The sequence below is a fragment of the Pituophis catenifer genome, unplaced genomic scaffold, assembly GCF_029215685.1.
Source record: "Pituophis catenifer annectens isolate HBS135680 unplaced genomic scaffold, rPitCat1.0.hap2 SCAF_2, whole genome shotgun sequence".
NCBI lineage: Eukaryota > Metazoa > Chordata > Lepidosauria > Squamata > Colubridae > Pituophis > Pituophis catenifer.
In genome coordinates this window covers 257,358,778-257,430,866 of record NW_027256882.1, presented here as the reverse complement: position 1 = coordinate 257,430,866, position 72,089 = coordinate 257,358,778, and the positions used below count along the sequence as shown (strand labels likewise).

Genomic DNA, 72,089 nt, shown 5'->3' with positions numbered 1-72,089 from the left:
AGTATAGGAATACCTATCCTTGGATAGAATTTGAAAGAATTAATAGACATATAACCACTTTTTTACTTTAAAGCACATAAACTTTAAAGGATCTCCTCTTTCTTTCGGGTATATCACAATAATATTTATAAAACATTATATTCATGTAATTTAGGATGCAGGAAAGAACCATTAAGCATATTACACAGCTGAAACATTTTTGAATTCAAGGTTAAATAAGCATTGTTTGAAAGCAGACACAGATAATACATTCAGGTACTGTACTTGTTTGCTAATACAGGTAGTCCTTGACCTACAACAGTTCATTTAGTGACTCTTCAAAGTTACAACGGCACTGAAAAAACTGACTTGTGACCGGTTTTCACCCTTACAACTGTGCAGCATCCCCATGGTCACATGATCAAATTTCAGATGCTTTGGCAACTGGTTCATATTTATGACGATTGCAGTATCCTGGGTCATGAGATCACCTTTCCAATCTTCTGACAAGCAAAGTCAATGGGGAGTCCAGATTCACTTAACAACCCTGTTACTAACTTAACAAATGCAGTGATTCACTTAACAAATAGGGCAAACTCACTTAACAAATGTTTCACTTAGCAACAGAAAGTTTGTGCTCAATTGTCGTCGTAACTTGAGAACTACCTGCATACATGGCGTTTTGCAGCTGTTAGAATCTTTCTTTTGAATTCTCAATGTATTTAAGGAGCACATATAGACTAAACAATGCAAAGCACATAATCTTACTCGAGCAAACGAAGCCAGTACTCACATCTCTTGATTGTAAATAGCGGTGAATGCATTTTAATTTTCTTGTTATCTTTCTTAACAATGTTTTAATTGCAGTGTATTGTTTTGAAATTCTCTCAACTGGTGCCGATGTCCTTTCAATAATTCTCAGACTCTTTCTTGCCACGGACAAGCAAAATAAAATTCCATATCACTTTAGACACACATTGGGGGATTGTAAGCACAGCTACTCTTCAACTTACTGACCACAATTGAGCCCAAAATTTCTGTTGTTAAAGTGAGACATTTGTTAAGTTGGTTTTGCCCCATTTTATGACCTTTCTTGCCACAATTGTTAAGTGAATCATTGCAGCTGATAATTTAGTAAAATGGTTGTTAAGTGAATCTGGCTTCCCCATTGATTTTGCTTGTTAGAAGGTTGCAAAAGGTGATCACATCACCTTGCGACACAGTAATGGTTATACGTAATGCCAAGCATCTGAATTTTGATCACATGATCATAGGTACACTATGTAAATGCGAAAAATGGTTACAAGTCAATTTTTGCAGTGCAAAATGCACTGGTAAATATCTGGTCATGGATATTTTTTCATTTTACAAAAAGTAAATGACAAATGGAGTTAATTTTATTTCTTTGTTTAATTTAAGTTTCATCCTAAAGATAGCAATGTTTCTTGTTTTTCAAACCTAAGGGGACACCTTGTAGACTTTCCTCATATTTATTTACTAAATAAATTTTAGAGTTCAAATTTCAACTTCAAACATCACAGCACCCTAGCTAATATAACTACATGAAACAATCCACATTATTGATGATAAACCCTATGTAATTTCAGTTACGTACCAAAGTTGTGAAATTAGTAGAGAATAGCAGTCACACTTTGTAATTATAAAAATCATTTCTGTTACAAGTATATTTGCTCTTTTCATTATCACTTTGCATTTAATATTTGAGAGACAATTTGGCAGTGTTAAAGGTCTTCTGGATTCTAACTGAGTTAGAATCAAGAAGACTATGAGTTCTAGTTCTGTCTTAGTCAAGAAGCCAGCCCACTCTCAGCCCTAAGAAGAAGGCAGTGGTGAACCACATCTGCAGATGTCCCAAAGGTGTTTTTTTTCAAGAGGCAACTGGACTTTTTTGTTTTTCTTTGAAGAAAAGAAAGAAAGGAAGGAAGGAAGGAAGGAAGGAAGGAAGGAAGGAAGGAAGGAAGGAAGGAAGGAAGAAAGCTAGCTAGCTTTTAGGCTTTCCCCAACCTCCCAAATTAAAATAAATTTATCTGCACATCTTGAAATAATACTATTAGATACTATTAAACAGTATTTAATAATACTATTAAAATACGACTTTATGATCAAGACATCAAATCAAGAAGATAAATATGCATAAACACTTAAACTTGTATACATAAACACTCACCCTTTAAATCACTGCAACTAATTACAGGATATGTAGAGAAAATAGATTTTGCAAAAGATGAGCAATGAAAAAGTTAACTGAAAAGGTTTTTTTCTCTTTTTTTTATTCTAAATTCTTCATGTTAATAAAAGAAATTCAAAACATGGCAAATCACTTGCTAAAAATCATTGCAAGTCAAATACCTGAACTATGGAGAATTGATTTTCTTGCTTCATGCAGACTATGGCCTATAGAGCTGCTAACCCTGTTCTATACAGGGGATTGTCAATGTGTCCTCTTGTGAGAAGAAAGAGCATTTGGAAGTCACAGGACTAGGATACACATATGAACATATAGGAGTTTTGTGTCAGCAATTGACAAAACTTTTGTTTTTTCCTGTTTTTAATTTGCACCATTTAATTTTTCAGTTGCTAACTTTAGCCCTTGGTGGATAATAATTTGTCAGGATCTGGATTTAGTCATAAAAATAAAAACAGCTAGGTGTAATTAATCATTATTAGGTTAAAAAAATTAAATAAAACATTTTATTAAGAAACATCTTGTTTTATTAAAACAAGAAAGTTTATAAAAGTCAATAAAACCCCACAATGTAAACTATAAACACTTACAAAAATAATGGGCTGGAAATTTATTGACCAAAACAACACAACATGATTATAATGGTGCAAAAATCATGTAACAGTGATAGATGTTACAGAACAATGGAACTATAATTTACTCTGCAATATAACAGCCCTCTAGACAACTAACACAGTTTACAATTTGATGTAAAGGGCAAATAAGACCATCACATGCACTACTTGCATTTTTATATATTGTACATTTATGTTTAAATTCAATGTGAAAGTATAACTTATTACTCATCACGGCCTTCGCTTATAATGGGAGGCTAAACAATTTCAAAGGAAAAGCAAACATGTAAAACTAATTGTGGCAAAGGGACTCTGCCATGCTACGGAATGTTTTGGTTTATAAGCAATTGCTACACAAGGACATTTGGGAGTAACCAAAATTCAGTTGACTCTACCAACTGCTACATTAGTATGAACCTAATGTTAACGCCACAACTATTTTTTTTTCCTTGGGATTTCCCTGCCTCTCACATATGAATATGTGTGCAGACTTTGAACAGATGGAATGAGAAACATAAATAGGAAAATATTTATAGCCAGCAATGCCCTTGCTATGTAATGCATTGATTTATTCAAAAACTATAAATTGTAAGCAAGTTCTCAGAGGGATTTTCAAAGAAGAGGAAGAGAAACATAAATTATGAGGTAGCTTTAATATTTTTTAAAAGGTTAAATTGGTAATCAGGTTAAACTGAAATAAGACTACATTACCTCAAGAGTAATCCTCAAAATTAAAATAAGTAATAACATTTGTGTGAAATCGCTAAAATTTTGTGGCAGCAACTGCTTAATGTTCAAAGTGTTCGATGTTGCCTCCTAAAACATTAAAGAATCTCATTGTTTAATTTGACATGCTGGGGAATTCAGTGTCAACGACTTCTTCAGCTTCAACCTCCATAATACACAGGCAAATAATCAGTACAAACTCAAGGTAAACCACTCCAAACTCGATTGCAGAAAAAACTATTTCAGCAACAGAGTGGTCAATGCCTGGAATGCTCTACCTGAGTCCATTGTTACATCCTCTAACCCTCACAGCTTCAACCTTAAACTGTCTACCATGGACCTCACCCCATTCCTAAGAGTTCTGTAAAGGGGGCATGCATAAGCGCACCAGCGGGTCTACTGTTCCTGTCCTACTGTCCCCATTTATTTGTATTCATTTCTTTCGTTCATATCCAGGTTTATATTTATACCTGCTATTTTGTATATGTTTGACAAACTAATAAATACAAATACAAATAGTTACTAATCATTTGATATTTTGCGATTAACCAAAAGGAAAGGAAAACTTTCAAAAAAAATTAAGGAACAGAAAGCAACATTATTCCAATTCTCTTAAACTTTGTATTTATGAGCTTTGTATTTAATTTAAAAGTCTGTGATGCATCAGTGGACAGAGCTCAGTTCTTTTCTAGAAATTAAAGTACAGGAATGCCAATTTCTAAACTGTAATTGCATAAAACTTTTCTTAGACAGGAAAGGAAAATGTTCAGATTATCCATCAAGGAATTTTAATGCCAAATAAACAGGGCTTTGTTGAAAGTGATGAGGCTTTGTCATGCTGGATACCACTGCCCTCTTCAGGAAATTATAAACTTTGAGAATTTTCTATTTTGTCTGAAGATTCATCTGTTATTATATCACCATGTGTAGGCATTCTTCACAGCTTTACAACGAGTGAAGAATCTTCTGTAAATATGTGGGGATATTAGCAGCTGTGAAATGAAATTTGATCAGATTTAACTAACAGAAAGACATTTTATCCATTGAATTAAACTGATGTGGTCTAAAAACCAAATAAACATACATTAAATACATTGACTCAAGGCCAAATGAAGCTGTAAGACATGCTTTGGTCTCTGAATATGAGATTCTATGATTTCAGCTCTTACTGAGGACATTTTTTTTTAAAAAAAAGCTGCTAGAGTCAGGATATATCTCTAAATTAATACAGAGATTTATGAGTTTAGGTTCAATGGATGGCTCACCATATTAACACATTCACAGACAAATTGATAGCAGAATTCCCCTAGTAACTTTATCAAGAATATCTTCAAATTTATCAGAAACATCTCTTCTTTGTTGCTCAATAGGCTACATCTCAGTGGCATTCTTCAATGGGGGAAGATTTTTTAAAATAACATTTCCCTCATCTTTTTGACCCATTTAAAAGGTCAAAGTTAACTCTAGAGCCATTAATTTAATACTAAGGACATGATTATGAATTTTTTTAATATTGTGGCCTTAGTTTATTTAATTTACTTACTAGGTTACTTAATTTACTTACTTACTTGGTACCTCTGCCACCACCGCTGCCACTGATGCCTGCTGCGGGAAAAGCCGTGCAGGAAAACCTTCTGGGAGCTCAAAAGTAAAAAAAAAAAAAAAGCCTCTGATGAATGCGCAACTCAGCTGGGATCATCAAAGGCTTTTTTTTTTTTTTAAAGAAAGCTTCTGCCAATTAAGCAAGTCAGCTGGGATCGTTAGAAGCTTTTTTTTTTTAAAAAAAAAAGAAAGCCTCTACGGATCAGGCAAGTCAGCTGGGATCGTCAGAGGCTTTAAAACCATTTTTTACAAGCTCTTCAGCTGAAGAGGTTGTAGAAAAAATGGTTTTAAAAGTTAAAAAAAAAAGTTGGCCATGCCCACTCAGTCATATTACCACCACCACCACCACCAAGCCATGCCCACAGAACCAGTAGTAACAAATTTTAGATTTCCCCACTGGTCAGGTTCAATGCTAGATGAGAACCTCATACACTAGTTTTCTATGTTTTAATCTGGAAAAGTTCTAGAAATGCTGGAGATGGCATTATCCACAGATTTTTTTACATGGCTTTAAAATATTGTCAAGATCTGAGTAATTTCACTGTATTGTCTGCTTTTGGAGTTGTTAAATTCTACCCTGTTTTATGGGAAACTCTAACAAAACCCATTTCCCCTTGAGTTTCTGCAAACGTTCTGGGCAGGCAGCTGAAACTTTTGCCATTTTCTGGGGTATATATACTGTAGATGCAGTATCCTGTTCACATAACTTCTCCCTTCATAGATAGAACTCATCTCCTTCTTTCTTTCACTCTTGAGAAAAATGCCTAATTATAAAACTATCAACATACTATGATTTCCCAATTCACAAGAGCTTTTGAATGCAACAGAGCAATGTTACAAGGCAGCTGGGAAACCTTTCATTGCTTTTAAAACAAAAAAAACAAACAAAGCAAACAACTGGCTTGTTCTTGCAATAGCTTTTTATCATAGCAGCCTCTTAGAATTTTAGGCAAATCACCAGATAATTGCACATAGAATAAGGTGACCAGATTTTAACATTGGTAAAGAGGGACATTGTGGGCGTGGCTTATTTTGTGGGCGTGGCTTGGAGGCCATGTGACTGGGTGGGCGTGGCTAGCTGGTCATGTGACCGGGTGGCCATGGCTATGTGTATAGGGTAAGGTGAACAGATTTTAACATTGGTAAGAGGGACACCATTGTGGGCGTGGCTTATTGTGTGGGCATGGCTTGGATGCCATGTGACTGGGTGGGCGTGGCTAGCTGGTCATGTGACTGGGTGGCCATGGCTATGTGTATAGGGACTACTCAGAGGGCTGGAAAGTCATTTCTGACAGGTCCTCACACTTTTGACTGGTCCTCACACTTATGACCATCCTCACATTTATGCCCGTGCAGCATTCTTAACAACCATGTCACTCATTTCACAACTGCTTCTCTTCACCATGGTGACAAGATAGGGCAAAAACGTAAAATGTGAGGACAGTCGTAAGTTCGAGGACTGGTCAAAAGTGTGAGGACCAGTCAAAAATAACTTTTTCAGCCCTCTGAGTAGTCCATATGCACAAAAGGACTAACCGGAGGGCTGAAAAAAGTCATTTCTGACAGGTCCTCGCACTTTTGACTGGTCCTCACACTTATGACCATCCTCACATTTATGCCCGTGCAGCATTCTTAACAACCATGTCACTCATTTCACAACTGCTTCTCTTCACCATGGTGACAAGATAGGGCAAAAACGTAAAATGTGAGGACAGTCGTAAGTTCGAGGACTGGTCAAAAATGCGAGGACCAGTCAAAAATAACTTTTTCAGCCCTCTGAGTAGTCCATATGCACAAAAGGACTAACCGGAGGGCTGAAAAAAGTCATTTCTGACAGGTCCTTGCACTTTTGACTGGTCCTCACACTTATGACCATCCTCACATTTATGCCCATGCAGCATTCTTAACAACCATGTCACTCATTTCACAACTGCTTCTCTTCACCATGATGACAAGATAGGGCAAAAACGTAAAATGTGAGGACAGTCGTAAGTTCGAGGACTGGTCAAAAGTGTGAGGACCAGTCAAAAATAACTTTTTCAGCCCTCTGAGTAGTCCATATGCATTAAAGGATACAGTAATAGAGAGGGATGAAGGAAGGGAAGGGAAATTAGAGTAGGAGTGACGGTAAGAGAGGGAGGAAGAGAGGAGGAGAAGGAGAAAGGAAGAGGAAATAGGGAGGAGAAGAAGAGGGTGGGGGGAAGAGAAAGTAAGAAGGAAAGAAAAGAGAGGTGGTAGGTTTGAGGAGAAAGATTGCTGTACAATAAAAAAGATGAAAGGGAAGAAAGCCAACCCCAAACAAATATAAAGATATTAAGATAAAGAATGAATTGTTAAACTTTAAAGAATAAAAGAGAACAAATATGAATAAATAGCAATAATTAGAAACACACATACAAACATACAATGTATTTTCTTTGAACAGAGTATTTGGCTGGTTCACAAATTTAAACAGTGTTTAGTCATTTCAATTAAATTTACAATTTCTATATTTCCTTTTTGCCATATTTATTCCTCATCTATTTTTTTAAAAAAACAATATTACCCTTCATCCTCATCTCTAATCTTAATCAAATTCAATTTTTCCCTTCTATTCTATATTATACCCCTTCCCATTGTCATCTATTTTTATATCCATCCTCACATTGGTTAATTATGTAATTATGTAATACAGTTGTTCAATACAAATTCAACATTTTAATATAAATCAGTTGTATAACTATCTTTTTTGTATATTAATCAATATGAACATGAATATTCCAATTATTTCCATGCAATTCAATTTCTTACAAATCAATTAATTATACTTACCAATAATAATAAACCAAATAATTTCCCCCATATATTCCTCCAAACCACAACTTAACCATTTCTGCTTTCAACACAGTATACAATTAATAGTATCTCAATTATTACAATTCCCTAGTTAAAAAGAGCTTTTTTTTCTTTTGTGTTTTAAAATCTTGAACTCTCCTCTTTTGCCCTAAATAATTTCCCATTGTTTGCACCTACCTTTTTTGGTGAGGAAAAGGAAAATAAATCTGCTGCCTAATTTTCCAACGTTGCAAGCAAACAGCAAAGCCAACAGCCTGTTTTACTTTCAGTTTCATTTTGAGCTTGGTTTGCACAATGAGAAAAAAAAAACTGCTGAGCAATTTAGCAAGAGCAGAGCCCTGCGCAAATTAGCTGAGAGGGGGAAGCCGAGCTAATCAACGTAGGGCGGCCATTTGAAGCCCCGCGGCAAGAGTTTAAACAGGTTTTTTCCCTCTAGCCATCAGCTGGGACTCAGGAGGCAGCCGGGACTCAGGAGGCAGAATGAAAAATCGGGACTTTTGTAAAACGCCACGGGACGCGGGACAAATTGCTCAAAAGCGGGACTGTCCCGCCAAAAGCGGGACGTCTGGTCACCTTAACATAGAATAGTGTGTGCATATTAATTCATTATGGTTTCTGGGGGTGAAGGAATGTTTGCTACTGATTTTCTATTCTGATATTGGTCGCTTAGAGAGGACTGATTGGCTCATGGATGTTCCTAGTGAATTCAAGGTCAGAAGAAATAAAGACAAAGTTTGCTTTCCAGCTGCTTTGTGGGGGATTGGTGGGTGGAAGTTCAGATTGTGTGGATGTGGCCTATCTTTAGTGTTTTGTAAAAGTGTTTTTTTGGGAAGAATTATGCAACACTCTGTATTTACCATGAAAGCAGCTTTACAAAATGAAATAATGCTTATGTTATGCTGGTTTTGAGACTTTTTCTCAACTCTACTGGAATAGTCATTTCTGAGTCTTTACCAAGATTAACCATAGATTTTAGAGTGGATTGGTGATTTACTTACAAAATGTGTTTGTGCTGGATATTTACTAACTAGTAGCAACTGAAAGTATACTCATATCTCTGAAATAACATGGAGCTTTTTTGCTTAATTATGACATGGAATAACAAGAGAGTCAGCTTCCTATGAAAAACATACCTGAAAATACCCAGCATGCCCACCCAGTCACATGACCAACCAGCCACACCCAGTCACATGACCAACCAGCCACGCCACCCAGTCACATGACCACCAAGCCATGCCCACCCAGTCACATAACCACCAAGGCACGCCCACCATCACATGACTACCAAGCCACACCCACAAAATAAGCCTTGCCCACCGGTAGTAAAAAATTTTAGAACCCACCCCTGGGGCATGGCCAGTCAGAATTTTTACTACTGGTTCTCCAAACTACTCAAAATTTCCACTACCAGTTTTCCAGAACTGGTCAGATTCTCCTGAAACCCACCTCTGAAACAATTGTATATTTTACATGAAAGAACAAAGACCAAAAGCTAAATACATCTGTTGCACTAAAAACAAGAGAAAAATAAATAAGAACAGGTACAGGACACTGAAGCAAAAAGACAAGGCAATACCACAAAGAAATGCAGGCATGTTAGGGCCTGTTTATGCACAATTAGCCCTGCCATTTTTGGCCAAAACTTCAGCTTTGTTTCAGGAAAAAGAGCAGTACTAGAGTCTTCTAGGACTCCTAGCAACATGAACAATGCATGAGAGGACTGCAGACAAATCAAATCTAATTGTTCATGGGTTTGTTTTCAACTCTGTTGAAAAATTAAAGTTATGTAGTTCTCCATTGAGTTAAACAGAATTGCTTTCAGGGAACTGCAGTTACACAATTGGTACTAATTACCAAAGTCACCATTCAACTTTCAAGAATATCAGTAATTGGCTATTCCAGAGTTTTGGCAGGAAAAGCTACTTCTAAATATTCTCATATTCTCATTCAAATAATTTCACTGAAATTCCTTCTGCACAAGTTATAACAAGCATAATAATGCATGCTTTGCAAACAATGAGCTATCTGTTTTTCATATGGGTTTTTTTGTATGATTCACAACATATTTCAATCAATTATCCTGAGGACTTTCAGAAGATCACGATCACTCTTTCAGATCAGACTGGTTAATTTCTTTATCCTGTTCCTTCTGGAGCAAAGGCTTAATTTTTAAATAAAAATAGAGATTCTTTGACTGCTTAGTGACTACATGGCTCATGCAGTTTTCTTGAAAACAATATGGATTGCTTTCTAGATGGCAGCCATCGCACCATAGAGTGTGTGAATTTGGACAAGGATGGCTGAAGTTTAACTTTACTCATAGGTTCATTTGTTTCAAAAATTCATCCCACATATCTGTCCAGATCGGGTCACTGTGCAGTCTTCTAAAAAGAAAATTAAAACTAAAGATGGATTGGCTGTATTTTTTTATTTAAACTTTTAAACTGTTTTTGTCTCCAGACACCAGCTGTCCTTCCTTTTAGTGTAAGCATCCAAGTCCTTTGTGGGATTTAGCTCAACTTTAAAACTGATTTGCGGTTCATTTCATTGCTTATCAACATTGCTTAGGTCTTTACTCCACTTTGGAGCCCAATCCAAGTATTCAGGATTCAATTTCTTTTACTGAACCACCCTACCAATTAGTTTTTCTGGAGATATTTATTTGCCATATACACTCAGAGAAAAAGCCTGACTACAAAGTCATGTTTCACCGTAACGTAACGCTCTCTACATGGGGCTCCCCTTGAGGAGCACTCGGAGGCTCCAACTGGCGCAGAGTGCAGCCGCGCGGGTGGTGATGGGAGCGACGTGGCGCTCCCATGTAACGCCCCTCCTGCGCGAGCTGCACTGGCTCCCAGTGGTCTTCCGAGTGCGCTTCAAGGTTTTGGTTATCACCTTTAGAGCGCTCCATGGCTTAGGACCTGGTTATCTACGGGACCGCCTGCTACCACCAATAGCCTCCCACCGACCAGTACGCTCCCATAGAGAGGGGCTCCTCCGGGTGCCGTCGGCCAAACAATGTCGACTGGCGGCCCCCAGGGGGAGAGCCTTCTCTGTGGGGGCACCTACTATCTGGAACGAGCTCCCCCCCGAGATACGGAGGATTCCGGATCTGCGTACCTTCCGTCGCACGCTTAAGACGTTCCTATTTCATCAAGCCGGCCTGACCTAAACTTCTCCGCTTTTAAATGGGAATTTTAAATTTGGTTTTAAATTATTGGGGTTTTAAATATGGTTCAGCCAAATTTATTTAATTTGTTTTATCTCTATTTTAAATTTTGTATTTCCATGTTTTATTTTTATGGCTGTTCACCGCCCTGAGTCCTTCGGGAGTAGGGCGGTATACAAATTCAATAAATACAAATACAAATACAAATACCGTAATGTAGCATAACTGGAGCTTCGTCATCTTTCTTCATTTGAAAGGGTTGCCTCTTAAATATGCATTTCTATTCTTTTAGGGGAAATGGGGTAGATTAGTGCTGAACAGACAACAAGAAGAGGGAAGGGAAATGGATTCTACAATCAGCATCCATTTTAATGGATCTATTTTTCTAGATGAAGAACATTGATGGAATACACTGAGCTCATGAAAAGTTATTTCTGCCCGACACTGGCAATATTTGAGAATAAATTTAGGATTGCTAACTAAACACTGAATGGATAATTGAGGAGTAAGTTCCTCTGTTGGTCCAGCAATTATTTGATGTCGTTGATCTAACATGAAATCTCCCATCCACTTGTTGGGCTCTTACTTTCCCATATAATGGTTTGCTAAAAATACATGATTGAAAATAGAGCTAATGTTTTAACATGAACAGCCTTCTTCCATAAGTCCCTACGGATACATTAGAAAAGTCTTCTCCCTTTTTCTTGACAGTTTTTCCAAATACATAAAAGGAATCTGTAGTCCTTATGACCTCTAAAATAAGACAAGAGACAAGAGCAGATTGAAACATTATGCTAGGAAAATGTCTAGGGAAAAACCTCCAATACATGACCTGCCAAAAACTTACACCAAAAATCCTAGGAGACAAATTTGTGCAGTATCTAGTGAGAGAACAGTTTCCTTTTGACATAGTGTCACAGTAAACAGTTTTATTTGACAATAAAACAATCTAAAAACTTGAGAGTCAAATTCTCTGTATGAGTCAGTAAGCTACTGTCCAATAGATCAAGAATATTTCATGCAACATTTAATTTTTTAAAAAAAATGACAATTTGTTCTTCCCACTCCAACCTGGCCACATCTAGGGGTCACAACTATCTGTAAAAGTTCAACATCTTTTTGTCTACACCAATGTAAGGTTTTAAAATACACAACTCTCCTCTGACTTCACAGTTAAATTTATTTTAGTAGCATACTAGATGCTAAGGATTTGTGAGACAAGCCCAGGGCTATCACCACCCAATTCCTAAACATATTCTTCTCTCTTTTAACTTTTCGTTCCCTTGATTGAATCTAATGAAAAAGAGAGAGAAAGACAGAAAACAATAAAGAACACTTTTAAACAATATCCCTCCTTATCTCCTCTTCATCACTTTATCATTCTGATGAGCCATGTTAAAAATGAACTGAAAAAACTAAGATCCTGCAAATTTATGTGATACTTGGAGCTTGGTTTTATGAGAACCTGTGCTTATTTTCTAAGCCTGCTTCTGGAGAATTCTTATGCCATTTCAGGGGTGAAATGCTCCCGGTTTGGACTGGATCGGGCAATCTGGTAGCGATTGTAGCAGGTGGTTCGGAGAACCAGTAGCGATGGCGGTGCGAGGCTCCGCCCACCCACCCGAGTGTCATTACTTCCTGGTTAATGTGTTTTTTACCCTCTGCACATGCGCAGAGCGCGTGCACTTCCAAACTGGTAAGTAAGGTAAGTAGATTTCACCCTGTGCCATTCTCAATTCCTTTTAAAGAAATAATATCAACGGGTTTTCTTGGAGCTAACAGAATTGAACATTTTATAAAAAACAGCTAAATCTAGTCTTGATATTTTTCTTCTGTGGTCTTATAATAAATAAACAGCTCCAGTCACAGCAGCTGGGAATTTGAGTATTTACAGTTCCAATATATTTGGAGGGAGAATGGAGAATATATTTTGAGGGAGAATAGGAAACTGCTGCTTTAAGAAGCTTAATGAATTATAACAAAAGAGCTGTATCTAAAAGATGGTGCTTCTTGCAGAAGTCTGCGTCTTTCATCAGAATAACAAAAACAGCATTGTATCCAGGGCCGGATTTTCCTATAGGCTAACTAGGCTTCAGCCTAGGGCCTCAAGATCAAGAGGGGCCTACATTCAAATTGTTAGCAAAATTAAAATTACACTTTCACTATAGGTGAAAGGGCCTCATAAGTGGAATAGCCTAGGGCCTCTTTTCATCTAAATCCGGCCCTGATTGTATCATGACACAGCAATCTCCTCACAAGTCACATTCAAAAGGAGTGGGCCTTCCATACAATAGCATAATGTTGCTTTCATAATTCTGTTCCCCCACCCCATCCCTACCAGCATTGATAATACATGCTCACTGGCTCCCTTATAGATCCTACTCCTTCTGGGATGATAAAAGTCCATAGCGCAGATGAGGAGTAGTTACCTTCTTTATAAAGACTGCAACATTTTGATTTCATAGCCCTTGATGCAAGGAAATCTGGACATAAAATATGGCATTCCTATTTCATTTATTTTATTGTGTATCATTCGCGCACCAAGATCTTTATACCAGTGTCACAAAGTCATGCAATTTATATCATTTGTGTAATGATATTATCAATAATTATGGACTCTCCTATTAAACAGATGGTTGGGAATAATAGACCCCATCTAATCTCAACTGATCTATTAACTAAGGTTTCACTGTAGTCCCATATTTAATTCAAGGAGACTGCAACAATAGCTGGGGAAAACTATATAGCAATTTTACTATATTTTATAAACTGTCAATTAATATAAATATGACTGATTATATGGACAAATAGTTTAAAGTTTTTCTTATTTTAAACACAGTAATATGCTTGATTTCTTTTTGGAAAGAAATCCAACTTCCACATCTATCCTTTCTCTATTACAATCCTATATTAAATGATTGAATGTTATTATTCAGCTTTTCCTAAGTGAAATAATCACCAACTTAAGAAGGGTAAAACCAAACTTTGAAACAAAAATGACATGGGGAAGAAAGAATATCTTACTACCAAATATTCTTAACCATTGAGAAGCAGATAACAAAAAGTCTTCAGTGAATTAAGAAAGTCCAGTATCTTTTACCAGTTGACCAGGAATCTTCCCACTGATATTTCTAGCAGAATTGATGAACACTGAAACAATTGCTTTAACAAATGTCTATGCAGATTCTCAGTCATCCAGGTCATGGTTGTCCCAAAGGTGCTTTTTCAAGAGACAACTAGACTTTCTGGTTTTTCTTTGAAGACGTATCGCTTCTCATCCAAGAAGCTTCTTCAGCTCCGAATGGATGGTGGGGAATGAAAGGATTTATACTCCTTGCAAACAGTTAGTCATTTGCATTCTTTTAGTGAGTCATTAACAAAGTCCACATTTTGGACAGAGAAGACCGCTGGTTTGAAAGAGGGATCAAAGAGGCCATCTATGTCAAAATTGAACAGATTTCTCTCAACAGAGGGAGAGGGATGCAACTTCATATATCTCCAATCTACAGCAAAGTCCTTTCAACCATTCCAATGAGGACACAGATAAACCTCCAGGTGACTTAACAACTCACTAAAAGAATGCAAATGACCAGCTGTCTGCAAGGAGTATAAATCTTTCCATTCCCCACCATCCAGTCAGAGCTGAAGAAGCTTCTTGGATGAGAAGCAAAACGTCTTCAAAGAAGAACCAGAAAGTCCAGTTGCCTCTTGAAAAAGCACCTTTAGGACAATTGCTTCAACAAGATTTTTAACCTTACCTTGCTAATTATCAAATGGCATAAGACAGGCGTTCCATATTGGGGGGGGGTTCAAAACAGTCAAGATGGCAGCTATAAGCATACAACTGAAGCTCTGCCTACCTTTTGTTTTTTTAATATAAAATTTTGTGATGATTAAAAAAAATATAGAGAAAACATGCAAAATAACATGTTTTAGGGGAAAAAAGTAATAGCCAACAAATTAATTAGCTATGTAATTGAATCATAGAATAGAATAGAATAGAATAGAATAGAATAGAATAGAATAAAATAGAATAGAATAGAATAGAATAGAATAGAATAGAATAGAATAGAATAGAATAGAATAGAATAGAACAGGAATTTTTTATTGGCCAAGTGTGATTGGACACACAAGGAATTTGTCTTGGTGCATATGCTCTCAGTGTACATAAAAGAAAAGATACGTTCATCATCAAAAGTAAAGTAAAATAAACAGAAAATAACATAAAAAATACTAATATAAATGAAACTCTTCCCTTCTTTACATGTACACACATAACAAGGGGAGAACTTTTATTATATTTTGCTTTTTGCCTCTCCCTTTAGAGGTCCCTGTGCAGAGGACTTCAAGAAAAAAGAGCAGCAAGGGCACTCTTATTCAGCCTTTCCCACCATATTTATTTTGCTAATAGCCTTTCAGGTGTGTGTGTGGGGGGGAAGAAATAAGCTAATGGAAGGGTTCACCATACCCTCCCTCCTGCCATTTTTGCACTCTTGAGAACAACCTGTGTTTCATGTGGCACTGCTCTTATTCACACAAGGAACATTTCATTATTTCCCTTTTCTGCTCTCCAATCTTCAAGAGCAGACTAAAGGGAAAGGAAAATAAGAAAAACAATCGAGCTTGGAGAAGCCTGTCAGATTTCAGCTTTTTAATTCTTTTCCTGGAAATCCCCAGCAATGTTCCCTGACAGGTCCAAAAAGATCTCCTACTAAGTCTATCAGCAAGAAGAAGAGAAAGAAAAGAAAATAACAGAGTATGTAATTTAACAACTCTAAATGAAATTGCCTGCAACCCATGTAAAATGTTTTGCTGAAAATGTTTCAGAGCTTGCTTGCACATGTACATGCACGCAAGTACATACACACACACAAATGTTTTATTCTGTGGCTGTTCACCGCCCTGAGTCCTTCGGGAGTAGGGCGGTATATAAATCCAATAAATGGAAATGGAAATGGAAATGTCAAATATGTTTTTTAAAAATATGATATGGAAATGGCTACTACAAAAAATTGTAGCAAACATTTATGGAAAAATAATATAGTTTTTGAAATTAATCCACATAACCAAATGTGTAATATTAGTCAAGTAATAATTCTATTTCTTCCAACAGTATTCATAATATAGAATGGGTTTATTTTGAATTACACTGAATTGTTATTAATAAATCTGTTAATAAATCATACCATTGCGCATCGGATTGTGCCATGCCATCTAATTTAGTTCTTGGTACTGATAGCAACGACAGAAGAATGTTCATAATTTTGTGTCTTGTATCTCTCATGTATATCAACAATCAGAAAAGGAAGATATGCTAAATGGAACTTTAGGCTAGTAGAAATAAGCTAACTCCAAGATGTCTATGGAGATTCTCAGTCATCCAGATCATGGTTGTCCCAAAGGTGCTTTTTCAAGAGGCAACTAGACTTTCTTGTTTTTTTCTTTGAAGACGTTTTGCTTCTCATCCAAGAAGCTTCTTCAGCTCTGGCAGGATAGTGAGGAATGGAAGGATTTATATTCTTTGCAGACAACTGGTCATTTGCATTCTTTTAGCTATTCATTGAGGCCACTTCAAGGTTTGTCTGTGTCCTCAGGGTCACCTGACTAATGCAAATGGGTGTGGAGCCTTCTTGGAACTGCTGAAAGTTGTGGAATTGTGCTTTCTGCAGGATGTTTTCTGCCCTGTGTCCAGTGGTGGTTGCTCCCAGTTCTGTCTGGTTCTTGAGAACCGGTAGTAAAAGCAGAAGGAGGCTCCACCCACCCGTACGATCTGCGCATGCGCAGAAGCAAGCAAGCGCTCTCATTGCAAACCAGTAGTAAAGGAAAGTAGAACCCACCCCTGCCTGTGTCCCTTTACTAGTGAATACAGGCACAGGCTGTTTGTGTTGTTTGCATTTCAAACTGAAGCGCAAATAGTCCTTTCACAAACAGATTAACTAAATTATCACCCATATTCATTCTCTCCACAATAGATCCACTGCTTCTTTTTCTGCAGTGTAACACTAGAATTATTTCTTTCACTTCTACAGCTTCCTTTCTTTCCAATTAGTATCAAGGCCGAGATCCTAAGTGAAAGAATATCAGAATTTTACATTTAGCCTGGCAGAGTGAAAACTCATGTGCTGTCTTCTAGATGAAGAATGTAGAGGGCCTTCACAAGATTAAACAACATTAATCTGCTATATTCATTCTTCTCATACTGTTGAAAAACATTATGGATGTGCATTGAAATATTATTCCAGTTATTTGAAAATGAAAAACACTGATATAATTTTGGTTCTATATTCCACTGAATCAATTCAAACAAATTCTCACTCCTACTCTTCCCAACATCTTCTTTTGATGTTATCCTAGTGAGAACCTTGCTGGAGCCAATTCTGTTAACATAATGTCAGCAAATAATTGTAAGGTTCTATATCTCTTATTAAATCTCAATAAATTCCATAAACGCACCATAATGGACTCAATCATTATTTTGCACATTGCTCTCATTATTCATGTCTTAGTCTCTCTTTGCATAGTCCAAGAATCTAAAAAGAAGAAAAGTATTACAATCTGTCTAAATCTGAAAACTTATTTCTTCTAGCAGCATGAAAAAACATTGTTTGTGCAATGACCTGAGTGCAAGGCAGATAGGATGTCAGCTTGCATGCTCTGCTTGTAGTCCACTTGCTTTCCAAACAACTCATTTCAAGCTTTAGAGATTTTCAAAATAGATTTCTTTATTACAACATATGAAGACAGACTCTGATTTTTAGGAGTCATATGTTGTCATGCCTGGATTACAAATCAAAGCAAGAAGAAAAATGGAAAGGCCCAATATAGATCTTCAGAAAAGAAATGAAAACTAAAACATGCAGACATAGAAGGATTGTGCTTCAATTGGGAAGAAAGAATGAAACTGGGAGGAATGTAGACAACTCAGGAAAAAACGTACAGTATTTACTTAAGCTGCATGATTCTAATTTGTCCTGATTTGAAAACAGCTACAAATGTCCACTTCTGATTTGTCATTTTTCAGCTGTACCATGCTGCAAATAATGATGTGACAGTCTCTTAAAAGGGGTGGGCTTTAATGTTCAAGAGCCTGTAGTACAGTGGACTAAAGCACTGTTATTAACAGATTAACATCTGCTGCTTGCAATTATTGCAAGTTAAAATCTCACCAGGCTCAAGGTTGACTCAGCCTTCCATCCTTTCAAAGGTAGGTGAAATGAGGACCCAGATTGTGGTAGCAATAAACTGACTTTGTATAAATATACAAAAGTATGAAGGCTATTGCTTAATGTATTGTAAGCCGCCCTGAGTCTCTGGAGAAGGGCGGCATATAAATTAAAACAAAAAAAATAAAATAAAAATGTTTGATGCTTACAGTTCTCACAAAATTGTGCATTGGTGGAAAAGGAAGAGGTGGGTAGGAAAGGCAATGTATGGATTTGATTATCAATAATTATTATTGATTATTAAGTCTTCGGCTCAATAACTTTCATAATCAGATCACTGTCATTAGCTCCAACTGTAGTCTTCGGGATTCTGTCAGGATCATTAAATGCAGTCTCTCAGGGATTGAATATGTCATACAAAGACATTGTGAGCACAAAAAATTACTGGGAGTTTCGGAATGCTGCAGAAATAACCTCTATGAACCCCTTGCTATAGTCAGCAAAGAAAGCACCAAATATATAATATAAGATACATATGGTGGGAGGACCTTTGGCCGAGATAAGAAGTGTTGAAACGTCAGTGTTTTTTTTACTTCTAGAAACTGATAAAAACTATACTTATACTGCCCATTAAAAATTGTTAGTGAGTAGAAATGCTAATTAAATCTTCTACCAAGTTGTGGATTGGGGGAGGTAAAATATCTCACAGGCATACAAAACAAATCTCTCCCACCCACTGCACCTTAGTTGTTGTACCATCTCAGCTAGAGATAGAAAAATCCATACCAGATGTTGATAATGATCCAATTATTTATATTCTGAGAGCTCAGTTCCAAGAAAAGAGGCAATTCCTTCACTTGATAGACCGATTAAATGCATGCATGGGAGAATTCACATTTTCGGGGCAGGGGACATACTGGAGGAAGATTTATTTTTCCCTTTTCCCACTCATTTGGTAAGAAACAGATTTTCTTCTAGTCAGTGCTTGGATTTTTAAATCATTTTCATATTCTTATCTTATATATTTGTATGTTTTGACATTTTAAATTTCTTATTCATCACTCAGATTTGCAGTGGCAAGACGGAGATGCCATCTAAATTATTTACAGAATAGAATACAGAATACAGAATAACAGAGTTGGAAGGGACCTTGGAGGTCTTCTAGTCCAACCCTTAGGCAGGAAACCCTACACCACTTCAGATAAATGGTTATCCAACATCTTCTTAAAAACTTCCAGTGTTGGAGCATTCACAACTTCTAGAGGCAAGTTGTTCCACTGATTAATTGTCAGGAAATTTCTTCTTAGTTCTAGGTTGCTTTTCTCTTTGATAAGTTTCTACCCATTGCTTCTTGTCCTACCTTCAGGTGCTTTGGAGCTTGACTCCCTCTTCTTTCTGGCAGCCCCTGAGATATTGGAACACTGCTATTATGTCACCCCTGGTCCTTCTTTTCACTAAACTAGACATACCCAGTTCCTGCAACCGTTCTTCAAATATTTTAGCCTCCAGTCCCCTAATCATCTTTGTTGCTCTTTTCTGCATTCTTTCTAGAGTCTCAACATCTTTTTTACATCGTGGCGACCAAAACTGGATGCAGTATTCCAAGTGTGGCCTTACCAAGGCATTATAAAGTGGTATTAACACTTTATGTGATCTTGATTCTATCGCTCTGTTTATGCAGCCTAGAACTGTGTTGGCTTTTTTGGCAGCTGCTGGCTCATATTTAAATGGTTGTCCACTAGGACTCCAAGATCCCTTTCACAGGTATTTTTAAATATTATTATTTAAATATTATTTAAAAAAATGTTTTATAAAATGTTTTATGTATAAGGATAAGTTTCTTTCTTTCTCTTTTTAGGACCTTGATTTGGGATTGTCTTTCCAATATGAAATTACAATATTTTAATTTTTGTTTAAAGTCATCGTTGTTCTTTGCATCATAAAACAAGGTTTGAGTTATATATCCAAAAAAAGAAAGATTTTTTTTAATAAACTGAATGCAATTAAATCTGAAGTATAGCCCTCTCTCTGGATCTTTATAACTGCTATAATTATTATAATTGTCAGTTTTTTGAAGCAGTCAAAGAAACAGAAGCAGCAGGAATGTGTTTTTATTGTTGTAGTATAGTATAACAGTATTTTGAAAGCAATTTTTCTCTGCTCCATCTTGTACCACACAAAAGCAAAGTGGGAATTATTTTGCATTTCTTTCTCACACTTTCCATTTTATCAAGGCTGAATTGTCATTTCTCCTCCCTTAATGTATTTTGTTTTTCTCTCTTTCCAAGACCACATCTACATTCTTTCTCAATAATACAGATTAATACTGATAGCAGCAATTGTTAAAAATACCTACAAGCCTATGGGAGAAGAAATAAATGTTGTAAAAATGAATATAAATTCTACAACCAGTATATACAGTATATATTTAAGAAGGATTATCTATGTTAATTCCGCTTAGATATTTTAAATATACTGACAATTTAATGATCATTTTTTAAAAAAGAAATTGTCAGGCTCCAAGGTTCCTTCTATCAAAGTTGTGACTCCCATGTGAACATGGGAGTTTTAATTTTCCTGACTTTCAGTTGTATCATTGGGCATGGTTATTAACCTTCTTTTATTGCAGTGAAAATGAATATGTTCCACTGTGGGCTCAATTAGAGAGCTATTATTTGGAACCTTTGAAATTCTGGCAAATACTTTTTTTCAATGATAGTGAGATTGTATTTCCAGCATTGAAAGTGAAAGTGGACTTCTGTGGATGCTATTGGGAAAGAAATTAAACTATGATTCTTTTTTCTATAAAAAATTGATACCTAGGAATAATTCTTAAATAGCAGGTACCTCAACTTTGAAAGGGGAGGAGGGACTTTGAGCTAAAAATGAGAGTATTCTATACCAGTTTATTATTTATAATACTTTCAAAACTTCTGATGTTTACAATATGATTCTAATGTGCCTGGACCACCCGTTTGGCATAGTGGTTAAGGTACTGGTTAAAAAACCAGGAAACTCTGAGATCTAGTCCCACCTTAGGCATGAAAGCTGACTGGCTGACTTTAAGCCAGTCACTCTCAACCCAATCCATCTTTTGGGGAAAATAGAAGAAAGACGGAGTACTTGGATGAAGCTGTCTATCTAGACCCGTACCAGTCGGGCTTCAGGCTGGGGTACAGCACGGAAACGGCATTGGTCACATTGGTTGATGATCTCTGGAGGGCCCAAGACAGGGGCTGTTCCTCTGTCCTGGTCCTATTAGACCTCTCAACAGCTTTTGATACCATCGACCATGGTATCATGCTGCACCGGTTGGAGGGGCTGGGAGTGGGGGGCACAGTGTTACAGTGGTTCTCCTCCTTCCTCTCTGACCGCACGCAGTTTGTGTTGGCAGGGGGATAGAGGTCGACCTTGAGGCGCCTTGTTTGTGGGGTGCTGCAAGGATCGGTCCTCTCGCCCCTCCTGTTCAACATTTATGTGAAGCCGCTGGGTGAGATCATCTGTGGTTTTGGGGTGAAATTCCATCAGTACGCTGATGATACTCAGCTGTACATTTCCACCCCGGACAACCCCAATGATGCCCTTGATGTGATGTCCCGGTGCCTGGAGGCAATGCGGATCTGGATGGGGAGAAACAAGCTCAGACTCAACCCCTCCAAGACCGAGTGGCTGTAGTTTCTGGCATCACGGTATAGCCAGCTGGCTCCATTGCTAACTATTGGGGGCGAGATCTTGGCCCCCTCAGAGAGGGCTTGCAACTTGGGTGTTCTCCTGGATGCAAGGCTGTCTTTAGAAGAGCATATGATGGCTGTGGCCAGGAGAGCTTTTTATCAGATTCGCCTGATTCACCAGTTGCATCCCTTTCTGGACTGGGATGCCTTGTACACGGTCACTCATGCCCTTGTCATGTCCTGTCTGGACTACTGTAATGCTCTCTACATGGGGCTCCCCTTGAAGAGCACTCGGAGGCTCCAACTGGTCCAGAATGCGGCCGCATGGGTGATTATGGGAACGACACGGTGCACCTATGTAACACCTCTCCTGTGCAAGCTGCACTGGCTCCCGGTGGTCTTCCGGGTGCGATTCAAGGTGTTGGTCACCACCTTTAAAGCGCTCCATGGCTTAGGACCTGGGTATGTATGAGATAGCCTTCTGTCAACGATAGCCTCCCACCGGCCAATACGCTCCCACAGACAGGGACTCCTCAGGGTGCTGTCGGTCAAACAATGTCGACTGTGACACCCAGGGGGAGAGCCTTCTCTGTGGGGGCACCTGCCCTCTGGAATGAATTGCCCCCGGAGATGCGCACGATCCCCGACCTACGTACCTTTCGCCGTGCCCTTAAGACTCTATTATTTCAACAGGCTGGGCTGGCTTAGAAAATGAATTTTAATCGGGTATTTGTAGTTTTTAATATAAGGGCCAAATTTCTAATATATTTTAAACTGTTTTTAAATTTTGTACGTATATGTGGTTTTAATATGGCTGTACACCACCCTGAGTCCTTCGGGAGAAGGGCGGTATAAAAATTAATTAATTAATTAATTAAATAAATAAATAAATAAATAAATAAATAAATAAATAATGAATATTCACCACCTTGAGTTATTTATACTTATAAAAATAAAAATGGCATAAAAATCAAATCAAATCAATCAATCAATCAATCCCATTGAAAGGCTAAAATGGTGTCCATACTTGCTGGCTACCAAGTTCCCGAATTCTGATCACATGACTTTGGAGATGTTGAAATGGTCATAAGTACGAGGGCCGGTTGTCACTTTTTTCAGTGCTAGTGTAGATTCGAACAGTTACTAAATGAATGTTTCGAAGTTGAAGATGACCTGTAATACAGAACTTGGTCATGCCCTCTGGTTCTTTCATCATGGCTGAATATTTTTAATGCGGTAAACCATATCTAAGAAGAGATTTAAGATTTAAATATATCAATGTGCTAAACTATACTTCAAAAATCATGTAATTATGAGTATTACAAATACAAGTTATAAGATTGGACTTATTGAGGTTAAATAGAGGTGTGTGTGTATATGTGTGTGTTCTTAGGAAAACACTTGTGTACCAGATAGCAAAGGTTGACTTGATGAAATGTGTGCACTCATAGTCTTTCTACAGTTTCTTCATAGATGCAAAAGAAAGGTTGAATAATATGATTCACATAAGTGAAGGTTAAGTTATTATTTAAAAACTAAGTTATATTCCTCTGTTTACTGTCCTTTATTGTTTTAGTTTAATTTCTTTTCTTGTCTCCTATTTGCACATATACATTTGTTTGCTTTTCTTATATTGTAGTTTTATTATTGTGATGGATTCAGTCTGGTTTTAGAAGTCACCAGATTTGCCCAAGTCTGAAGAGAGAGGACCTAATTAAACAACTATATGCATTGCCACAAATACACCTTGTGACATTATGCCACCATAAAATTTCATGTTTGTTCAGGCAAGGATGGCAACTGAATTTTTTTGCAGGAAAGTAGGAAGCTATCCAGGGATCACAGAATTTTCTCAGAAATAATGAATAATGTAAGAATAATGTAGCATCATTTCCAAGGAACTGATTCATCTTTCTTCCTTTGCAGCTCTAGACTACCATACCTCTTCATGTCAAGGAGAGATTTCAAGATCTCTGGACTGCAAAATGTGAGGTTTTTTTTCCCCTGACCCTTACCTAGCCTTGTTGCTGTGACATATCTGAATGTTGATACTTAATAATTATCTTTAATAATTCATTTGTTGGGATCATACGCTCTTTTTTTTTCTTCCTGACCATCTAGTAGTTCAAAAGCATGCAAATGTGAGTAGGTAAATAGGCATTACTTCAGTGGGAAGGTAACAGCATCCATCTGCCTCGGGGTCTAATCATGCTGGCCACATGACCATTGAAAAATCTTCAGACAATGCTGGCTTCCTCAACTAAGAAATATAGATGAGCCACTTCCCCCAGAGTCACATATGACTGGACAGGGGAAACCTTTACCTTTGTTCTTTTTATTAATATTTCATAAAAATATATGCAAGAGATCCTCTTCTGACCTAGAGTCAGCTTAAGTGCATTATCTCCTCTTAGGAGAGGAAGATAATGCACTTATCTTCTAACAAAATTAACTTCTCTCTCAGCAGAACTCCATAGCCCATCATTCCTTCAGCACTTTATCAACAGACATGTAGCATCTCAATTTACCAGCAGAGGAAAGAAGCACAGAATAGCATCCAGTCAATGTTGGTAATCCTTCAAGTAGCCTCCTCCAAGCTATTTATGGCTTTAAAGCTCAAATTAAACCTCACTTAAATCCCAGAGGCATTCTTAGAAAACATATGTGGCCTTGTTTGGTTTCAGGTATTTCTGATTTTGTGATTGGCTAATCACCCTATGGCAAGCATTTGAGAGGGCCCATAACATGCTGTCAAAACTTCAGATGTGAGCACTGACCCCAAAAAGGTTATACCATGCATTGGGTGACAATTGTTTTCCAGTAATTTAGTCCAATGAATTTTGTTCTGAAGAGTTCAAGTTTCCAAACTGTTGTTAAAGTAGCCCCACGTAGAAGCCATCACAAAATATTTGTCAATTGGGACACATATATGTTTTCTGGTACTATAAAAGCAGCCCACATACTCAAACAAAATAGTCAAATTGGCATTTAATGTCCATCATGCACACTCAGTAAAGTTTAGGCTTCCAGAAATAGAGCAAACAATGCACAGCAGTTTATTTTTATGAATGTCAGGGATGCTGAGGCACTTGAATTTTACATCTACTTCAAATTATATTTCAGTTGGATGTTTCATCCTAATAGACCTGTTAAATCTTTTCTTGTATCTTCATTCTGTGTTTATAAAATAATATATTGGTTTTGGGATTTTCCAAGGAAGGCCATAACAGTAAATCTTGAAAATTAGCAGGGGAAATGTCAACAAGGCACTCTTTTAATATTAATCTGCATTGTTACTGGAATATTGAGCTGTGGTGGCACAGTGGTTAGAATGCAGTGCTGCAGCTACTCCTGCTGACTGCCAGCTGCCAGCAGTTTGGTAGTTCGAATCTCATTGGCTCAAGGTTGACTCAGCCTTCCATCCTTCCGAGGTTGGTAAAATGAGGACCCAGATTATTGGGGGCAATATGCTGACTCTGTAAACTGCTGAGAGAGGGCTGCAAAGCACTGTGAGGGGGTATATAAGTCTAAGTGCTATTGCTATTTATTAATGAATAAAATATTTAAGAGAAATCTACAACTTATTCCTTTTAATTTTTATCTTGGACACTTCAGATCAGACAGATATTTTATTCTGTCCTTGCTACTTTTTACTTTTTGGTAAATATCAGCTTAACTAACTTAATTAATTAACTGAACCTTCTTTTGCCTAAAATTGTAATATTTTAATTTTTTCAAACCTTTCTAAAAAAAGTTTTCTGTATATTTCTAAATGAATAAGTGTCTCAAATCTCTTTCTCCATATAAAATCTACTTAAGGAAATATTTTGAATGGAAAAGTAGGTTATCTATAACTCTGCCATTTCTAATATGAATTGGCAGAGTTATTGAAAATACATAAATCTGAATTATTTTTCTTCATATAGTGAAGAATCAAAGTATGGCTTTCATTCTCATCCATCTTGTGGACACAATTGACTCCAAATTTACTAATGATATATTAATCATATAGTCCATGTGACATAGCTTGATGAAAGCGCAAGTCCCCACTCATTCATAAAACTTGCTTGGTGATTTGGAGTTGGTCACTTTACAGGATTAGACAGAATAAAATAAGAGGTGACACCTTGAACAACTTAGAAGTCAGATCTAAATATAACAAATAAACACCATGCATAAAAATAAATGTAGGGCTCAGATGTGTTAAGAATTATATTAAAATATCATATTCCCCTGAAAATTCCACCTGTAATTTCAAATACTTGGATTATTAGTTTGCAATAGAATCTGGTAGTTAATGATCTTTGCTCAGAGTTTTTCACAAATTAATAATTGAGTTGTTGGCTATACTAGACGAGGATGACAGAATACACAATGATATGATCTGCCAGACCTGTCACATACAGCAGGAAGAGATAAGATCTGCCACGCTATGAAAGCTATTGATTGACATCCTAAAGGTTTGTAAATCATGGGTAATTTTGGAATGCTTAATGAAACCTGACCTATTACAAATGTTATCAGTTTTTTAAAGTTTCAAACAAAGAAACTTGATAGCATCATATAGTTCTTGGTAACTTCAAACAAACAACATCTGGCTGCATATCTCTAGACTAGAAGTACCCAGATTAAATTGAGATTGGCTGTTTGGGTAAGTACAGACAAGCTAAGAGCAATAGAAGGAACAGTCCATAGTATAACTTCTACAACCCTTTCATATGTCATAGCAATAGTAAAAAGCTAATGCTATATGTTGCTTATGACATTATTACTCATAATTCTTTATCGCTATTTCTCAAGGCATGATATAAATTCTACCAATGTAGCTTAGCAAGAATAAAAAATAGAATAAATAATATTTTTTTAAAAAAAATATAAATTCCCAAAGGATAGCTGAGAATAATGGACTTGTTAATGGAGCAAATATCAAACTGGAGCACACTTCAGGAATGACTCTACCTGATCTTGCTCTCTATATCTTCTTAATCCATCATAAGATGGACTATAACATCATCAAATATTTAACATGTGGGGTGCCACTATCATTACATTCCCATGACTACACACACACACACACACACACACAGACAGAGGGAGGGAGGGAAGGAGGGAGGGAGAGGAGAGAAAGAAAGATCAAGCGAGACTGCTGCATCTATCAATGAATATTAATAAATCAAGAAATGTCCCACCTTCTTTGATACAACAAATCTGTTATATCTTATTCAGAGAAAAATATGATGCTTAAAATGAGCATTTTATTCAGAATAAATAAGCTCCATTTAAAATATTTCAGAGAACAATTTGAATCCATACAAAATTCACAATAACAGAACAGAATAAGAGTTGGAAGGGATCTTGCAGCTCTTCTAGTCCAACTCCCTGTTCAAGCAGGAAACCCCCCCCTCTTTTAAACAGGGAAAGAAGACAGGCAAGAGAACGAACATGTTTAGCAGGAAACTTTGGAGTCAGCCAAGCTCCCAGTGGGGAGGAGGATTTGTTCCCGGTTTCTACCTCCTGTTCTCCGCAAGCACAGCTCTTTAGTCAGATCTCTCCCCCCTACAAGCGCGGCTCTTTTAAATGGGTAGAAGACAGGCAAGAGAATTAACACATGTAGCAGGAAGCTCTGGAGTTTCCCGATCATCAGCCAAGGGAATTCAGGCTCTAGAGCCACCCCAAACCCCGCAGCCCATGAGCGAGGCGGAAGAAGGCAAAAGCCCCTCTCTTTTCAGTTCCCCATCGGGCTGGCTCCGCCAAAGGCTGCCTCCCGGTCTCGGAGCCAGGTCCCTCCTAAAGTTTTAAGGGCCACCATATGATTTCCATGAACTTGAGCTGAGCAGAATTGTGGGGCCGAGCTGGGCAAATGTGGCGGCTCCTGTTTTTCCCAGCTGCCGAGCGCTCATTTAGAGAAGAGGAGCTGGGGAAGCAGGCAAGGTGCAGCGTCGGTGGCGGCAAGCAGGTGTCAGGAAGCACTGAGGGCAGCATACGCATCTGGGATGCCCCTCTTTGGCCTTTCCACTTAGGTGGCAATAGGTGCAGCCAGTCCACATCCACCATCTGCTCGGCCTGCAGCTCCCAGTGGGAAGTAGCCCAAGCAAGCCACGCATTCGGAGCTTCCTCGGGGGCAGTCTCGACCCCGCCATCTTGGCAGCACCATGCGCTGGGCCGGTACCTAATTGTCCTCTGGTAAGAGGTATGCCGGCCCACTTGGAAAAAGTGGGGGGGGCGCATTGGGGGGGCACGCATGCACAGTGTGGGTGCATGTGTAGAGGGAGCATGGGGGGGTATTGTGCACGCATGCGTAAATGGGAGCGCGCATTGCATTATGGGTCCCGGCACGCGGGAGCGCGACAGCGCTCACCCGCTCAAACTTTTGGCACGCAATGCCAAAAAAGTTCGCCATTGGTCTAGGGCAAGGCCGGCCTACCTGCCTATTTATTTTATTATTTCATTTCATTAGAAGTATTTTGTATTACTCTTCTATTATGTAGTCAGAGCAGTAAAAAAATTAAAATGTAAGAACAAAAGTTAAAATAAACAACAAAATAATACTATAAAAGCTCCAGAAAACAACCTGTAAGATTAACTGAAGCAACCTTTGAGAAAGTAAAAAAGATATTTGCATTTGAGTGAAAGAACAATAACATAAGCATGAATTGCTACTAATAAAACCAACAGCTACCTATGCATGATAAAGCATTCTATCAACTTTTCTGTGTAATAAACAGGCTGAATAAAACCTATTAGCAATAAAACTGTTGTAAAATAACTATTCAAAAAAATTATTAAACTAAGAACTAGTCACAAAAAGAGCCAGCCCTCAGGGGTTACTAAAACATACTTAATGTCTATGGAGATTCTCAGTCATCCAGGTCATGGTTGCCCCAAAGGTGCTTTTTCAGAAGGCAACTGGACTTTCTTTGTTTCTTCTTTTGAAGTTGTTTTGCTTCTCATCCAAGAAGCTTCTTCAGCTCTGACTGGATGGTCGGGAATGGAAGGATTTATACTCCTTGCAGACAGCTGGTCATTTGCATTCTTTTAGAGAGTTGTTGAGGCCACTTGGAAATCTGTCTGGGTCCTCAGGGTCAGCTGAATAGTGCAAATGGGTGTGGAACCTTCTTGGTTGCAGGATGTTTTCTGCTCTGTGTCCCTTCACAGTTGAAGAAAGGCTCAGGCTGTTGGGGATGAGTCTTTATTGGCTGCGTCTCAAACTGAAGTGCAGATGGTATTGCAGACTGCAATTTTTCATAGGACATACTAGATTTTTTTCAAGAGCCTTTTCTAAGATACAAATTCTCTAAATCCACCCAGATTGTTAAATACATCTTGCATCTAAATAAATTCATTTTTCACTCTGAAAACCCTTATTAACCCATTTTTTGAAAATAGTTGCACATTGGCTTGATCCCCTGCCATTCTGCTCATTCAGAATACTGTAATGTTACAATTAGTTAAAAAATTAAAGCAAAATTTATTTGTAATTGTTTTAATTTAACTGAATTAAAAAAAAATCCCCATTTTCTAAAAAAAAATCTTCTTCTGTGAAAGAGATTCTTCTTTTACCTAATTTATTATTGGTTGCACAGTCAGCCAGATAGTTGGCATTTTTATCCACCTACCAAATTCTTCCTAAGGACCTGAAATAGATCCTGGTGAAGAATTTGTTGTTTGATGGTGTCAAAAGTATTAGGGCAGGATGAACGCTTTTCCAAAGAAACCGGCCTTTTCAATTGATTTATGGTAATTTTGTCAATATCAATGATGCTCAAATGGTGCTCTGGATATTTTGGGATTCCACCTAAGGCACCTATCACTATTGGTACTATCTTTGCTTTCCTTTGCCACAGTCATTCTACTTCTATTTGCAGATTTTGTTATTTTCTCCAGTTCTTTCTCTTCTATACTGCGGCCTCCAAGTGTATTTTCCAGACTTTTTGTCTTTCTTATCAACATCTGTTAAGTCTGTTAAGTCCCACAGAAAGAATGCCTTTTCCTTTATAATCTCATTGAAGATCTACTGTAGAATCGACTAAAAATGAAAGAACTTTTACAAAGACATACTTCAGGTCATCTTGTAATAACTACAAAAATCTCATGTGTCATCCATGAGTATATCACCAATATTTTTTCTGTTCTGAAAAAATTAAAAAGCAGTTACTTTTTAACAAAAAAAGGGAAAAGGGCAGAAAATATACTCATCACTGATTTTTGTCTTTTTAATTATCTTGGAAATTGACTCTTTTTACCTGTATCTCACATTCCGCTGACCAGTATAAAATGTAATACATAATAATACATGTGTTCATTCACAAAGCCCTTCTTTCAGTTTAATGCCAATTTATAGCAATTGATTGATAGCAATTGATTGTCTGTAAAAGGAAAAAGAATAAAAACAAGTATATGTACATTTCTGTTGTTTCTGTCTGATGCTCTAATGCTCTGCTCTCTTTTGTATCCTGTTCTTTTAAAAAACTCTCTAAGAACTTGGCACTGGCTTGCTTTTTTTTAATCTGTTCTTCGATAGTCACCAAATAAAGTGCATCCCATGGAATATATTTGTTACAGAACTGCAGATTCCAATGTTAAAAAAGCTTCCAAGTGTGGAATTGCTAGAAAAATGGTAGATTCCCCTTCACCAAATGCATTCAAGGAGAGGTTTTAGAACCACCCGTTTTAATATACAGATTCATGAACTGGAGGTTGGACTGAGTGGTCTTAATGGGGCCCTCGGAGTCTGAATACATAAAGTGAGAGAAAAATGTGTCTTCTCAATTTTCCATTACATATCTGCACATTTGAGCTTATAGCTTCCAACATAATTTGAATCTAAATTAAACTCTGCTGCTATTCCTATTACTTGTTTCCTGCAGGCTGATGTATTCCAGAAGGAAGAGATGACTATAAGTGATAGGTAGGGTTAGTCAATGTGGTTTATAAAGTATAGAATACAGACTCAATGCAGTTTTAGTTGGTTTACTCTTTTTCTTTTAATGTAGTACTGAGTTTTTGTTTTTCTTCTCCCAGTTTTTTGGGTAGCTATCTGGCCATGTAGATTGGATACATACATACACAAATACATAAGTAAATACATATATACAGTTCTTGAATCCATTTATCAATTTGTCCATATTGTGCACTTCAATACCCTCCTTACAAAAAGAACATATTGACATGGCCCATGGGGATAGTCCTATCTTGCATAGAGGCCACTCCAGTTCTTTAGTCTTAGAACCTATGAGAACCTAGAACACCCAAGCATAATACCTATAATCTTCAGTACATTTTTTTAATATTTAAATTTTGTTTTTATTCATTATCAATCATGAAGAATCAAACGAATGAAGGTAACATATTTGGAATCCTTTCATGTACCATAAATGGTAAATGTATATAGTTCTTGCATCTAATGGAGAGTGAGGGGGACAGCATACACTGATGACCTTTAAGAATTGTTCCATTCAGTTGAGTGGGATAATTCTTAATAAAGGATGGATAGATGGATGAATGGATGGATGGATGGATGGATGGATGGATGGATGGATGGACAGACAGACATAGACAGAGACAGAGACAGAGACAGAGACAGAGACAGAGACAGAGACAGAGACAGAGATAGATAGAGATATATAAATATAGATATATAAAATTGTGTTTGTGTAGTGTGTGCACTACCAAATGTAAAATGAAAGTTTATCAGCCACCAGAAATGGAATAGCTGCACAGTTTGGGATCATTTATGCAGCCTTGGTCTGATATTCCAATATATTTGTTTTGCCTGTGTTAACGGGAAAGAACAAAGAAACCAGAACCTACATTATAATATAAATGTAACAGCACACAAAATTGATGATTATAAATTAATGGCTTGAAACAAGGATAAGAAAATTGCAAACATTGTTGCCTTATCTGTAGGTAGGCAGAGCTAGACAGCATGCAATCACTTTTGTAATATTGCTATCATTATTTCAACCCATTAAATTACAAACTGAAGTACTGAATAACTTTCCAAAAACACAAGCAAGCCTGCTATTTTCAGTAATCGGAATCATCATCATCAAATTTTTTGAATCAAAATACAGGCAAATTATATGTGATGTTCACAGTGTTGCCACCAACTGAATGAACATTCGGCTTTTTATGAGAAAAAATGTTTTAATGAGCATAAAACTGTACTTTGGTAAATACATCATTACTATAATCATATATAATATCGGTAGTGCAGCTGTCACCTAATTTATCACCAAGGACACAATGTTAGTCAAATGCTCCAATAAAAAGGTTTGGTATATGCAGCAAAATATTTGTGTTTTCCCAGATCTGTTTAACTTAGTAGGAAGCAGAAGAATAAATGCACATGGTGCAGGAATTAAATACAAACTGAAAGACCCATTATCTTGTCAGTTCTACTTTCATGATGCATCAACACCTATGGACCTGCAAAAGTTCTGCTTTATTTCTCTGATCTCTCCAGAGAATGTTAAATGCATCTTCCCCTTTTTAATAATCTGAAGGAGCATTATCAAGGTTTTTTCCTCCTCAGATCATCTTGATGCTATTCTTCAACAGGACTTTAAGCCTAGATCTAATATCAAACTGTAAAGTTACATAAGTGGCTTAAACTCACATGTTCATTCCATTTCTCCTCATTCCATTTCAGTTGTTTGATCTAAGACTTTTCCAGTAAATACTGCCAGAGTTGCCACTGTTCACATTGGGTGGCCATAAAACTCTTTTAAATTCATTAATAATATTTCTAAATGTAAAAAAACAACAACCAAGAATATGTGTTCTAGCTATAGTATTGTGTACCCAACTTCCTAATATTTACAAGGAAGCTTTAATATCCATATTCAGTGGACTGCATAAAATTCTCAAACCATTTAATTAATCAAACTATATCACAACTATTCTTCAAATATTTCCCAATTATATTAATCATTGTGAAGACAGTCTGGCTAAAAGATATTGAACAGATCAAGAAGAATTTCTTATTACTATTAACCAGTTTGACTAATGATGTTTGAACTCAGAATTAGAAACCATGGCTGAAATGAAAGTTTGTACTTATAAATGTTTACACTTTAATTCATTTCCTTGCTCTTCATGGTCATTATAGGTATTAAAACAAATTCCTATTAACATCACTCTCCCCAACACAAACAAAAGGATAATGTAAACCTGGGAAGCTAAGTATCTTATACAGGTAATATTGTAAAGGGATATTTATATATACATCCCAAAAAATGAAAAGTGGCTCATGGTCAGAGAGATTTTGTTCAGTGTTCTGCTCCTAGAGCAGTGATGGCTAACCTTTTTGCCAAAAGGGGGGGGAGTGCAGGGGGATGCCCACACCCATAAATTCAATGCCTCCCCACGCCTTGCCCCCCCCCGCGTATGCACACACGCCTCCCCTGCGCGCGCCCCGCTTTTGACATGCGATGGCCCAGTGGGCCCGGTAGGCCCATTTTTCAGCCCTTTCCAGGCTCCAGAGGCTTTCCCAACTTCCAGTGGCCCGGAAGGCCTGAAAATAAACTGGCCGGCACATGCATGTGCGCTGGAGCTGAGCTAGGGCAATGCTTGCATGACCACAGATATGGCTCCATGTGTCACCTGTGGCATGCATGCCATAGGTTCACCATCACAGTCCTAGAGTAATGAACTGGATGCCTGGTGAAATTCACCAGCAAAACATCAGTTTACTCTGTCATTCAAATTCCTCAGGAACTACCATTTAGAGACATATCACTTATTACAAAAAGTAATATATAGTTGTGTGAAAAACATATTTTTTTATCTCAACACAGCAAGATTAACACTAAAACTAACACTAGACCAACAATCAAGAAATAAACAATAGTTCCCAATTAAGGAACTATCAATGCAGACAACAAAAGTTAACAGTAAACAACAGCCTAATCAAAGAATCAAGGAATGACCAAGACCACTCCTACCAAAACTGACAGAGTAAGCCACTTCTAGCACTGATGATGTTATCTAGTTTGTTAGTGAAACATCTACAAGAAAATCACCACGCTCAGAGACCACCACAGACCCCATAGTTTCTGTTTCATTTTTTCCTTTCTTTCTTCCTTTGTCAATGTTATTTATTTATTTAATTTTTATCCGACCCTTACGACTTTATAAGTAACTCAAGGCATTGAATATATCTAAGACTCCTTCCTCCTTCTATTTTCCCCGCAATGACAACTGTGTAAGATGAATTGGGCTGAGAGTGAGTGATTAGCCCAAAGTCACCGGTTGGCTTTCACATTCCATAATTCAAGTCTACCAGATATTCAGTTTTTATATTATACACTTTCCCAGTCCAAACTCCATTTTGATGTCATCACTAAAGATTCATACTTCATTTAAAAGCCATTTCTATTTTTTATTGCACATAAAATCTGTATAATTTTATTAATTCAAAAAATGTCTAAAATTTTTACTCCAGCTCTATGATAGTGAACCCAATACATTTTACTAATCAATCCAGGTAACATATAGCTGTGTTATGTCTTTCTGAGGGTTGGGGGTTTATTTTTGAAATATTGTTTCATCAAAGTTGGTCTTTTGTACTCTAGACTTTTTGAATTTCCCTTCTAATTTGAGATTAGAGGGTTTTTAGACATTACTGGCAATGATGCCTATAAACAACTTGAATGCTGCAGGCATCCAATTGGTGGGTATTGTTTCTTTTGCTTTTCCTAATTACTAATTTATGGAAGCCAACCATTGATCATTATTGCAACATTTGATTGAAATTAAATGTAAAACAAGAATGCAAATTACATAGACATTGTCAAGGTTCCGACTAATGAACCCAAACAAATCAGAACTCTGAGGCCAGACACTTCCTCAAAGAACTTCTTTATTGGGTAAATCATATCACTTTGCTGAAATCTTTCCCGTGGTTTCAGCATAATTAAAACCAATAGTCACCCCTTGCCCCCTGTGTCACCGGTCACATTGGGCAATTAGTTTAATTGGCGGGCTCCTCAGTCACTCTTCTCCTTTTCCTTCCATCACCTAGGAGATGACCTTGTTTCTCACAAGAAAGTTCAATGTTGTGTCTAGCACTGCATTGCAACCTCCTCTCCCCTTTCATAAGGTGTGCAACGATGGACCAGGAAAATGGCTTCTAGCAAGTTCAATTCACCGTTGACAGAAACTGGAACCCAAAATTCAGAGTGTTTGTCTTTTCCTGGTTTATTCTATTTTTTTTACCTTTTTAGCTTGTCCTTTTACAGTGCTTCTGTCAACAGACAGAAGCACTGTAATTTAACACCAGCTGTCTGCAATTAAAGTAAGATAGAATCTCGCAGGCTCAAGGTTGACTCAGCCTTCCATCCTTTCTAAGGTAGGTAAATTGAGGATCCAGTTTGTGGGGGCAATAAGCTGACTTTGTATAAATATACAAAAGTATGAAGGCTATTGCTTAATGCACTGTAAGCCGCCCTGAGTCTCCGGAGAAGGGCGGCATATAAATCAAATTAAAAAAAAAAATACTGGTATTCCTACATTTTTTCCATTTGCTCAGGTTTTGCTTGCTTTTCTATGTCAGATATCTTGGGGAAATTTCATTGTGTTTTTTGTTTGTTTGTTTGTTTTATTATCTTAATGTTCCTTCATTATTTTGGGAGATTCATTTGGTTTTTCATTTTTACTTTAGTTTTAAAAAGTATTGCTGATCTGTTCTATCCTATTTTGCTGAAAACACTTGATCCTACATCCATATTGTTCAATTTTCTTATAAGTCGCCACCAGTCTTAAATTAAATTGTTACATGATATCTGCAATCATTTTCTATCAAGATTGTATCTTTTCCAAGCTTGTTTTTTTGCTTATTTTTCAGTTTGTGTTATTTAAAACTATGTAGGTTGCTAACTTCTTTTTAAAGTTGATCTATTTTTTCCAATCTACAGTATTTTTTCACACTGGCACTGAGTTTTAGTTTAGCAGCTTGCTTTCAGTTCATAACCCAATTCTGTTATTAATTTTGTAAGGCTATTCATGAGCTGATTAGTCTCTTTGATCATTTATGTCATAATAGATTGGGCAACCATATTTGAATCAGGCACTGAGCTTGTCGATCAAAAAGGTCGGCAGTTCAAATCCCTAGAATAAGTCTCCTGCATGAGCAGGGGCTTGGACTAGATGACCTCCAAGGTCCCTTCCAACTCTGCTACTATTACCAGATCCTTGGGGAGCTCATGTTCTAAGGATGGATGCCCCAATAGAAAAGACTCTCTACCTTGGCACGTCATCATGAAGCCACCTTCATTTCATCCCCAGAGATTGCAAAGGTTTTGCAACAAATACATATTGAATGACTTTGGAAAAATCATGCTGAAATCTGCATATGTAGATGTGCATAGAAACAATATTAGCTATTTATTAATGAGAAACAGATTTGGAAATCAGATTAAATTTTGTCTCCTGATGTTTTTCCTCCTGCATCACCACATCAGTCTCATATTCACAATGTTCTGTGGCATTCTTCCTAATTACCAAGCTTCTCTCAATTCATCTTTTGACCACTGCCACCACCATTAACCCAAGACAGAGGCAGGGACTAAGGCAAAAAATGTATTAGAGAACACCTTCTTGGTGGAACTGAGGACATTGTTAAAAGAATAGCTTCCATTCAGCTAAGCTATTAAGTAGCTTAATAGTTTAGCTGAATGGAAGAGCACTTACTTTGAGGGTTGAAAATCATTCAAACTTAACCCTTCCAGTAAAAAAGAGAGTCGAACCTGAAACTCTAAAAATGTTCCCAGTTGGAGCAGAAAATGAATGTTTAGTCTGCTTTAAAACCTTTGTCTTATATTCATATATATGTATATAAACTCAGCTTGGATCGACAGAGGCATTTAAAAGAAAAAAAGCCTCTGCCGATCAGACAACTCAGCTTGGATCGTCAGAGGCTTTTAAAAGCATTTTTTCTACAACCTCTGAAGAGGTTGTAGAAAAAATGCTTTTAAAAGCCTTTGACGATCTCAGCTGAGCCACACGATCATCAGAGGCTTTTTTTTTTTACTTTTAAAAGCATTTTTTTGGCCAAAGAGGTTGTAGAAAAAATGCTTTTAATTTTTTTTTAAAAAAAGCCTCTGATGATTGTGTGGCTCAGCTGGGTATGGGGGGGGGGCAGGGATTTTTGCTACCGGTTCTCCGAACCACCCGCCTCCATCGCTACCGGATCGGGCGATCTGGTCCAAACTGGGAGCATTTCTTCAGAGCCTTTCCAGAGCTGGAAGTTGGCAAATGGGGCGGATGAAGGCCATTTTCACCCTCCTCAGACTCCTAGAAAGGCTCTGGAGTCTGGGGACAGCAAAAAACGGGCCTTCCCCACCACTCCCCGAGGCCCTCTAGAGGCAGGAAACAGCCTGTTTCCCTACTTCTGGTAGGCCTAGACGGCCCAAAAACCAGCTGGCTGAGCTCGTGTGCCCACCAATATGGCTACGCGTGCTACCTGTGGCATGCGTGCCATAGGTTCGCCATCACGGCTATAGTGTATGTATAGTATCTTTATCCTCCACCAATTCTCTCAATCTTTGTATAATAATCAGGTCAATCATGCTTTTACATTTATGTTCATTCCTTAGCCACATATATGTATTTCAATACATGCTTAAACCACATACATTACTGAAAACCCAGAGATAGCTACTCACTAATGGCTTTTCCCATTCATTTTTTGGTCTATAAATGTCCCTGAAACTTTTTCTGTACTCTCTTGTATCATTCCAGCCAATTCATCTATGTCAATTAGCTGAATGTTTTCCTCCAGATCACAACCTTTCGTAATGTTGCACAATTTTCCTTAAATAGTTATTTTCATTATCATCATTCACTGGAGTCTAACATGCAGCTATTATTAGTCTATGGATTTCTGGATTTTCATATGCAATCATTACTACCTAGATGAGATTAATTCATTATTCCATACATACACTTTAGCTCTTTCATTCGTAACTGAACATATATGTCCACCTTCCTGCTTAGATTCATAAACACCACAAAGTCTGACCATCTTCATTCAATCCTCTTAGTTTGACAGACATACCTGCGTAACATATTAGGTTTTTTTTTCCCCTTCAATTTCCTTTCATTAATTCCTAATCAATATATTCTAAAGCACCAACTTCTATATGCCCTGTCCATTCCAGATTGATGTTCCTGTAATTGTAATGACTGTATACAGTTACTCTGTATGGCTGTAAATGAGTAATAAATTATGCCAATCATTATGTGGGTCACCATTTGACTGCCCCAGATTTTACGACCTTTTTTGTAGCAATGATTATGTAAATGTGATAGTCGTGAACACCACATCTATTAAGAAAATAAAGCATTCATTAAGCAAATCCTCCAAGGTCCCTTCCAACTCTATTATTGTGTTATACTCCAGTTTGGTAGTAGAAAATTCACAGACAGCCACTTTTACTTCTCAGCAACTTTGAGCAACAGAAACAATACATGTCTTTTTATTGGAGTCAAGTGCTTCTCTTCTTGACCCTGAATAGGTTATAGACCAACAGAGAGAAAAATACTATCGCCAAGTCCTATAAACCAAACCAAATATATATGAAAGCTCAACAAAAACTGTAAAGCAATATATAGGACATGCCAACTGACTGGGATCCAGGCATGGGAATTGAGTGGACCAAATGATTAGTTTGATTGAATTGTTGCTGCCATGGGAAGTGGCGAGTGGAGTGTTATGGTTTCTATGTTGTGGATTTTAGTGCTGTAAGCCACCCAGAATCACCTGGGAGTGAGTTTAGGTGCCATGCAAATTTGTTAAGTAAATACAGTCTTTGTATTTTTAGATATTACTTCCAAAGCTCCAGGTTATACTCATAGTTTTATTAATTTAATGACTCTAGTAGTACTTGAGGGAGCACAGGGTGCACATACACACATCTTTGCATTTACCAGCCTTCACTGGTTTCTTTTGCAGGGAAAACTGCATGCCATTTCTTTTTATCGCATTTATATTTCACCACTATGGGTTTCATCTATTCTTAAATATGAGGAGCATGTTCAGCAGATACACATATCTGGTTTCAGTATTACCAGTATTCAACCAAGCTTTCTCTCTTTGCTTTTATGCAGTTAGATATTTGTTTTAAATTGTAACGAAGCACTTTTAATGATATTTATGTTTATTTCCTTTTTCTTCCGGCCTTGGCAAGGGATGGCGGTGAAGAGGAATAATCGCTTTGTCCATTGTATTTATTTGCTAGAATTAGGGGTTTTTAATATAAACAAATCAATAAGTGCCTATTTACAGAAGGGTGAGATCTTTTTTTTTTTTTTCATTCTTCAAATACCATCCGCGAAACTCTCCTCGCTGACGCTGGAAGGCTTATGAAGAAACATTCATTTCCGCAAGCAACGGCCTTTTGCTGCCCTAAAACTACGGTTCCCATCTTGCCTTTCGGCGACGGGCTTTCCTCCCATAACGCCTGAGTCACGTGGCTCTAGATTAAGTGAAGGTCGTGAGGGAGAAGTAACCTTTTTGTCGCCGGGCTCTCATTCCGGCCGATATGTTGGCTAACAGCGTCCGTCGGTTCGGCACCTCCGCCCTTCGGCGGATGCATTACGAAGATGGGCCGGGAAAGGTAAGAAGGAAGCGGGGGAAAGGCTACGAATTCAGGGCCTCCGTTACTTCTTGCCCCTCCAGCGGCGGCATGGCCAGGGGCGGTTTTCCTGGGCAAGTCGGGCTAGGCCTGCTTCCCCGCCACACACCCCCCCCCCCCACTCCCCGGCCGTCGTTTGACGCGGGAGGAAGATACCGGAGAGAGGCTCCTTCGCTTCTCTGGGCCCTTCACCTTTCCAAGGCAGTTGAGGGAAAATATAACCTGGGAAGAGAGGAGGCGGCTCTTATTTTTCAGCCTCTATTTTACGGCACGGAGTTTGCATTGGAAGGCCGGGGCCGAACGCTTGAGGCCGTCATCACGGAAAAGAGACTTTTCGAAGTAGAGAATTAGGAGCCGCCATTTATTTTTTTGAACATTTGATATTTGTAATATCTCTGTTCGCATTTTGGGATCCCCGTAGTACGAAACAACGTGGGCTGAGCTCTAGATATGGGGTTTTATTTTATTTTTTATTTATTTATTTTTGTCAAGCATATATAAGATGACAGATAAAAGTATAAGCATGATTTTGAATACATGAGAAGGATACGAGTAAAAAGGGACATTTTAAAAAATTTAATTTTTTTAAATTTTTTTAAAAAGGGATGGGGCAGCAGCATTACTGTTTTTTTTACCTCGCACAGTGGAATCGTTTTTTAGAAATGCCATCTTTCACTGGCTTCAGCTTGAAAGGCAGGTGCCCAAAGTCCTGCTCTGTGTGGATGGCAGTGTTTTTAATGTTCTTAATAATCAGTTTCCTGTTTCTGTAGGGGCCTTTAGTGCAATATATAACTATTTTCTTAATTCTACGGGTACATGTGATGATAGCATAACAGCATGAATAACGATGATCCTGTAAACGCTTTCTGATGTACCTTATCCTGAAGTCTTGTTCAGATACTATTTAATTTCAGGTCATACTTATATCCAAGATGGCATCTAAAGGACATACATAGTGTCTTTTTAATGTGAAATAAAAATAGGGCTAGTGTAAATAAGGTTCGAATTGAAGGATGTTGATATTAAGCTATGAAACCCATGTGACTGACCCTCTTTTTAGAAGATTAGGAATACAGTGATGTACTTCTGTAACTATAAACGCTGGATGAACATTTAGTATTTGGTTGCTATCTATGGGATTTAGGCCAAGTCACTTTTTATACATTAACTTTGTTTAATAACTAAGTACCTTGCTAAAACAAAACTTCAACATTCTTACCTTTTCAGAATCTCCCATTCTCAGTTAACAACAAATGGAAATTGTTATTCGGAACCTTTCTCTTTACCATAACTGCTATTGGTGGCCCCTGTTTTCTTGTAAGGCATCAGCTACTTAAGCAGTGAATATGTTATAACAGGTAATTCCTATTTGTTTTCATTCTCTATAGGTCTTTTACAAGCTATTTAGGTTGCTTCTTGGAAACTATAAAACTCTTTTCTGGTTTAATTTCAATAAAATTCAATTGGTGATAAGCTAATGAACTGTATTGTGACATTTTGTTAAATTTCTTAATAGGTAAACTTGGAAACAGTGCGTATAAAAAAGATAACAATGCATTCTATAAAGATCAGCTCTCCATTATACATCTATATAATATAATGGAAATGATTTGCCATTGCTTTTATTCTAGGATCGGTGCCTACTAACACTGTAATGTAAACATAGATTCAAATTAATGTATTCGAATCCATAGCAGGAAGCATAGTTTTCCTCAAATACTATAGTATCTTTTTTCCCCAATAGCAGTTTAAATCATGATCAGTAACATTTAGAAAACAATTTGAGTAAAGTCCCTCCCTGAAATGCAAAGAGCGTATTTATATAATTCCTAATCAATCATATGTAGTAAGTTTTCAAAGTCTTCAATACATCACAACTAGACTATTGAAATGCATTATGGATAGGGTTACTATGAAAAGTATTGGGAATTCTAGCAGGTCTTATGGCCGCAGCCAGACCACCGATCAGAACAAGGCAGTAGAAAGACCTTTTAACTATTTGACATAGCTGTACTTGTTACCAATGGGTTGTGGTTTTTTTTTTTTTCCAGAAAAGGTCTTAGAGGAGTTAAACTTTTAGAAATACTAAACAATTTTGGCCTGAAGGTGGGCCCTTATAAAGCTGGTTCTGCTTGTAATGACTGACTGTTGGGAGTATGAGAGAAAGCCTTCCTTCAGTTACTTTGAAACTATAAAACGCTTGGGTATCATACTCAGTGTAGATTTTTAGGAAGGGTTTCAGTGCTCATCTCTTTAGCCTTGCTTACTGAATGTTCTTAAAATTATATGCACATACAGAGCTGAGCTAAAAATTCTAATTAATCTTGACTGCTGTTAAAGTTCACCAATGGGAAAAAGTTGGGTGAAAAAGTGGTATCTGTCATTTTTGAGGGGAAGTTATTATATAATCATTAAATCTGATATATGTGAAAGAAGAAATAGAAAAAGTTAGATTTTTGAACTTCAGAAGAGTTCTGAACCTGAAGCAGAACTTGTCCAGAAAAGCCACTAAAAGAAAGAAAAATGTTAGAAAAATGTCAGAATGAGCTGGAGTTTGTAAGACTCCCAAAACTCTTGCTTTTTAGAAACGATAGCCACAAAGGTCTTGCAAGTAGTAAATAGTTTAGTGATGGCAAGGAGGCAGAACCTGTTAACTCCTGTTTTGCATTTGTCTAAGAAAAGAATCTCTTAGAAGTGAAATAGAGTCCTAATTGATCCTTGTTATTATCCAGGAACTATAGCGTTGGATAGACAGGGAGGTAAAAGAGAATTTGGCTAAATAAATTCAAGTCTCCAGGATGAGTTATGTTTTAGGGTATTGATGGAAGTGGCAAAGATGATTGCAGAGTCACCCTCAGGAGTCTAAGAATTTTGAAGAAGTGGTGATGTTCCAAAAGACCTAAGAAAAGCAAATATCCCATTCTTAAAAAGGAGGCCTAGCAAAAGACACTTGAGCTTGGGTATGTTTTCTAAAAGATTATTAAACAGCATTTTTTTGAGTACTTATTCTGACTCTGTCAGACCCTACTTGAAATATTGTGTCTAGTTTTGGGCACCACATATCAGAAAAGGCAAGAAGCATAGTGAGGTTCAGTTACGGGGAGTTAAGATAGTTTTCATATATCTGAAGCATTGTCATAGAGACCAGAAAGTGAATTTCGTGTATAGCTCCAAAAGATAGTACCAGAAGTAGTGATTAAAAATTAAAAGCAAAATGGTTCAGGCTGGATGTCATCAAGAACTGACTGTACGAACTATCACTTGAGTGAAAGAGGCTGCAGTATGAAGAGTATTGCTGTAAGTTGAATGGTCATTTCTCAGAGAAGTTCTTGTGAATTCAAGGAATTGGACTAAATGCAATGTTATGCAATGTTATGGATTTAAAAACCTTGAGGAATGCAGTAGTAAATCATATATCTGTTATATACACATGGATGTCTAATAATATGAAATAGTTGTCTTTGAAGAAAAGGTTTACTTTATGTATTTTAATTGTGTTTTATATTAATATAGATTGGCCACCTTGAGCTATGCTAGAGTAGAAAGGCAGATTAATAACTTAGATGTTTAATAGTTTAGCATTTGAACTTTTTTTAATACTGCTTTGATTCCATCTTTTTTTCCTCTACTTTGGCAAAAGTAATATTCATAATTGCAGTATGAAAAATACAAATAATGTAATGGGCAGCATGTAGTTTCTGTGAGCTGTTATCTGTTAAGCATTAAAGATTCTCAGAAAGACATCTTTAGCTATATAGAAAAGTTTTCATAGATTGTTCTCCCTCTATGTTTTAAAATATTTTGTATGAGTTTCATCTACAAAATAAGATTTTGATAACCTGAAAGGAATGAATTATAGGATATATTATATATTTTAAAGATTTTTTTGTTTCCTTTTTTCTTTCAGATTGAGAAGAAAGAACAGAAGGAAATTTAAAACTAAGCACTCTACATACATAAATAAAAACTATATCTGAAACTATAGTAGATTCTTTTTCTGTTTGGTCTAAATATAGATTGACGAACTATAATGAAAAAAATTCATTCCTAATTATATAAAAGGCAATGTTTTTTTAAATATAGGTATATACAAACATGTTTAGATTTATGTCATATATGGCAAACAAGTGAAGTAGGTAAAATGTAGATGTGTACATTTTGATAAGTATAAAAAGTAAAGAGTTTATATATGTATAGAAGCAATGTGGATCATGCAAGATACAGAACTATAATTGTGTTCCTAAAACACAAGATCAATGGAGGAAAAACCACTAAAATAAAAAACTAGAATGTAAATATTCAATAAAATAATTGTAATTCAGAAATTAAAATTGCACCCATTTTAAATTTTTATTTCAACCACAATAAATATATTCCTTGTAAGTTTCCAAATGTATAACAATAGAATCAGTGGTGAAATCTGAACCGGTTTACTACCGGCTTGCTGGCTGCGCGTGCGTACCACACACCAAATGCAAGGTGCGCACAGCAGTGCACACCAAAAGGAAGCATGCAGGAGAGGTGATCAGCTGTGGCGCACCCTCTGACGATCACGCGGCTCAGCTGTGATCGTCAGAGCCTTTTAAAAACATTTTTTTAACAACCTCTTCTGTGGAAGAGGTGGTAGAAAAAATGTTTTTAAAAGTAAAAAAAAAAACTTGACGATCAGGCAACTAAGCTGGGATTGTCAGCCTTTTAAAAGCATAAGCATATAGAAAATGTAACTTCACTGGGAAGAAAAGACAGATACCATCAAGTTGGGTTAGACTATAAAAACAAGGTTGCCTTTTCTGTGGTCTTTCTGAATAGTTGGAAGCTCTTTCATAAACATTTATTGATTTTACTGTCTGTCAATCTTTTCTATTACGTTCTCCAGTTCTTTCCTCTGTGATGGAGAGGAGCATAATTGAACGCACCTCTGCTTAGAAAAGGCAGGCTTTGAAAGGTCCAACTGGCACCACTGCTGCCAGGCAAAATCAGTGCCCCCCAAGGCAATAGACGAGAAGATAAAGAGCCCGTAGGAATCATAAGTGCAGGCGAATACCAAGCACCCAAATTTTGAACATGTGACTGAGGAAACTGCAACAGCCATAACTTCAGGAACCAGGCCAAAATTCATTCAGTGCTGTTATAATTTTGGTTGCTGTATGAATAGCTATTAAGCAAGGACTAGCTGTATAAATAGTCCTAACTTAAAATATCTTCAGGCTCCTCTTCAGGGGTATTCAGTTTCCACTCTTACCGCCACTGTAAATGAAACAATTAGTATGGTTGGTCACACAGTCAAGATGTTAATCGATTTGGCATTTTTATCTATCCCAACAGCAGATGTTTTAGATGTTTGATAGTCATGGCCTGACTTGTTCAGTATCATTCATAGTGCAATAACACACAGTAATGACAATAGCGAGCCTCCATTAAAGATTCCTCTCTTGAATTAACTTGTCCCAGCAAGTGGAATGGTTTGTCCTATGCACCTGGCCTAGTTTGGAAATAAAAGTTGTGCCAATATCACAATCTAATCCATTCCACTTCTATACAGCACTCTGCTAGAAATTTGCTTACTTTTATGACTTACACCGATTCTAAAAAACCACCTTCAATTATCCTGATGAAAATATAACATCCACATAAGTTAGAAAAGAACAACCTTTTCCCAGAACAGCATTTCTGCTTATGGTTTCCAAAATATTGATAAATATATGCGAGAAGAAACCGAACAGTCAGATTCATCATGCTGAAATAATGGCTAATGTACATTGCAAGGTATCTGCTTCACTACTGGTAAATGTGCTATTTTGGTCATTATTGTGCAGCCCTGCAAATGCCAGGAAAATCAAACATCTGTCATGACAGATGAGGGAACTTATTTACAAAGCTTAACTTACCGCTCATCCTTGAAAAGGTCACTTGTACCGGAACAGGCTACACATGGTTAACCAGCATATAGTAAATGACAGCTTGTAACTCCAAAAGAATATATATTGAACTGGTTCTTGTAGATAACAGTCCTTGGTTACATTTAGAGACCATATTTTGTTGAATTTTTAAAATTAATACAATATTAAGATGGCTTTAGGAGACAACTTGTACTTCTGAAAATAAATCTATAAAGCTGTGGAGGAGGGTATAATTTGAAAGGGTCTGTGGGCACATGGCATTTTTCTTTTTTAAACATAGGAGGGGGAAGGTTTCTGGGGCTATAAAACAATTTCAGCAGCAAAATAATTTAATTGGGTTCCAGTTATTTTATACAATAACTCTAAAAAAGGGTGTGGCAGAGGACAAAGTAGAATCACTTTAAGCGTTCCTGAAAAGGAGACTAAGGAAGCAAGGGCAGAACATTCAAATAACACAAGAACAGTGTCTTGCTCACTACAAAATGGAGTCGGAACATAGAGAGAAGTGATGTAATGCATCACTTGGGTAAATGAAGATACTTGACCAAGAGGTCCCTAGCCTTGGAGTTCTTGGAGGAGAATTTCCAGCCAACTATAAATCAGAGCTGTGGAGTCGGGAGATAAATGTTCCGACTCCGACTCCGACTCCTCAGTTTTTTGTACTTCCGACTCCGACTCCCCGACTCCGACTCCTCTGTATTAATATGCGAATGTATTTTATACATTCCTTGAAGGAAAGAAAGGCAACATACATGTCATTACCACAGGACTACTGGCTGGGAAGCCAACAGTCTACTGTATTGAACAGTTTAAGCAAAAGACAAACACAATGAAAACAACAAAGTTTTATTAATTTTTTTTTATTAATTTAATTAATCAAGTTGCTGGATAGTAGCAGCAGGCATAAACATCAGGAACAGGAACTTTACCAGTTCAAAAATACAAACCACATTATTTGGTTGTTTTAGAACAAAAACAAAGCTTATCTATATGAACCAAAAACAAAATCTGTAAAACCTAGAAATGGTTTATATTAATCTTGAAATGTAGTTATAGGCTTAGCAAATGCAAATCAATTCAATGTAGAGTTCTAAGGAAGAGAATTGCCTCTGCCAGATCCTCTTTCATAGAGGCTCTTAAGTCAGACTTTATTATTTTTAGGGCTGAAAATAATCTTTCGACACTGACTTGGGTGGGTGGCATTGCAGTAACTATTCTGGCCACATCACTAACGATCTCTGGATAAACAAGGATGGCTTCTTCAACAGTAAGTTTTGATGAGCGATCATACTTTTCAACTTCTTTTAGTGCTTTATAAAACTCCTGTTGGAATTTTTTTATTTGGACATTTACTGGTTCTGTAACGCTTATGCGACGTCGCTTTCCTTTAGCAACTTCCATTTTGTCTAAGAAGGAATCAAAGTCTAATTCTTCGTTTGAAGAAGATGATTCTGAGTTACCACTATTGCTTAAAAGAACTCCATCCTCCTGTGGAGGTATTTCAGGTCGTAATCCCTTCATGCGAACTGCTACATCATAGAGGGCCTTTTTCCCAGTAGCAATCTGTTTACTGTTCAATAAAAGTCGGCTCATTGGGTCGACATAAATAGCCGCTAACAAGATTTCATTTTCCAGCAAAAGACTCTCTCTTTTCATCATTGAAGATGCAATGCCCTCAGCTATTAACCCTCCATTTTTGTTCAGGCGATATAACAGGCTCTTCCATTCCAAGAGGAATTTACCCGGGGTTAGATCATCACATTGCAACCTCTTGGTGACAGTGAAGGGGTGAGAAAGAAGGTTCTCCAGCTCTTTTGTTTGTGTCCACTGGCTTGCAGTTAATGCAAGATTTTCATTGTCCATTTCTTCTATGAAGTCTTTAAGTTCAAGCAAACGCTTCACCATTAAATAAGTGCTTCCCCAGCGAGTTGTTTGATCCAAAATGGCTCCTTTTCCTGCACGTCTTTTCAAAATTGCATCTGTTTTTGGGGCCCTGGCTGCAACAGTTACTTGCCGTAATTTGCCAATTAATGTAGCTGCATGGCGATCTTTTAATCCATCTCTTATGGCAAGTTGCAGTGTATGAACAGCACATCGCATATGATGAATAGTAGCAAGCTTCAATGCTTCTTCAACAAAGTTGTCTAAAAAAATGTCAGCATTCTCTTCAGTTTCTAAACTTTCTCTAATACTTGCAGAGCTGTCTTCCTCTAAGTCTAATATCTGTTTGATACCTTCTTCATCTGCCTTCATCTTCTCAATTGTGCTCAACATGTTAGAAGCGTTATCTGTCACAACACATAAAATCTGTTCCTTTTTAATTTCAAAATCTTCTAGAACACCCTCCACTAACTTCTGAAGGTAATCACTGGTGTGATGTGCCTGAGTGTCCTTTACTCCGAGGGTCCGTGTTATTGTTTTGTTATTTTCATCCACAAATCTAACATTAATAGCGAAATAATTGACTCTGTGACGTGTGCATGCATCCATTTTAAGGAAGACAAAACGTCCTTTCATAACTTTCTGTAGTTCTTCCTTTTTACATTTGGCCTCCTCAATTATAAGTTTCCTTATACTTTCTCTTTCCAGAGAAACACCAAGTTTTTTTGCCATTTCTCCATTTAGGCCTAAAAAGGCTGTCTGTGAAAAGAAGGATAGTGGTACACTATTCTTTACTACCATTTCAATAATGTGGTGTTTGAATTTTTCTGGTGTCATCCTTATGGTAACTTTGTCAGATATAAAGAATTTTCTTATTTGTGATTGTTCTCCAGTAGATTTCTGAACGTTTTTTGTCACAGAAGTAGATGCAATGTTTTCATTGCTATCTTTCTCATTCACGGCTTCTAACACTTTGGGATGAAAATGCTGTAAGTGTCTTTTCAAATTTGATGCTCTTGTAGGTGCATTTTTATCAGGCCCACTGAAACTGCTAATTTTTGCATCACATTGTTTTTCACCATCATCATCTTTTCTAATACATTGGCACACGTAATGTTTTCCATCACTTGATAATGCAAAGTGCTCATAAACAGTAGACTTTGTTGTGTTTGTTGTTAGCAGTCTTTTTGCCATTGTTTAGGATGCCTCTTTCCCTAAAATATAAAATATGTTATACTAACTGGCATATAATTAGATTTTTAATATCAACATACACAGTCTTGTAAGTTGTACGTACATGGCTTTATACAAACAAATAAGCTATATATCCCAGCACTAAACCTAGACATGATTTGTCCTATACAATATAAACACTTACAGTTGAATCCAAGAAGCTGTTCCACCAAGTTCTTCTAAGCCAGTGGTTCTCAACCTTCCTAATGCCGCGACCCTTTAATACAGTTCCTCATGTTGTGGTGACCCCCAACCAGGGGTGGGTTCTAAATTTTTTTACTACCGGTTCTGTGGGCGTGGCTTATTTTGTGGGCATGGCTTGGAGGTTATGTGACTGGGTGGGTGTGGCTAGCTGGTCATGTGACCGGGTGGCCATGGCTATGTGTATAGAGGGCTGAAAAAAGTCATTTCTGACAGGTCCTCGCACTTTTGACTGGTCCTCACACTTATGACCATCCTCACATTTATGCCCGTGCAGCATTTTTAACAACCATGTCACTCATTTCACAACTGCTTCTCTTCACCATGGTGACAAGATAGGGCAAAAACGTAAAATGTGAGGACAGTCGTAAGTTCGAGGACTGGTCAAAAGGGAGAGGACCAGTCAGAAATAACTTTTTCAGCCCTCTGAGTAGTCCATATACATAAAAGGATACAGCAATAGAGAGGGATGAAGGAAGGGAAGGGAAATTAGAGTAGGAGTGAGGGTAAGAGAGGGAGGAAGAGAGGAGGAGAAGGAGAAAGGAAGAGGAAGTAGGGAGGAGAAGAAGAGGGTGAGGAAGAGAAAGTAAGAAGGAAAGAAAAGAGAGAGGTGGTAGGTTTGAGGAGAAAGATTGCTGTACAATAAAAAAGATGAAAGGGAAGAAAGCCAACCCCAAACAAATATAAAGATATTAAGATAAAGAATGAATTGTTAAACTTTAAAGAATAAAAGAGAACAAATATGAATAAATAACAATAATTAGAAACACACATACAAACATACAATGTATTTTCTTTGAACAGAGTATTTGGCCGGTTCATAAATTTAAACAGTGTTTAGTCATGTTTAAAGTTTAAGCTAACAATCAGAGTTACAAGTTTTTATAGCCTTAGCTGAATGACAGCAGTTTTTCCAATGGTTTACAGCTTCAGTCTTGAACTATTGACCCTCCATTCCCTTCACTTATGCAAGTGTCTCTAGTCCTGCAAAAAACATATTTACTTAATCCCTTATCAGTGAGAGGCTAGGTTACCCATGGGCGCTGCGTTCCCTGTAACAGCAGAACACAACACTATGGAAAGTATAAGTATTGCCACTCCTAATTGTGCGTTGCGTGCCTTATAGTGAAGCACATGAAAAGCATGCTTCTTCACGGTCACTTAACGTGTTCATTTTGCGGTTACGTGAGGCACTGCATGCATTGGTCTTTATTCTTACAGTAGAGAAGTCATTAATTATAACTTTTTGTGAATTGGGACATTTAAACTTGCTTTTTTTAAAATTCCAATCTAAATTTAGTAGGAGTCGGAGTCGGAGTCGGTGCATTGTTTGCCGACTCCGACTCCGACTCCAGGTACCCAAAATTTCCTCCGACTCCGACTCCTCGACTCCGACTCCGACTCCGACTCCACAGCACTGCTATAAATACAAGTAGTCCAACTGAGCCCAATATTTCTGTTAAGTGAGATTTATTAAGTGAGTTTTGCCCCATTTTAGTTTATGCCCTTTCCTGGACCGGCAATCCCTACTAATAGTCACTCATGCCTTAGTCACTTCCCTTCTTGAGTATTGCAACACGCTCTACATGGGGCTGCTCTTGAAGAGCATCCTAAAGCTCCAGTTGGTGCAAAATGCAGCAGCCCGCATGGTTTTGTGCAGATCCCGGTGTGCACATGTATCACCTTTCCTGCGGGAACTGCATTGGCTGCCGATTTTCTTCCGGGTGCAATTCAAGGTGCTGGTTGTCACCTTTAAAGCCCTTCATGGCTTGGGACCAGGTTATCTGAGGGACCGTCTCTTGCCGATCACATTTACCCGATCCATCAAAGCAGGAAGGCAGGGAATGCTGCAGATCCCATCCCTGAGGGAGATACACCTAGTGGGACCCAGAAGGGCCTTCTCCATGGTGGCTACTTCTCTCTGGAACATCATTTCCCCAGAAATTAGAATGGCCCCCACTCTAATTCTCTTCCAGAAGGCACTGAAGACCTGGTTCTGCCAGCAGGCCTGGGGAACCCAGAGCAGGATGGAGCCCATTAAATGACTGGTGTGATTGGCTGTCGCTGGGGTGGGAGATGAGGGGTGGGGGAGTGATTTTATTACATTCATTTATTTGATTTTTTATTAGTTTTACTGTTTTTTAAATGTTATTTTTATATTCTGTAAGCCGCCTTGAATTGCTATGGGCAAATAGGCGGCAATATCAATTTAATAAATAAATTAAAATAAATTTCATGACATTACTTTTAGCCTCAGTTGTTAAGTGAATTTGGCTTCCCCATTGGCTTTGCTCATCAGAAGGATGCAAAAGGTGATCACATGATTCCAGGATGCTGCAATGGTCATAAGTATGAACCAGTTACCAAGCATCTGAATTTTCATCACATGATCATGGGAATACTACAAAGGTGGTAACTGAAAAGCGATCATAAGTCACTTTTTCCAGTGCTGTTGTAACTTTGAACAGTCACTAAATGAACTATTGTAAGTCAAGGACTACCTGTATAAATAACAGCTACCCGATTTGGTGTGTGCACAACAGCAGCCACTGTTCTTACATATGTGCAAAAATGATGCCTGCTTATTTTGTACCACAAACGCCAAGCAATTGTGCAGATTTCCAATTCCCATTTCTCTGACAGAAATGAAAAATTGTGCTCAATTTTTCTGACCTGAGTGTCCTTCAAAACACCCCAGAAAGAAATCCAGACAGAATTATCATCTCCTAGCAAAACCTCAAATGAGCAGTCATTATGACCGATTAACCATCATTCAATCTAGCAAAAGGAATCACTCGCTAGCAGCCATAATTGTAGCTTTTACTAAATTTGAGCTTAAATTTCTAGACCATTAATGGCAGGTTTTCTATTTTATGCCATCCAAAATGCATAATTCTAACTGTTGGGCTACTTTGAAGGAGTTATTTAAAAGGTTTTTTCCTAAGGAAATAGTGGTATCTGAAATATGACTGTCATTTTAGGACAATTTTCTCCTAGGTATTTTATAACTCTGCATTCTGTAATTTTTTTTTTCATCTTTTGAGATTTCTCTGAAATATGCTGAAAAGTAAACTGTGTTACAATTACAAAGCAGAATCATTATACCTGATTGTACAGACCGTTAATTTCATCCCTACAATTTTCCAAAGTTTTTTTTTTACAAGACTGAATTTGATTTACTGATAGCAGGACCCAGTGTGCACAGTTTGAAACTTCGTTTATACGTTTGGAAGTTTATCTACTAACTTCCAGGAAGCTCTGCTAATTGGGAATAGAACTGGAATTAAACAAAATTGATCTCACTCACTCCCCCAGGAATCATTTGCTATAATTGTCTGACTGTATTTATGAACAGTTGGGAATTGGGTGGTAGTTTTTAAAACTAAGCAGGAGTTTTTCATCCTTGGTCACACTGAAAGGTAGATCCAATCAATTCAATAGAGATCATTTTGACTCCAGAATTAACTAGACACCTAATGAATAGATATCAGTTAACTCTGCTAAAAATCCAAACATGTACCACCAATCTTCTATTGGATTTGAAGAATGCAGGCAATCATATATTTTGCCTATTTAAGGAAATATGAAAAGGCATAGATTTGCATTCCATACTCTTCCTTCCCATGAACAGAAGAAATATTATGAAATTGTTTCTCTCTGAGTTACATTCTTTTTCTATATTTCCATAGAAATATAGCTTTCCATAGCTCAGCCTATGCAGATTTATGCAAAGCACAGAACATTTATTTTGTGGGTTTGTTTAGCAGGAAGCAAAATCAGGACTTCTCTGAGCCGTCAGCCTGCCATCTGTGGCTGGTGGGATTTTTCTGCGCAGTTGTGAATTGCAGGTCTAATATGCAGGTTTTTCCTTCTTGTTTGAGAGGATTTGGTGATAATGGCCTGTTATTTTTACTTTACTGTTTTTCCTTGTCTCTTCAGGTTTCCTCACAGTGGGGATGTTAACTAGCTGTGTGCAAAGTTCTCTGCAACCCTCCCAAATTGTTCTGATGAGTGAAGCATAAAAGGACATAACAGCCAAGATGGTGCTCAGCTGGTGATGACATCATAGCTCCAGAAACGTCTCGTTGTGATGTTGCAGAAGGAAATACTGAAAGGAAAAGTGTTACTGTGATGCAGCAGGAATGCATGTGCCAGTTATTAAATGAAAGGCATAAGATGCATTACAACTTTCCAGTATTTTCTCAATACCAGAAGAAACACAATTGCTGAGACAGCTGGCAGCTGCAACATCAAGATTTAATAGAGGCCTAACTGCAGCCAGCACTGAATAATAAATTCCAGCACACACATTTCTTCTCTTAGCACAAAAAAAAAAAAGGAGGGGGACGGAGAAGTGGAGTGTATAGCTGAATTCTGTAAGTGAAGTCTTGGCTCCACCCATGTATGCACTGTCCACCCATTTTTTCTCAAACACATTACACCTCTCCCATCTCTGTCCTCTTAGGCAGTTCTCTTTTGTATTTTTACTTAATCCGTGAATAAATCAAAATTTTACTCATTCAACAGCCCATTAAACCAGTGCATTCCATATAGTAGATTGCCCTGTAAGTAAATTCTTCTTTGTGTGTAATTTTTTAGTCCTGAAAACCTCCAAAATGGAAGAGAGAGTCACCATGGTTTACCACCACATACCAACTTATTTGCTTCTGATTTCACTTACAACACAATGGTTCTTTGTCTTCATGAATCAAACAGGTTGTACTAGTTTCTCCATTTTGCAGTTGCTCATCTCTTCTTTTCTTTTTCTTCCTCATATCTTGTCTGGTTGACTTTTTCTTGCCTTCTTTCTTCCCCCAATGATGGCTGACATTTTGTCAGTGAGACTTCAACAGTAGCACTATAAAATACAAGGTTTTGTTTTGCTCTCTTATAACTTGATGTAACTCACTGAGAGCATATGCACCAAAGACAAATTCCTTGTGTGTCCAATCACACTTGGCCAATAAAGAATTCTTGCATTCACATATAGGAAAGTGGTGGCTTCACCACTGTGGCTTCTAAACATTCCTACATAATTTCTATTGTCTCTTCTCCTATCCCCCAGTAAATCCTGTTAATAGATTGCCACCTTCTACTATTTTCAAAGCAATTGCCTAGCTGCACCCTATTCAGCAAGGTTGAAAAGAGTGGGAAGTTTGCCCTTTCTGCAGTTGTAATGGTATGTGGGAATGACCTTGGAAAAGCCATGAACTGAATGACCTATATTTAAAATATATGTCAGCCCAAACATGTGGGAAATGTTTCAGAAGGGATCCTTCCTAGTTTACTGAGAGTAAAAGGAAAGGAAAAAAGGGAAAAATACTTTTAGTCTTGCATGTTTATCTTACCATAAAGATAATACTGGTACTTCTAGTTTCTTGTCTGGACTAATTCACAGAGCAACTGCCTGCTCAAAGGAAATGAACAGAGACAATATGAATTCCCTCATAGAAAAATGGTACTGGTTACAGAATAAGATATATGAAGGTTATTCTGTAGATTAAGGTTGGGAAGAGTTCAAAATAGTGTGTGCTAGGGAAAATATCAAGTTTTACTCAGTGGTTATTCTTTGAAAAAAGAAAACAGACATGCATATGCACAACACACACATACCTACAATATAGATAGAATAAAATAAGAGGGTATGAAAGCACAATGCAAAACCATTCATGAAATACCTCTGTGGAAATATACTAATCCAAATATACCAACACTATTTGTTTTGGAAATTTTCTTCTGATCCTTCAACTATTTTTGGATTGTGATGGTTTCTTACCTGGGAGAGGTCAGCCAGGCAATAGATGCTGTCTTCTCTTGATGAAATGCAAAAGAACAATGATGGAATGGAGTTTTACCCATTGTCCTTTTAAAGTCCACCTCACTTACTCCTTCTCCCCCCCAGGAATAGTTCTGTTGCTGACTGATTCTTCAGAACTAATTTTCTTGGACTACAATGGCCTTTGCCCATTCTCTAGATCAGAAAATCCAGTTTTCATTGCTTTTATCTCTACCGTTGGAGAGAATACAGGTAGTCTTTGACTTAACAACCACAATTGAGCCCAAAATTTCATTGCTAATCAAGTCAATTATTAACTGAGTTTTGCCTCATTTTATGACCTTTGTCACTACAGTTGTTAAGTGAATCACTGCAATTGTTACGTTAGTAACGTTGTTAAGTGAATCTGGCTTCCCTATTGACTTTGCTTGTCAAAAGGTCAAAAGATCAGAAACTGATCACATGACATCAGGACGCTGCAACAATCATAAATATGATGCCAAGCATCTAAATTTTGTCATGTGACCATGGGGATGCTGCAATGGTCATGTGAAAACTGGTCATAAGTCACTTTTTTCCCTGCTGTTGTAACTTTGAACAGTCACTAATTAAACTGTTGTTAATCAAGGACTAACTGTATTTTCCCCATCTATTATATACATGGTAATTGGGCACTTCAACATTGATACTCAGTTTGATTTTAACAGACTCTATACTGAACGTATGAACATAAGCAGTGCGTTGCTAAATCAGACTGCTGGCCTCTCTCATCCAGCAGTCTATCCCCACAGCAGCCAACCAACTACATAAAAAAACCCAGAGGTCTCACAGCAAATAGCCTTCTTAGGCAGTCACTCTACCATTAAGCTATTCATCCCGCAACTTTGATGAACTGATCCAAACATTAAAATGGATTGTCTAGCTGAGCATTTACTGGCTGGATGCCCTTTCTGATGTTTACATGGAGTTCACAGCATTATAATGAATTGTATAATTTTCCAAATCTATTTATTAATTACTGATTGTTGTCACTGGTATACCCATTGCTTTTTATTGCTTTTTAACAATATTTTTAGAAAACACAGACACACTCTATATGTATGTATAGATAGATGTGCATGTGCGCGCCCACAAACACACACACATATTAATACACTTTGTCCCTGTAACTTGTCTTGCAGGATTTGGATCCTGTGAATATTTTCTAAATCAAGTGAATTTTTAAACTTAATTTGACAGTCTTGGCAAAAGTTTCTGGGAGGTTTAGGCATACTGCAAGATTGCTTACTGCCTGCTGAATTTTGGCTCAAGGTTCTGCCCAATCTTATGTTCTTCTCCTGCAATGAAGTATAGGAGAAAAATGTTGCAGGAATAAAGAATATATACATAGGTCAACATAACTGGGTTTCTTTTCCATGGAAAAATAAGAAGTCCCTTTTGGGCCCATTGCCTGCCAAGAAGATATAAAGAGGAATAATGTCATGAGAGCTGCGTGCTTATTTATTTATTTTTATTTATTTATTAATTTTTTATACCGCCCCCTCTCCCGAAGGACTCGGGGCGGTGAACAGCCAGAATTAAAAACACACAATACGAATATTAAAATACATTAAAACAAAATTAAATTATCTTAGGCTTCTCCAATTTAAAACCCCGTTACCCATAAAATTCACCCAATTAAAAATTTTTAACCCAGCCCGGCTTGCTGAAATAAAAAAGTTTTCAGGGCCCGGCGGAAGGTCCGGAGGTCCGGGATTAGTCATATCCCTGGGGGTAGCTCATTCCAGAGGGCGGGTGCCCCCACAGAGAAGGCTCTTCCCCGGGGGGTCGCCAGCCGACATTGCCTGACAGACGGCACCCTGAGGAGACCCTCTCTGTGGGAGCGTGTTGGCCGGTGGAAGGCTTGATGTTTCAATCTGCTTCATGTTAGTGCCCAGATGCTACATCTATTCCAAGCAATTCCTCTAAGAAGATTTTTTAAAGAATGGTTTTTTCTATAGCAAAGATATTGCAGACTCTTCATAGTGATTTAGGATTTCATTTCTAGTTCTCACTGATTATTATGTTGGCAGACTCTGATAGATGGCTTTGATATTATAGTTTTAAGAATTAGTCTTTTCAACACATGAGAAAGGCATAACTCTGAAAAGCAACTGTCTGTGTGAAAGGACATATTTGCCTGCAAATAAAAGTCCTTGGCATTTTCAGGTATTTGTCTAAAAATTCAAGCCTGTAATCTTACAAAGTCACTCCCAATGGTGATAACTGTAGGCTAGATAACCAATGATTTGATTCACCGTATTGTGTGAATCATTGTGTATTTTTAAAAAATGCTTTGCAACAGCAACTGCTTCTATAAACACATAAATTATTTTTCAAATATAAACAATCTTGCTTTCAGTCTCACTCTTTTTCACATGTACAATATTGCTCTCACTCTTTTTCACATGTGCACTATCATCTCTCTCTGTCATCTATCATCTCTCCTATCTATCCATCATCTATCATTTCTATCTATCTATGAAAGTATATCTTTAATTATATTGTTATATCATTATAACATAACATGATATATTTAGTTTATAGAGACTATAAACTAAATTGGAGCTGTTGCTGCCTTGTTTCTATTTGTTTTATCTGGCTTCATGTTTCCTTACCTATCTATGAAAACATAAACTAGACCGAATGGGTCATTTATGATGTGATTTAATAAACTATCTTTTACAAATATTCTTCAGAAAGATGTATAGCTTGCAAGCACTTAATAAAAAGCACTTATTTTTCTTAGTTCTTTATTTTAATTCAGAGGATTTTGTGTAAGAAGCAATTTAAAGCAACACTGCACATGCTGTTATTAAAGATTCTACCCAACTCAAAAGAGTTTCAAGTCCCAGAAGAAAATTACAAGCATGTGACAAAATTAGAGAGGTCATAAATGAAAGTTTAACTAGTTCCTAATTTCCAGTAAAAATTACCATTCGAATTGGTCCATGATACCACCCTTCCCCATTTTTAAAATCATATGTGTTTATTGCTCTGCAGCAAAAGCTATGAAGATATGAAGTGACATAAATCTTAGAAAACACCATAAGCATTTCCTAGGAACTGATCTGCAACTAGAATTTTATGCAAATTGTTTTCTAGGTTTTCTTTTATCATACTCTAATCCTATGAGCCATGAACTTGTGATCCCAAGGATCATAAGTCTGGCTGAATTCTCTTTTCCAAGTTTGAAGATAAGCTTCTGATCTTAGATAAGATCATTAAAAATAGGCTTTTTGTGAGCTGAAGAAAGTCCAACCTCCAAAGGACTCAAAAGAAGATAGGATAAGAATATGGAACTTTTTCTTCCACCGTTCCCAATCCAACTGTCAGGCTCACTGGGTAGTTTCCAGAAGTGGTATTCAGCAGGTTCTGACCAGTTCTGGAGAACCAGTAGCAGAAATTTTGAATAGTTTGGAGAACCGGTAAATACCACCTCTGACTGGCCCCGCCCCCATCTATTCTCTGCCTCTCAAGTCCCAACTGATCGGGAGGAATTGGGGATTTTGCAGTAATCTTCCCCTGCAGTGGGGAGGGAATGGAGATTTTACAGTATCCTTCCCTGCCACACCTATCAAGCCATGCCCACCAAGCCACACCCACCAAGCCACGCCCATAGAACCGGTAGTAAAAAAAAAATTGAATCCCACCACTGGTAGTTTCCCAACATATCTCACTATTTTGCTGATCAGAATATCACAAGTTATCTTGTAAGATATTTTGCTGAAGTAAAGTTGCATTGTTTCCACAACAGACTCGTCTACACAATTTAAACAGTGAAAAACTATTCTTCTCTCAAAACTTGTATTGCATATATCTGTGTTCGCTTTGATTGATCAGGATATTGTTTTCAAAGGGCTTTTAGATCTACCATGGTTGCTTGTTTGAAACATTTCTACCCTGTTTTCCATTAAAAAAAAAACACCTTTCCTCTAAGTTTTTTTAAAAACCTATCCAGGCTTTAATATTAATCTGTAAATGGCCTGTATGCAACCCATAGTAATTGCAATATAGTTGGGGAAAGAAGTAACATTGGTACAAACTGATAGAGGTTTGCAAAAAGAAACAACAACTTGAGCTCTAGAAATTTGGAAAAATTTGTAATTATTGAGTTGCAGGGAAGAGAATGTAAAGATAAATGGGAAAAATACAGTAATTATATCAGAAGATAATCTTAGGATCTTCTTAGGAAACATAGTGGAGCTTGCAAGGAAAGAATTGGGACACAATAGCTCCTGTTGTACGCAGCTATTGTTTCATCTTCAATAGTCAGATTGTAGCTTCTATAGTTATTCTTTTAATAAAAGAAGCAAAGAAGAAGTATTCAGGTTGAGAATGCTAATAATATCATAAAGTAGTTTATTCTTAACCATAAGTTTATGCTTGGTCCTTTTTTAGAGACAGAGAAACCTTTTCTGGTTATATGATATTTTACCCATTCCTCAGGATTTATCATAGATAATAGGTAGACCTTCATGCGCACATCATCAAAATGTATTTTCAGTACCATCCAATGGCCGTGGATATGTTGACTCCTCCAAAGTTAGTAAATATTCCCTGACTATATTTCTATCCAGCATGAACTGGATATTGATGCTATCCAGTTCAAGCATCAATCAATTCTTTATCATTACCAGGTAAAGTGAATGTCCATTTTTCAGAGCAGATTGAGTTGCGTTGCTTTGCCTTTTCTTGCTCATCTGTTATCTTTTTGCCATTTTCACTGATCTGCTGTATAGTTTGTTTGAGCATAGCTAAATAACTCTTTGTATTTTTCCTAGTATCCCTCATTAACCATAGATTACTCTCCACTTTGTTTTTCTGCCATCATGTCTTCAAATCGACATTACTCTTCTATCCTTTTCATCATAGTCTTTTGGAGGGAAGGCTATAATAAATCTAATTATCATCATGATCATCATCATTTGGACCGAAAAGCTGCTAAGTCTTCTTCCTGCCCTTCGCTGTGCCTCCAAAAGACCTGAATATATAGATTGCTGCTTTTAACAGCTTTTTAAATGACTTGTAGTCAGAAGTGAATAATAAAATTTTCAATTTTACAGATAAAAGTTATACAGGGGATTATAGCAAAATGCCCTTGAAGGATATTTGCATAGTGTCCATTATTATGTAAAATATATTTCAATGCAAATAAGTACAAAAATGCATTCTGAGAGTTTTTTAAAAAATCACAATCTATCAAGAAATGAACAATTTAGTACAATATTTTATTATAAATCTTATTTGTCAAAAGTCCCTTTAGAGATAAATGTTTACTATTTTCCACTTCTTGATGCTTTTTAATTATTGTAATTGTTCCTTCAGTTCATTTAATTAAAAAAAAACATACAGGATGTTTTCTCATCATTTGGAACACTATTCTAAGAAAAGGACAAAGTTGGGACTGCTTAAAAGGATTTGGAATATGAGAATTAGCGTGGTAACATGGTACTGTTATGTTTGTTTTTAGGTGTGAAAGCTCTCAGTGAACTACAATGATATGATGTACAGTAGTGGTCAAAATTGTGGAAACCTTTTGGGAAAAGTGTATTTTCTAAAACTAGCTAATAATACCACTTTTTTGGAGGGAGCAGTAGTTATTAAGTGAATTACACGGTCTTAAGCAAATCTAGTTTGTGTTATTCACTTTGCTTCTCGAAAGCCAGCTGGGAAATCGCAACTAGTGATCACGTGACCCATTGTAATCATCATAAATACATGCTAGTTGCCAAGCACCCACATTTTGTTCACATGATTATGGGGATGCTGCAATGGTCATAAAAATGTGAGGACTAGTCATAAGTAACTTTTTTTAGTGCCATTGTAACTTCAAATGATTGCTAAACAAATGGTTGTAACACGAGGACTATCTTTATGCATATTTCATTCTCTTAGTTTTGAGTGCTCTTGATTCTTATTGTCAAGTTTTCATTTAATAAGAAGTAAAATCTACTTCTGCACTTTCATGAATTTGGTCTCATGAGTTTAATTGAATGGGTCTTAGCTACCCCATAGCTCTAAAAAAAATGCAGCCAAAAGTGAACCTCGCCCAAAACCTTCTGTACTTCTCAGCTGAGTGGCTTTCCAACAAGATACCTGTTCCTTAGTAATCACTCCCAAATGGTGGAAATTAAGAAGAGAAGGGCTATAAATCCTTTTAACCTGACATATAAGCCACTCAAAATTGATTTTGAGCAGAGCACATTTCCTGTCTGTGTAAATGTAAATTAAACATAACAATGCATTAGCCCTGGAGGTTGGCATGAACAGAAAACAGGAATCATGGAAATCATTTAATGTATTGTAACAGAATCTTAACATCCTGTCTCTACTTCAATGTATGTCTAATCTGATCAGGGCTGAGTTGTTTCAAATTTCTTTTTCTACTTTCTACTTGCCCAGAATTCATATCTTTTATTTTTAATGGCTCAGTCTTCCACTTCTCTGAATGAAGCACACATTTTATCACACTGCACCAATACTAATCCTGGCCAAATCATAAGAAAACAATATCTATCTATATCATCTATATCTATATGTATATCTGTATCTGTATCTATATCGATCGATAGATACACACACACACACACACACACACACACACATACACTGTACATACATACATACATACATACATACATACATACATACATACAGTGGTGAGATTCAAATAATTTAACAATAATTAGGTTCTCTGCCCTAATGACCAGCTGGGTAGGCATGGCTCGGTAGTCATGTGATCATGTGGATGTAGCCAAGTCAATGTCAATGTCACTAACGTCGATGGGCACTTCACCTTACTGTTACAATGTAATAAGGGTTAAACCAGAGAGGCAGTTTCTGTAAGCAGGGCAATAAAGATTAGGCTAGAAACACCAGAAGAATGTTTCCTTCCTGCCTTCCTTACAGGATTAGCCCCGTAAAGTGGAAAAAAGCAAAATAAGATTTCTTCTAACAACTGGTTCTCTGAACTGCTTAAAAAGTTAACAACCAATTCTCCCAAATAGGTGCAAACTGGCCGAATCCCACCACTGCATACATACCAGGAATAGTACTTTCAATGGACCAGCAATTAAAGTATGATTCCTTGCTCGAGAGTGTCATAACAACATTCTAGCCCTTGCGGCTTGATGGATAACACAATCAACTTTCTGAAGCCAGAAGGAAAGTGGGGCAGTCTAAGGGTGAGGTTTCAGAGAAGGGTGACACAACTGAAAAAGCATTTATTCAAATCTCTGTGTGCAAAATTTATAGACTATAATTTGTATATGCACAAATTATTTTCAGATTATTTTCAATATCTTCATTATTTCAAGATCCAGGATCATCAAAACCAAACCTATGTAAAGATTGTTGTCCAGAGGCTCTATAAAGCACTCAAGATCAGAAAGAAACCTAAGAAGAGTAATCCAGCCATCGTCCCTCCTTTTGCATCGTTTTATTTCTAGTCTTCATGAATGCTTGGACAGTTTGTAAGAGACAAAGATAAAGTAAGATCTCTTTGTTGATAAACTCTTCATTATAGCTCATTTGTCAGAAAATGCCTAAGGTGGTATAGGGAATATCATTTGTTTGTGCATTTCAGCAAAGATCTCATCACATCAGTCATTTTAATTAGTAGATTAAAACTCCCATCTGCTGCACTGTTATTTAAATAAGCCAGCAGATAAATGAGAAGCTACCACATTCTTAGGTGGATGCAGAAATTGTGTTTATAATTTTTAAAACAAACTTTAGCTTACAGGAGCAACTTTATAGGAAAGTAAAGCAAATGATAACCCAGACATCTGATAAAAATATATATTGTATGAAAGAATACCACAATGACAATCATCATTGGAAAAACCATAGCAGTATATCCAAAATAGGTAGAAATGTTTTGTTTTGAATCCAGGACAAAACCATCACTATGTGGACATTTATCAGGCCATTTCAGGCCAACCTCATCTTGGCAGAGCCAAAATGCCTTGTGTAACCAAGTTTCCGCATGGATTGAATAGGGCAGAGCTGCCCTTTCACTACTTCCTATCTACCATTTCATTTTTTCAACACATTCCCCAGCTTGCTCAGTCTGTCCAGCCACCATGATTATCCCATGGTGGCATATCTCCCAGATATCTGTTTGTCCCAATTATTGATGGATGGAGGGATATGATTTACATAGTTGCCTTCTCACTTAGTATCTACTCAGAGGTGTCTGCAAGCTATGTTGCCTTCATACATGTATGCAAAGTCACAGTGACACAAAAAAGGACACACTAAAGTACATCAGCCCTGGACTGTTTTAATCATTTGTTCCCTTCCAGAGAGGATGCCTCTGATCGAACACTGCAGTTTTTAGGGAAGACAGCAAGATTAATACATGCTCTCTATAAGCCCTTTTGTTTGCCTTAGAAAGGTACTGGGCCTTGATCTTACCTTTGGGAAACAGATGACATCTGGAAGCAGGGAGAGTAAGAGAAGTGAGATTTCTTATAAACATTGCCCTGTATTGCCTCTTCACCTCTTCCTATATCTGCCATGTTGTTATAAAGGCTTATCCACCTGAAATTTAAAATGATGTTATCTTGGGATTTCAGGGATGTCTATCTGTACAAGCTGAATGGGTGAGTGTTTTTGATGAAAATTGATCAAATTCACTATCTCATAAATCAGGAGTGTCAAACTCCCAGCCCTCTGGCCGGATGTGTATTGCGCTGGCCACACCTACCCCCGGTTTAGCGAAGAGGAAAAAAGTAATGATACACCGAGTGAGGACAATGTGATGATGCAAGTTTGACACCCTTGTCATAAATGAACAAAAATGTATCATCAAGATTATCTCTACAAAATACAGCACAGTGCTATGCACACATATCAGTGCTGTTTGTTGTAATATAATCCGAAGGCACAGATGGATACACTTCTGGTACTAGTCTAAGACCATAATAAACTCTCCTCAGACGGAAAAGAAATCAACAGCTGCTAACATCCAAATGTGCCTCTTCTATGTCACATGCTAATCATTTTCAAGTATACTTTAAAATTCCTTAGCATCAAGGCAAGTAGTCCATTGTTGTATAAGTTCTACTGCTTCGGTTTAGTTGGATTTTACAGGTGATTATTCTTTTTATTTTATTATGCTAAACTGAGCTACAAAAGAACTATACAAAATACATACAATAGGATTAAAGGATCAACACCACCTCTAAACTATTGAGTTTTGTGTTTGTTAACAAAAATAGAAATAATTGAATGACAATTTCTAAATAGAAGGATGCATTTTTAAAAATAAAATATTTTGTTTACTTTCATTAGAATTAAAGTCTCTATAAAGTGTTCATGGATGATATCGGTAATAAGATATATGTATGTATGTATGTATGTATATATATATGGTGAAAAGTGTCTGATGCTTCATTCAACACACACTCACACCCAAACAAATTTGCTCAAATTTTGATGAACTAAAGCTTGGAAAGGCCATTTATAAATGCAAGAGCCAATGCTCAACTATCCTAACCTTCACAAATGAAGGCAAATATACGTGGCCCAGGATAATGTTGCAAGATCTAATATGGGTCAGAAGTTCCCTGAAGATGGACTCCAGCACAAGTCCAAAAGCTCGGAAGACTAAACCCAGTGACTAACCCAGATTGGATCCTCTCCCAGCCCTCCTAAACTGATGAGGAATGAGATTTAAATTGGGTTAAGCATTTATGCACACCCACAAAGTTCCTTAGTTATTTCCAAATCAATGGCCAAATGAATTGAGATCTGCAGCCTATTGGAACAGACCACTCCCCAATTCTTATTCATCTCAAAAAACTGACTATGTACCCCTTTGGTGCTAACCAGTGGTAGGTTCTAACCAGTTTTACCACCGGTTCACATCGTGCACGTGCTTTGCACATGATCGCTGCGCTTGCACGCATGCCAACCTGGCGCTTCGCGCAAGTGCATTAAGTGACAAAACAGCTGAGGCACGGCAATCCACTCTGCCGTGCCTTACCGCTGAGCTAAAAACAAAAGAAATAAAGGAAGGTATAGCGCGGGTGCGGAGGGGGAGGGCCCAACCGATGGTCGGAGTGAACTGGTTTGCTCTCCAATCAAGATTTCCACTACCGGCTCTCCCAAACTGGGGAGAACTGGTAGCAACCCACCACTGGTGCTAACAGTGTCATACAAGGAATGCCAAGGTAGCCCAAGAAGGACACTGCCTCCTTCTGGAAAAGCACACCGTTTGAGAAAATTTCAGGCATTTCTGCTCCTGACTTTCCCTTCTAGTTCCAGGCTTTTCCCCAGCATCACATGTCAGAGTTGCCAATAAAGCAGCAACCTTGACACAGGTGTGGGAGGAAAAAGGAGAAGAAACATGTGGATTGTTTTGGAGTTCTGCAAGTACCACTAAATGAGTAAGTGCAACAGCCAAAAGAGATAAGTTTTTTTCTATAGACTAGACTAGACTAGACTAGACTAGACTAGACTAGACTAGACTAGACTAGACTAGACTAGACTAGACGACTAAAACAGACAGAACAAAACAGAACAGAATTCTTTATTGGGCAAGTTTGATTGGTCACACAAGGAATTTGTCTTAGGTGTATATGGTCTCAGTGTACATAAGGAGAATAAAATACATTCATCAAGAATAAAAAGATACAACACTTAGTGATAGTCAAGGTTAGTAATAAGCAAGTAATAAAGCTTCATCATTGAATCTTAATCAACAAAAGTCCAGGAAAAGCGATCAGAAACTATCCATATCTTTATATCTTAATGTTCTACAAGTAAATTAATTTCATATTTCTTTCCTCTCCTTAACATACTCCCTTGTCATTTTTCTCTAAAAATACAAAAACAAAATCTTCTTTCCACATCTTATATGAATAAACAAATCTTTAAAACTGGATCATTCAACCTTAATAAAAAAATTCCATTAGGAGCTTTCAGAAATAACATATTGAAAATTGTAATCTTTAAACCCTTCAAATGGTGTCCCAGAAATTAATTTCTTAACATCTTCTCTTCATCTCCTCTCAATTGTAATACCATAGTCTATCACTTTCTTTTAAGTGTTTAAAAACTCTTGTTCCCGTATCTTATTAATAAACAAATCTTTAAAGCCTCATTATTCAGTCCTAGTCGAGAGAAACCCATTAAAAACTTTTTTAAAAAGTCCTATACATTTTAACTTTGCTTGAATAAACCAACTTTTAAAACTTTATTTCTACTTCTAAAGCTCTTGATATTTATTCATTACAATAGAAACCCATCTGAGCACATTTCAGAGAGAGGCATTCCCTCCAACTTTTACCAGTAAGTTCAACGTACAAGTTGACCTTCAGATAAATTTCATTAGAGACCAACCCAGCCAACCTGACATTAAGCAGCACCAGGTGGAATCTAGCACCATCTAAGGTTCTATGACCAGTAGCAAGAGATGTTGGCTGATAGCTGAAGTATTTCTTCTTCAGAAGTATTATGAGGTCTGTAATTGTAAAAGGTAAAGATTCCTCTCGCACATATGTGCTAGTCGTTCCCGACTCTAGGGGGCGGTGCTCATCTCCGTTTCAAAGCCGAAGAGCCAGTGCTGTCCGAAGACGTCTCTGTAGTCATGTGGCCAGCATGACTAAACGCCAAAGGCACACGGAATGCTGTTACCTTCCCACCAAAGGTGGTCCCTATTTTTCTACTTGCATTTTTTACGTGTTTTGAACTGCTAGGGTGACAGAAGCTGGGACAAGTAACAGGAGCTCACTCCGTTATGCGGCACTAGGGATTTGAACCGCTCAACTGCCGACCTCTCGATCGACAAACTCAGCATCTTAGTCACTGCGTAGGTTTGGGTTATTATGGTTACAGTGAAGGATTAGTAACAAATATTCAAATAAAATATTCAAATGTTTTTACAGAGTAAATGGATACCACAATCTGTCCCATTTCCACCGTCCTTCCTGATCTCTTGGTTGTGGTATCAAAAGAAAGAAGGTCTTTCCAAGCACATCTTGGTCTTCCTGACACTGATAGTCGTAAATAGTAAATACAATTAGGTAATTTTATATGCTTCCTGACAGCCCTGAGGAACTTGCAATTCTACACTTTATTGTTGTTATAAAAGTCAGGGTGTTAAAAAAGATAAATCAGGCAATATCCTCATTGCAAAGAGGTTGATTTAAGAGAGAGGGCATTCATCTTATCTTATCTTATCTGAAAGAAGAAGAGATGGTTGTGCAGTCATGTCTGCATTTTAATCACAGCCACAGCCATAAGAGTCATTAAAATACTCAATGTTCTGATGAAGTTAAAAAACAAACAAACAAACCAGCAATGAGTCAAAATAGCTGCCAGTTTTATAGTACCAATAAGGAATGCACTCTTCTGAATTATGTGCTTAGGATAAGTTGTTGGGAATAGCTAGTTGATGTAGCAATCAATTTATTTCAGGTAATGTGGCTGTCTAAGGAATTCTGGGAGTTGAAGTCCACAGGTTGTAAAAGAACCACATTTGTCCACCCCTGGACTAGAAGACTTCCAAGGTCTCTTCCAAATTTGCTATCCCGTATTCTGACTCTGTACTTCCTCATTTTTACTTATATTAGACATTTATGGTCTTTTTCCCCCCATCATTTGATATTCAGAGTATTTTGTGTGACAAAATATATTCCAGTCTGAGATATCTCTTCATATTATCACTTACCCTTGGTGTTACTATTTTGAGAAAACATATTGTTGGAACTTCACTGTTTTACTGTAATATGATAATTTTTTTGCAACGTATCATTTTCCTTCTTGTGATTTCATTGTATTTCAAAATGTTCATGGAGCCTTTGTTGGATGTTACCAAATAAGCTAAAGGATCATCAATGGTTTTCTACACAATGTATTGATTCTGGGATTTTATTTTGTATCTGTTCATTCAACTAAAATTAATAAAATAAAATAAAAAATAGAATATGATAAAAAAAATAAGCAGTTTAACATTGATTTGGCATTATTAAAATATTCAGCCTGGTATTTTGTTTAGTTATTTCTACTAAGGCAGTTTTTATCTATCTATCTATCTATCTATCTATCTATCTATCTATCTATCTATCATCTAATTTCTATTGCTGTCTATTGGATGGTGTGCATGATAAAGAACGTACAGTCTCTTTTATGACTCTGTAGTCCCTTAAGGGTCCCTATAACCCTTAATTAGGGTTATAGTTGGGGTGATTGGATGGAACTGAGCATTTACTAGCCGGATGCCCTGCCTGACGCCATGTGGAGTTTGCAGCAAATATTTTTTCTTTCACCTTAGGAGAGAAACATCTGCCACTATCTAGGATCACACAATCTAGGATTGAACTCTCAACCTTCCGAGTGGGAAGCGAGCATCTTCACCATGAGGCCACCATTCAGGTAAATTGCTTCTGATGCCTTTATAGAAAAACAAAGTTATTTCCCACAGTTGGTACAATGTTGTGACCCTGGCAACTGGGAATTCTTATTAGCTTGAAAAAATGTTTATCTTTATATGCTTGTTTTTTTTTTTTGTTTGTTTGTTTTGTTTTTTTGGCTTTAATTTATATGCCGCCCTTCTCCGGAGACTCAGGGCGGCTTACAATGCGTTAAGCAATAGCCTTCATACTTTTTTACCATGTATTCTAAATATCCTAAGCTGGAACATGACAAAAACACAAATTCTGTGGTAAACACTGTTGCATATTTCATACTGTCATTTCTTTGTATCCCCAGGTTTTTCTATCTATTTGCATTAATGCCAAGCTAGAGGTTCTAAAATTCCTTTAGTTTACTGAGAACATATGACACATCCATTAATATTCTTAATAGAATCTTATTTAGCAGTTCATTCACTATAGAGTGACAGTTGTGGATTGAATAAAATGATCTGTTCAGCAGTTCAATCATACCCAAGAAGAATTTTTATGTAAAGTCTTATATGAAGTCATTGATCAATTCCTTTCTGTAGACGTAAGGCTAATAAAAGCCCATTTGCTACAATTTATCTTTAATAAGAACCATATATTTGAAGCAAGGGATGATTTTATGTGTGGGCAAGTTCATTTTCAGGTTTTTGAATGAAACAATAAAAAGCTATCCATCTGGTTTAATTATGCCAGTGCCAGAACTTATTATTCACTTCCTCTTCATAAATGCTACTTAGATTTTAATTCCAGGTGTTCTGCATGAGGTATACTTGAAAATAAAAAATGCATTAGCAATTATTTCAGAGTGACCCATATTAAGAAAGGTCTGCAAAACAACTAAGAGAATGCTTCTTATTACTTAACTTTAAACATCAAGTGAATTGTTATAAATAAAAGCTTTAGTATAGGTCTACCTTGTGTTCCAATTGCGCCCTTTCCTTGTACTGGAGGACTTTTAGATGGTCACCCATATCCTAGTCATCTCACAACTGGACTACAGGTAAATTCCCATTTAACAATTGCCTTGTTCAGTGACAATGTGAAGTTATGACAATGCTGAAAAAGTAACTATAGTATTGGGACTCACAATCGTTGTAGTGACCAGCGGTCATTTGATCACCATTTGTGAGCTTCCCAGCTGGCTTCCAACAAACAGAGTCAAGAGAGAAGTAGGCAATAAAATCACAAGTCACAGTCATGTGATGTCTCATTTAACAACCGTATTATTTAGCACTGAAATTGCAAATCCCAGTTGTGGTAATTAAACAAGGACTACATATCAGTGGTGAAAGCTAAAATTTGTTACTACTGGTTCTGTGAACATGGCTTTGTGGGAGGGAGGGGGGGATAATGTGACTGGGTGGGCATGGCCAATTTTTTTTTTTAACTTTTAAAACCATTTTTTCTACAACCTCTTCAGCGAAGAGGTTGTAAAAAAATGCTTTCAAAAGGCTCTGATGATCCCAGCTGAGTTGCCTGATCGCAGAGGCTTTTTTTCTTTTAAAAACCTCTGCTGATCAGGCAACTCAGCTTGGATCGTCAAGAATCCAATCCTGAAGAGGTTGTAGAAAAAATGTTATTAAAAATAAAAATAAAAAAAGCCTCTGATGATTGTGCGGTTCAGCTGGGCATGGGGGGGCAGGGATTTTTGCTACCGGTTCTCTGAACCATCCGCCTCCATTGCTACCGGATCGGGCAATCCAGTCCGAACCGGGAGCATTTCACCCCTGCTATCTATATTGCAGTGTGTTCTATATGGGGCAGCTCTTGAACACCATGCAGAAGCTGCAGCTGGTTCCAAATGCAGTGGGACAGGTAACACAGGTAGTCCTTGACTTACAACAGTTCATTTAGTGACCGTTCAAAGTTACAACAGTACTGGAAAAAGTTATTTATGACAGTTTTTCACAGTTACAACTTTTGCAGCATCCCCATGATCATATGATCAAAATTCAGACTCTTGGCAACTGGTTCATGCTTATGACTGTTGCTGTGTACCAAGGTCATGTGACCCCATTTTATGACCTTCTGACAAACAAACTCAATGGGGAAGCCAGGTTCACTTAACAACTGGGTTACTAACTTATCAACTGCAGTGATTCGCTTAACAACTAACGCAAGAAAGGTTGTAAAAAAGAAAGGGGGCAAAACCCACTTAACAAATATATCACTTAACTACAGAAATTTTGGGCTCAGTTGGGGTTGTAAGTCAAGGACTACGTGTAATTGGCATTTTTCACTAACCAACATCTTATCGCTGCTTCCCAAACTGCAATGTTGCTAGCAGTCAATTCAAGGTACAATTCAAGGTATAATTCAAACTTGTCACAATTACAATTCTGAATTCTACAACAAAATATGATGGTGAATCCATAAGGACAGTCAAAGGGTGTGAATCCTACTTCTTTCCTACACTGCCGTTGCCACTTTCCTTCACTCTTCCATGGAACTGTTGAAATTAATTTAATATATTCTGACAGGCTGTCCTCCTGCTGTCCTAGAGGTGTTAAGTGAAGAAAGGGTTGTGTGAGAGGTCAAACATACATTTCTCTTTACATTCTTTTCTGATAAAATACCCGTGTTTCCCTGAAAATAAGACCCTATCTTATATTTTTTTGAACCCCGAAATAAGCACTTGGCCTTATTTTGGCGAAGGTCTTATTATTTTGGGGCACGTGGAACAAGATGGGGCTCCTCTTGCCGTCTTACCTAATTTCCAGCTCTGCATTTAAATATTTTTGGGAAGGGCTTATTTTTTGGGGGAGGCTTATTTTAGTACATGCACTCAAAAGTCCGATTGGGCTTATTATGAGGAGATGTCTTATTTTTGGGAAAATGGTATATCTATCTATCTATCTATCTATCTATCTCTCTATCTCTCTCTCTCTCTATCTCTCTCTCTCTCTCTCTCTCTCTCTCTCTCTCTCTATCTATCTATCTATCTATCTATCTATCTATCTATCTATCTATCTATCTATCTTCCCAGGTTGATCAGTTATACTGAATAAGGCAGGATCAGTTTAAGACAGCCAGATCTGGGCTACCAAAACCCCCCCAGACAAATCAGACTATTAAATGGTAGCAAGGTATCAGTTCTCTAAATCTCTTTATCGCCATCTAGTGGTCAGATGGAATTTTATGATCCAAGAGGCCTCTTAGGAATTTCTCCCCCCCCCTCCCCTCTCCTTTGCTGAAACATTTGAAAGTGGATGTCTTCCCTGACAAAACCTTAAATGATCTGCCTTTTGTAGCAAACAGTGACTGGCCTGAATAAGCCAAAGTCACTGCTGTGAAATAGGTGGCTACGTAAATTGTTGAAATAATTGATTGGGAGATTGAATGCAATGTTTTGAATGTTTTCTCATACACCCACCCACACACACCCACCCACACACACACACACACACTTGTCAATCCCCCAAATCATTACTGTCAAATATTAAGAGCTGCATATTTTAAAAAGCTATTGATTTGCTTTATGATTGTATGAATAAAATATTTATTTGTCTCTATTATTGTTAAAGAAATAAAGGCTGCTAGCAAACTAACGTCAAAACAACAAAGTATCTTTGGAAACCTTTCCTTCTTGCTGTCCACATGCATTTTCTACAAACCTGGCATTTTAAAGTGCAGCACATTTGTTCTATTAACTTCACATTCATTGGTTGCATTCTGGTCTGTTATGAGCAAAAGAACCTAAACCCTTATCCATTCTTTTCTTATTTACCTCATTTATTTTATATAACTATGTTGAAATTTGCTTTTAAGAGCTTACCGTCTCTGCGAAAGCATTGTTTTATTACTTGAAGGATCATAAACTCTCACTAGTAATTCAACTTTTGTTAGCCTCAGTTGCATCAGGATAATTGAAAGTCTAGTTGCTCCATGTTCTGGCTCATAACTCCCTCTTCTGCATACAGCTGCAAGTACTTTGATTTGGTTTCACAGGTATCATAAACTAAGCATCAAGCCTGCGGAAAAATCTAGAAAGTTCAGTTGAAATGTGGTAGTCCCTTGCACAGTACTGAGAACAGCTGTTT

The 72,089-nt window shown here is 37.3% G+C and overlaps 1 protein-coding gene and 1 non-coding gene across 3 annotated transcripts; both read left to right on the top strand.

Annotated features, from left to right (window-relative positions):
• Positions 1 to 39,441: 39,441 nt before the first annotated feature.
• COX7C (cytochrome c oxidase subunit 7C) lies at positions 39,442 to 53,343 on the top strand. Of its 2 annotated transcripts, none has more exons than XM_070935774.1 (3): positions 39,442 to 39,586; positions 40,832 to 40,962; positions 52,759 to 53,343. In XM_070935774.1, exons 1-2 carry the CDS (start codon positions 39,512 to 39,514, stop codon positions 40,946 to 40,948), a joined length of 192 nt encoding a protein of 63 aa, XP_070791875.1. In that variant the 5' UTR covers positions 39,442 to 39,511; the 3' UTR covers positions 40,949 to 40,962; positions 52,759 to 53,343. The 2 variants fall into 2 exon arrangements, with proteins under 2 accessions (XP_070791875.1, XP_070791874.1); XM_070935773.1 differs by lacking the exon at positions 52,759 to 53,343 and adding an exon at positions 43,512 to 43,586 and having other exon boundaries at positions 39,443 to 39,586.
• Positions 40,417 to 40,478, top strand: LOC139313490 (small nucleolar RNA Z39). The gene has a single exon (XR_011600099.1). It is a non-coding gene; the product is annotated as a small nucleolar RNA Z39 (small nucleolar RNA).
• Positions 53,344 to 72,089: the final 18,746 nt, after the last annotated feature.

What these genes read in the sequence shown, in the direction of transcription:
- COX7C (XM_070935774.1), top strand. Translation starts at nt 39,512, where the DNA reads ATGTTGGCTAACAGCGTCCGTCGGTTCGGCACCTCCGCCCTTCGGCGG. An exon ending in ACGAAGATGGGCCGGGAAAG is followed by an intron (nt 39,587 to 40,831) that starts GTAAGAAGGAAG and finishes TTACCTTTTCAG; the next exon opens with AATCTCCCATTCTCAGTTAA.